The following is a 72,089-nucleotide window of genomic DNA, read 5'->3' as shown; positions in this document are numbered from 1 at the left end:
TAATTATTTCGCGTTCATGAACTTTATCTGAATTTCAGAACTTCTTAAAATTGGCGATTTTTTAGTGTGAGTACAATTTTTAAAATCAAGGAAATCTTACGAAAACAAGAAAAAATACACAAATTTTTATTTTTCAGATTTCTGAAAAATTTAAAAATTCATGCATTTTTTGAAATCATTAACATTCTTCAAATTGGCAAACAACTTCTGAAAACACGAACAGATTTTAAATTCATGAACAGGTTTTTTTAGCTGCGAGCTTTTACAAATACATGAACAATTGTTTTTGAATTCAAGAGCATTTTTCCAATCCATAAACATTTTCGCAAACAATTTTTAAAAAAAATTCACTTCTCTGAACTCACAAATAGTTTTTGTATTTACGAACATTTTTTCAAATAAAAGATTTTTTTCCAAATTTGTGAACATTCATAAAAAAATTAAAACTTATTGCAAAATAGTTTGATAGAAAAATGAAGAAAAATAAATAGTCACCTAAAAAATTAATAAAGAACAAGCAAAAAAACACATGAGTAGTATAATTTTTTAGCATAACATAAGTTGTACGTAGTCAAAAGAGCTATATGGGCCGCCCCACAGGAGCGACATGGGGCTGTGGGGTGCCCGTTTGCGCGACACCCAGCACCATACGCGTTTAATATGAGGTCTATTCTTATGGGGATATCACGCAATTCTTTTTGCTTTGTTTAAAAACGTCTCTATGTAGCCAACTCCATTTCGTCTTTTCCCACCAACAAACGGATCCATGCCAAATGCTAATCCTTTCGTCCCAAATTACTTGTTTTAGATTTGTCTACGTACGAAGGCGTGTTCTAGTGCTAGATACATTTGTATCTAAACAAATTTAAAATAAGTATTTGGAACGGAGGTTGTATTTGATGTTTGTTGTGTCAAATAGTCCACGGCGAGAGCACTAATGTGTTGTCGGTCACCAACAGTTTCCAGGAATATTTTTATAGTTTATTTTGTCCTTTTCCTATTACATTTCCTTCTACTTTTATGTTTTTTTCATTTTCAGTGTTTTTACGTTTCCCATAAAATTTAATTTTATAAGAATGAATAATTTCTAAGTTAAATGAACATCTATAAAAATATGTGAACATATTTTAAAACGTGTCAACATTTCTCAAAATTACATCACGCCTTCAAAAAAGGTGTGAAAGGTCTAAACAAGTTGCATTAATATTTTGGCATAAAGTTTACTTTTAAAATTGTATGAAAACTTTTGTAGAGAAATGTCCATATTGTATTTAAAAAACTCATCGTGTATTTTAAAAATATTTGAATCATTTATTAAAAAAACATCTGGACACAGAAAAATGAATTTAACTAATAAAAATACAAAATAAATAAGATTACCATCAAAATTACATAATTTGAAATAAAATATAAAACTGTAGGGAAAATTAAAAAACCAGGAAAACCCACAGAAGAGCGAAGGGGAACATGATAACAAACAAAGCTGGTGCAACCAAAAAACAAGATAAATGAAAGGGTAAAATGTTGCAACGGGTCGACCATGCGCTTCTCCTGTGTGCGTCAAAGCCCTTCATCGCGCTACCTTTCAGTCACCAGTTTCCTGAGTAGACAGCTCCTATGTTTTTTTTGGAGAAATAGTAGAGAGCTCCTATGTAAAGCATTCTATCTTATACAGGCAATGTTTCGCATAGGCGAGCCTCCTAAGTAGACAGGCCCATTACTGCACACTGTAGCGACTCAGGTCCAAGTTCTACAGCGGTTTGGTTCGGTGCAGAGACCTCCTATATGGTGCGTGGGGCGCTCCCCAGTCACGGCGCCGCGCACCCCCGCAAGCGCACCCTTTTTATTTCTTATTTTTCCTTTTTCCTTTTTTATTTTCCCTTTTTGTTTTATTCTATATTAAAATAATTCCGGATTGGTTCTAAAATTCAAAATATTTTGAATTGTCACAAAAAACATTCTTGAATTCAAATATATTTGCGTTTCAAAAGACTGAACATTTTTAAAATTTTAACGAATATTTTATAATAATGATGAACATTTTTTATTTCATGAAAAAGTTTTGAATTTGATGAACAATTTTTAAACTTGATGAACAAAATTTTTATTCAAGACAATTTTTCTGAAAATGGATGAATAAATTTTGAAATCAATGAACAAATTTTGAGTTTCACCAACAGTTTTTGTAAATGATGAACAAAATTTGAATTATGAACATTTTTTTAGGTCGGTGAATTTTTTTCGAATTTTAGTGAATATTTTTAAAATTTGATGAATGTTTTTTGAAAATGATGAACAACATTTGAATTTAATGAACATTTTCACGTCAGTGAACATTTTTTTAATAACATGAACAAAAAAGTTGAATTCAATGGACATTTTTTTTAATGATGAACAAAATGTGAATTTAATGAACAGTTTTTTAGGCAGTCAAAGGCGGATTTAGGTCCCCGGAGCATGCCTTCAGATGGCTTTTGCGAAAGATGGAACGCGGCAACTCCAAGTGGGAGTTGGATTTTGTTGCAGTGTCATTTCCGTTCGTGCTTATCATTGTTGTGCCTTTGGACTGCTACTAGGTCAGCAACAAAGACTGACTGTCTCATGCGCGTTGACTATCTAGCTCTACTGGCAAACCGACGCTTAGAGTTATGGTGCATGGCGAAATCTTGATGGATATAGGCCACGGCATAACATTTGAAATGAAAGTGATTGCATGATAGTATCGCCTACTCCTAAAAAAATAAACATGATAGTATCGCCTTTCTTTCTTTCTTTCCATTTGTGGGGGAGTGTCGCCCCTTTCTTTTTAGAAACGAGTTCACCGTTTTCAAAGTAAGTTGATTTCTGTATTTTAGATCATTAACTAGTACTCCCACCAGCTCTAAATATAGTTTTTTTAGAGATTTTACTATAGACTACATACGTAGTAAAATAAGTGAATCTACACCGTATATACACCTGTATGTAATTCGTATCGAAATCTCTAAAAATACTTATATTTAGAAACAGAGAGTGTATAGTTCAGTTTAGTAGAAGAAACATATGCTATCCAGAAATAACTGAATATACTAGTGCGCGCCACCCTGTGGGCTGCCCTCTCCTACTCCCTAATGGCCCATTAGGGCCCATAGCTTTCCCGGGGGGTTTCGGTAACCCCACGGTTCCCCGATAAATATCCGAAACATCCGAAAACATTTCCAGTGTCCGAATACCTTCTTCCAGTATATCAATCTTTATCTCTCGATCATTTCGAAACTTCTTGTTATGTCTGTGATCTTATTCAGGACTCCGAACAAACTTCGGTCACCAAAACACATAACTCATAATACAAATCATCATCGAACGTTAAGCGTGCGGACCATACGGGTTCGAGAACTATGTAGACATGATCGAGACACATCTCTGGTTAATAACCAATAGCGGAACCTGGATGCTCATATTGGCTCCCACATATTCTACGAAGATCTTTATCGATCAAACCGCATAACAACATACGTTATTCCCTTTGTCATCGGTATGTTATTTGCCCGAGGTTCGATTGTTGCTATAATCATACCTAGTTCAATCTCGTTACCGGCAAGTCTCTTTACTCATTCTGTTATGCATCATCCCGTAACTAACTCATTAGTTACATTGCTTGCAAGGCTTATAGTGATGTGCATTACCGAAAGGGCCCAGAGATACCTCTCGGATACACGGAGTGACAAACCTAATCTCGATCTATGTCAACTCAACAAACACCTTCGAAGACACCTATAGAGCATCTTTATAATCACCCAGTTACGTTGTGATGTTTAATAGTACACAAGGTGTTCTTCCGGAATTCGAAGTTGCATAATCTCATAGTCAGAGGAATATGTATAAGTCATGAAGAAAGCAATAGCAATAAAACTAAACGGCCATAATGCTAAGCTAACGGATGGGTCTTGTCCATCACATCATTCTCTAATAATGTGATCCCGTTCATCAAATGACAACACATGTCTATTGTCAGGAAACATAACCATCTTTGATTAACGAGCTAGTCAAGTTTCTGGGTTAATACAATTCTAGCATGAATAATAAATATTTATCATGATATAAGGAAATATAAATAACAACTTTATTATTGCATCTAGGGCATATTTCCTTCAGTCTCCCACTTGCACTAGAGTCAATAATCTAGATTACATAGTAATGATTCTAACACCCATGGAGTCTTGGTGTCGATCATGTTTTGCTCGTGAGAGAGGCTTAGTCAACGGGTCTGTAACATTCAGATCTGTATGTATTTTACAAATCTCTATGTCTCCTTCCTGGACTTCATCACGGATGGAACTGAAGCGTCTCTTGATGTGTTTGGTCCTCTTGTGAAATCTGATTCCTTCGTCAAGACAATTGCTCCAGTATTGTCACAAAAGATTTTCATAGGACCCGATGCACTAGGTATTATTAGATCGGATATGAACTCATTCATCTAGACTCCTTCATTTGCTGCTTCCAAAGCAGCTATGTACTTCGTTTCACACGTAGATCCCGCCACGACGCTCTGCTTGGAACTGCACCAACTTACAGCTCCATCATTCAATATAAATAGGGATTTTTACATTTGTGCCCCTGGTTCCTTAGCTCTACTCCCCGCGCTCTTAACTTTTGCTCAATTTTCTCCACTCCCTTGCCAGAAACCCTCATAACTGGGCACAACGGACGTTATCGTCGGGTCAAAGGCTTGACCGTTAACTCTGACTAGTGGGGCCACGCTGGACTGTGCCGCGTTGGGTGGTGTCGCTGTTCGACCATTGGGTTGTGGTTTCGTTGGGCCGTCCCTTGCATTAAACGTTTGCGCGCCGCCAGGACAGAAGCCTACTATGCATGCACCCAGCAAACCCTGCATGCATGCGTCGATCGAGCCTGCATGCGCTAATGCCAATATGTAGCTTAAATAGCCGTAGTGCTACGTGTTATTTGGCCGTGGCAATAACAGGGTCAAATGTGGAGTTAGTAGCCCGTTTTCATACCCACCGCAGTATCGGGAATGTACACGCATGAGAAATGGTGGTTTGAAAAGAAGAAGAAAAAAGAAGCTAATTACATGCGCGGGAATCTGTGGTCATACCCTATATTATATGAACAAAAGGAGACAATTTTTGAAGAGCTTGTGGTCATTTTGAATGAGAAAAATAAATTTGGCCCTTAAAATGTTGGTCGTTTTGCATGATAAAAAGAGATAGAGGGCTTGTGGCCATTATACAAATGCAAAATGACCCATTTTTTGATAGTTTGTGGCCATTTTACATGACAAAAATAAATTTAGCCCTTATAGAAAAAAAGAACGATGCAAAAAACAGAGCAAACGATGCAAAAATATAGAGTCAGCACGTTCACAAAAAACAGAGCAAACGATGCAAAAAAAACAACGCAATTCGACGGTCCAGAGTTCGGTTTCCTTTTGGGCCCAATAACAGTATTTTTTCACGGAGTCAGTGGTGGGCGAGCAGCCGAGCACAACCAATAGGATCACCTCTCGCGGATCGCCCCACGATCCAACGATGCGGAGCCGTCCTTGTGATCCAACGGCGCAGAGCCTGCACACAGCCAGCCCACCTAGTTCCTTCTATAAGGCCAGATCTGAGGGTTGTCGCTTCGCGCGAGGGTATGATCGGACGGCTGACGTTGGGAGCTAGAGTTAGGCGAAACCCCGTGGGGTTTAGAGGGGTTTTGAGCTGGTCAACGGGGTTTCGAAGTCTTTGACTGAGCATAACTAATTTTAAAAAAATATGAAACCTTCGTTGTTCGTCGTTTTATAAGACAAACTAACGAGGAAAAATACTAAACTTGGTCTATGGTCATTTTCATGAAAAAACCCTAGCTGGCACGATCGAGGTCAAATGAGCACCATTAATTTTTAAAAAAATCAAAAAATATAAAACCTACGCATAATGTTGTCTTATGTGACATGTTACCAACCAAAAATCATAAACTTGCTCTATGGTCATTTTCATGAGAAAACCTTCACACATATGAGCTATCACGTACATGATTTCATAGAGTTCAAGGAGAGGAGGTGGTGTTACCTTCTGTTTTTGAATTTTTTTAAAAAAAATCAAAAAATCAAAAAATAGTGAGACTTCGAATCTACATTATGGAAAGTGAATATGTGTTAATAGAAAAACATTTGGCTCATTTAGAGTAGGTTCAAAAAAACTTGATTACAAATGAGTTGTTTACCCTAGTCTAGGAGCTCATTTGGAACACATTTTCTCAAATTTAAATTTGCGCCCCAAATGCGCCGGCCACGTCCCCACCTGGCGGCCGCCCACTCGCGGTCAGCTTAATTTATAATCACGGGCCCACACGTCAGCGACGGCGGTCGCCCTTTTTTAAGCCGACTGTGCGGTGGGGCTATCCTCATCCAAACTCGATCCCCCGTCGCCGGCAAACCCTAGCAAAAACCCTAGCCAACCCTAGCCAAATGGGGCTCTTCTCCGGCGTCGGCAGCAGCAAGTCCAAGGGCAAGGCCCCCGCCGTCCCTTTCCCCTCTGAGTTTGTACCGCCTCCGCCGACGCCGGCTCGCCGGCAGAAGTTGCGAGTGAGCGTGCCAGTGCACCAGGCGGAGTGGCGCTAGCAGCACGCGTCCATCTGCCGTACCCCAACATCACCCTGCCGCACAACTGGCATCTGGATCCAGAGAGGATCCCAGTGCCGGCGGCGCCGCGGTCGACTAGGGCGCACGCGGAGGAGGTGCGGTGCCGGCGGGCAATGCTAACGCCGAAGCAACATCGTGATGCCACCTACGCAACCAACTCGCCTAACTGGGTGAGGTGGTTCGCCTTCGAGCACGACGAGGCGAGGCGACGCGGCGTGCGGAAGGTCGACCGCAGCGTGCCGCCGCCCTCGCTCGTCGTTCGGGAGGAAGACCAGGCGGCGGAGGCCGCCTACCAGGCGGCCCTTGCGGCGGTCTACCGCAAGAGCAAGGAGGACGAGCGGCGCAGGGTGGAGGCGGTGGAGGATGAGGAGGCTCGCTACGAGGCGGCCATGGCGCAGGCCCTCGCGCTCCCGCGACCGGCGATTGCGTCGTGCCACCAGTGGCCCCTCCGTCCCCTCCCCGATGGCTCATCAAGGCCGACCCGGAGCCGCAGCCGGAGCCCATCCCGCGCTTCTCCTGGACGGGAGTGGTGCGCAAGTGGGTGTCCGCGCCACTGGTTTGGATGGGGGCGACCCTGGAGCAGGAGGCGGCGTACCTCGAGATGTGGCGCCAGCGATGGCTCGTCAAGGAGCACCGTCGCGGTGAGGATGAGGAGATGCTCGAGCGCGACCTCGAGGAAGAGGCGCGCGAGGCTGAGGAGGAGGCGTGCCAAGCCGCGGCTGCACAGGCGGCCGCATAGCCCCCCGCGCCGGCACTGCCCCCGCTAGAACAGCTGCTCGCGGCCTACATCACCGCCGCCTAGAACACGGCATTCCCCTGGGCCGGCCCTGCGCCGACGCTGATCAACCTCACCCACCCCGAGGATGACGACGACGACGCCTAGAGCGCGCTAGGCAGCGCGGCGCCTCGTAGTTAGGTTGTTTTTAATTTCTTTTAATGCTAATAATACGGACAGTGGACTGTCGCCGGCCTTCCTGGCCGGCTTTAATGTTTAATTAAGTTATTTTTATTTTAAATACGCATGCTCCGTTTTTTTTGTCGGCGCCATCAAAATGGGTCGGGCGATGGAGGTGGTTGTCCTGGGACGTTTCGGGCATGTCCATGGACAAGTGCTATCCCACGACCACGGTCTTGCATGCGCCCACGTATACGTGGCCCCACTCGTCAGCTAACAGTCAAAGGCATTGACCGACAGCAACGTCCGTTATAACCAGTTATGAGGGTTTCGGGCAAGGGAGTGGGGAAAAGTGAGCAAAAGTTAATAGAGTGGGGATGAATGAGTAGAGCTAAGGAACTAGGGGCATAAAAATAAAAATCCCATATAAATATGTATCCGGTTTGTGATTTAGAGTCATCTGGATCAGTGTCAAAGCTTGCATCGACGTAACCATTTACGACAAGCTCTTTGTCACCTCCATAAAGGAGAAACATATCCTTAGTCCTTTTAAGGTATTTCACGATGTTCTTGATCGTTGTCCAGTGATCCACTACTGGATTACTTTGGTACCTCCGTGCTAAACTTATAGCAAGGCACACATCAGGTCTGGTACACAGCATTGCATACATGATAGAACCTATGGCTGAGGCATAGGGAATGACTTTCATTTTCTCTCTATCTTCTGCAGTGGTCAGGCATTGAGTCTGACTCAACTTCACACCTTGTAACACAGGCAAGAACCCTTTCTTTGACTGATCCATTTTGAACTTCTTCAAAATTTTATCAAGGTATGTGCTTTGTGAAAGTCCAATTAAGTGTCTTGATCTATCTCTATAGATCTTGATGCCCAATATATAAGCAGCTTCACCGAGGTATTTCATTGAAAAATTATTATTCAAGTATCATTTTATGCTATCCGGAAATTATTTATTATTTCCAATCAACAATATGTCATCCACATATAATATTATAAATGCTACAGAGCTCCCACTCACTTTCTTGTAAATACAGACTTCTCCAAAAGTCTGTATAAAACCATATGCTTTGATCACACTATCAAAGCGTATATTCCAACTCCGAGAGGCTTGCACCAGTCCATAAATGGATCGTTGGAGCTTGCACACTTTGTTAGCACTTTTAGGATCGACAAAACCTTCTGGTTGCATCATATATGACTCTTCTTTAAGATATCCATTAAGGAATGCAGTTTTAACATCCATTTACCAAATTTCATAATCACAAAATGTGGCAATTGCTAACATGATTCGGACAGACTTAAGCATCGCTACAGGTAAGGTCTCATCGTAGTCAACTCCTTGAACTTGTCGAAAACCTATCGCAACAAGTTGAGCTTTATAGACAGTAACATTACCGTCAGCGTCAGTCTTCTTCTTGAAGATCCATTTATTCTCTATGGCTTGCCGATCATTGGGCAAGTCAACTGAAGTCCACACTTTGTTCTCATACATGGATCCCATCTCAGATTTCATGGCCTCAAGCCATTTTGTGGAATCTGGGCTCATCATCGCTTCTCATAGTTCGTAGGTTCGTCATGGTCAAGTAACATGACCTCCAGAACAGGATTACCGTACCACTCTGGTGCGGATCGTACTCTGGTTGACCTACGAGGTTCGGTAGTAATTTGATCTGAAGTTTCATGATCATCATCATTAGCTTCCTCACTAATTGGTGTAGGAATCACTGGAACTGATTTCTGTGATGAACTACTTTCCAATAAGGGAGCATGTAGAATTACCTCATCAAGTTCTACTTTCCTCCCACTCACTTCTTTCGAGAGAAACTCCTTCTCTAGAAAGGATCCATTCTTAGCAATAAATATCTTACCTTCGGATATGTGATAGAAGGTGTACCCAACAGTCTCTTTTGGGTATCCTATGAAGACACATTTCTCCATTTTGGGTTCGAGCTTATCAGGCTGAAGCTTTTTCACATAAGCATCACAGCCCCAAACTTTAAGAAACGACAACTTGGGTTTCTTGCCAAACCACAATTCATAAGGTGTCGTCTCAACGGATTTCGATGGTGCCCTATTTAACGTGAATGCAGCCGTCTCTAAAGCATAACCCCAAAACGATAGCGGTAAATCAGTAAGAGACATCATAGATCGCACCATATCTAATAAAGTGTAGTTACAACGTTCGGACACACCATTACGTTGTGGTGTTCCAGGTGGCGTGAGTTGCGAAACTATTCTGCATTGTTTCAAATGAAGACCAAACTCGTAACTCAAATATTCTCCTCCACGATCAGATCGTAGAAACTTTATTTTCTTGTTATGATGATTTTCCACTTCACTCTGAAATTCTTTAAACTTTTCAAATGTTTCAGACTTATGTTTTATCAAGTAGGTATACCCATATATGCTCCAATCATCTGTGAAGGTCAGAAAATAACGATACCCGCCACGAGCATCAATACTCATCATACCGCATACATCAGTATGTATTATTTCCAATAAGTTTGTTGCTCGTTCCATTATTTCGGATAATGGAGTCTTAGTCATCTTGCCTATGAGGCATGGTTCGCAAGCATCAAGTGATTCATAATCAAGTGATTCCAAAAGTCCATCGGCGTGGAGTTTCTTCATGCGCTTTACACCAATATGACCCAAACGGCAATGCCACAAATAAGTTGCACTATCATTATTAAACTTATATCTTTTATCTTCAATACAATGAATATGTGCATCACTACTATCAAGATTTAGTAAAAATAGACCACTCATCAAGGGTGCATGACCATAAAAGATATTACTCATATAAATATAACAACCATTATTCTCTGATTTAAATGAATAACCGTCTCACATCAAACAAGATCCAGATATAATGTTCATACTTAACGCTGGCACCAAATAACAATTATTCAGGTCTAAAACTAATCCCGAAGGTAGATGTAGAGGTAGTGTGCCGACGGTGATCACATCGACTTTGGAACCATTTTCCACGTGCATCGTCACCTCGTCCTTAGCCAATTTTCGCTTAATCCGTAGCCCCTGTTTCGAGTTGCAAATATTAGCAATAGAACCAATATCAAATACCCAGGCGCTGCTGCGAGCATTAGTAAGGTACACATCAATAACATGTATATCAAATATACCTTTCACTTTGCCATCCTTCTCATCCGCCAAATACTTGGGGCATATCCGCTTCCTGTGACCAGTCCCTTTGAAGTAGAAGCACTCAGTCTCAGGCTTAGGTCCAGACTTGGGCTTCTTCACTTGAGCAGCAACTTGCTTGCAGTTCTTCTTGAAGTTCCCCTTCTTCCCTCTGCCCTTCTTCTTGAAACTGGTGGTCTTGTTGACCATCAACACTTGATGCTCCTTCTTGATTTCTACCTCCGCAGCCTTTAGCATTGCGGAGAGCTTGGGAATTGTCTTATCCATCCCTTGCATATTATAGTTCATCATGAAGCTCTTGTAGCTTGGTGGCAGTAATTGAAGAACTCTGTCAATGACACTATCATCAAGAAGATTAAATCCCAGCTGAGTCAAGTGGTTGTGGTACCCAGACATTCTAAGTATATGTTCACTGACAGAACTATACTCCTCCATTTTGCAGCTATAGAACTTATTGGAGACTTCATATCTCTAAATCCGGGCATTTGCTTGAAATATTAACTTCAAGTCCTGGAACATCTCATATGCTCCATGACGTTCAAAACGTTGTTGAAGTCCCGGTTCTAAGCCATAAAGCATGGCACACTGAACTATCAAGTAGTCATCAGCTTAACATCGTCAACAGCATCTGCAGCAGGCTTGTCACCCAGCGGTGCTTCCAGGACGTAATTCTTTTGTACAGCAATGAGGATAATCCTCAAGTTACGGACCCAGTCCGTGTAATTGCTACCATCATCTTTCAACTTAGCTTTCTCTAGGAACGCATTAAAATTCAATGGAACAACAACACTGGCCATTTATCTACAACAACATAGACATGCAAAATACTATCAGGTATTAAGTTCATGATAAATTAAAGTTCAATTAATCATATTACTTAAGAACTCCCACTTAGATAGACATTCCTCTAATCATCTAAGTGATCACGTGATCCATATCAACTAAACCATGTCCGATCATCACGTGAGATGGAGTAGTTTTCAATGGTGAACATCACTATGTTGATCATATCTACTATATGATTCATGCCCCACCTTTCAGTCTCAGTGTTCCGAGGCCATATCTGCATATGCTAGGCTCGTCAAGTTTAACCCGAGTATTCTGCACGTGCAAAACTGGCTTGCACCTGTTGTATGTGAACGTAGAGCTTATCACATCCGATCATCACGTGGTGTCTTGACACGACGAACTATAGCAACGGTGCATACTCAGGGAGAACACTTATACCTTGAAATTTAGTGAGAGATCATCTTATAATGCTACCGCTGTACTAAGCAAAATAAGATGCATAAAAGATAAACATCACATGCAATCAAAATATGTGACATGATATGGCCATCATCATCTTGTGCCTTTGATCTCCATCTCCAAAGCACTGTCATGATCTCCATCCTCATCGGCTTGACACCTTGATCTCCATCGTAGCATCGTTGTAGTCTCGTCAACTATTGCTTCTACGAGTATCGTTGCCTCTTAGTGATAAAGTAAAGCAATTACATGGCGATTGCATTTCATACAATAAATCGACAACCATATGGCTCCTGCCAGTTGCCGATAACTTTTACAAAACATGATCATCTCATACAACAATTTATATCTCATCATGTCTTGACCATATCACATCACAACATGCCCTGCAAAAGCAAGTTAGACGTCCTCTACTTTGTTGTTGCAAGTTTTACGTGGCTGCTACGGGCTTTCTAGCAAGAACCATTCTTACCTACGCATCAAAACCACAATGATTTTTCGTAAAGTGTGTTGTTTTAACCTTCAACAAGGACCAGTCATAGTCAAACTCGATTCAACTAAAGTTGGAGAAACAGACACCCGCCAGCCACCTATGTGTGAAGCACGTCGGTAGAAATAGTCTCATGAACGCGGTCATGTAATGTCTGTCTAGGCCGCTTCATCCAACAATAGCGTCGAATCAAAGTAAGACGTTGGTGGTAAGCAGTATGACTATTATCGCCCACAACTCTTTGTGTTCTACTCATGCATATATCATCTACGCATAGACCTGGCTCTGATGCCACTGTTGCAAACATAGTAATTCAAAAAAATCCTACGATCACGCAAGATCTATCTAGGATATGCATAGCAACGAGACGGGAGAGTGTGTCCACGTACCCTCGTAGACCGAAAGCGGAAGCATTTAGTAACGCGGTTGATATAGTCGAACGTCTTCACGATTCAACCAACTCAAGTACCGAACGTACGACACCTCCGTGTTCAGCACATGTTCAGCATGATGACGTCCCTCGAGCTCTTGATCCAGTGGAGGGTCGAGGGAGAGTTCCGTCAGCACGACGGCGTGGTGATGGTGTTGGTGATGTGATCCACGCAGGGCTTTGCCTAAGCACTACGACAATATGACCGAGGTGGTAAACTGTGGAGGGGGCACCGCACACGGCTAAAGAACAATTGATGTGCCTTTGGGGTGCCCCCGGCCACGTATATAAACAAGGGGGAGGAGGAGGCCGGCGGCCAAGGAGGGCGCGCCAAGGGGGGAGTCCAACTAGGATTCCCAATCCTAGTTGGATTCCCTTTCCTATTCCAAGAAGGGGAAGGAGGGAAGGAGAGGGAGAGGGAAAGGAAAGAGGGGGTCGCGCCCCCTCCCCCTAGTCCAATTCGGACTGCCCTTGGGGGGTGGGGGCAGGCGCGCGCCACCCTGTGGGCTGCCCTCTCCTACTCCCTTATGGCCCATTAGGGTCATAACTTCCCTGGGGGGGGTTCCGGTAACCCCTCGGTTCCCCGATAAATATCAGAAACGTCCTGAAACCTTTCCGGTGTACGAATACCTTCGTCCAATATATCAATCTTTACCTCTCGACCATTTCGAGACTCCTTGTCGTGTCCGTGATCTCATCCGGGACTCCGAGCAAACTTCGGTCACTAAAACACATAACTCATAATACAAATCGTCATCGAACGTTAAGCGTGTGGACCCTATGGGTTCGAGAACTATGTAGACATGACCGAGACACATCTCCGGTCAATAACCAATAGTGGAACCAGGATGCTCATATTGGCTCCCACATATTATACGAAGATCTTTATCGGTCAAACCGCATAACAACATACGTTATTCCCTTTGTCATCGGTATGTTACTTGCCCGAGATTCGATCGTAGGTATCATCATACCTAGTTCAATCTCATTACTAGGAGGTGTAGTTCAGAAGGATCAAACTTGTAGACACAGGACTAAAATATAAATATTCTAGCGTGAATAATAAATATTTATCATGATATAAGGAAATATAAATAACAACTTTATTATTGCCTCTAGGTCATATTTCCTTCAGATAAAGGGAAGTGTAGTTTGGAAGTATCAAACCTGTAGACACGGGACTGAAGATGAACGAAGACTAGACCATAACAGATCCATCGAAGACCAGCACCGACCGAATCCCGCGAGATCTGGGGGCACACATCCACACGCCCTCCGACAACACAAAGGTTCCATCGAGACGGGGATCAGGAATAGGAGACATTATTCCTACTATGGACATAGCCACCCCCACACAACCCCAACCGAGATGTTGAACCAAACAAGAACAGGAGTGGGGTGCCTCCGCCAGTCGTCGGGGATAGAGGGGGTGTCCTCCGCACCTCCATGACCCAAAGTCCACCGGAGATGGGGAAGACTAGCGGCGGCGACGCGGGAGGAGGGGAAACCCTAGTCGCCTGGGAGTCACTTATTGGGGATGAGGAAAACCTTTTTCTTAATTTCCTTGTCCACATGTAATTCGGAGCAATTATTACATGCATGTAACACATCTTAACATTACTTTCCATGTTGTAAAACTATGTGGAAATGGTACAATCACGAACAAATGAGAGTGTCACTTTGGTTGCGGGCTCCTGGAGCCTCGAATTTAAAAATTCAGAAAGCATATCATTTTTCCTATAGATGTATTATACATGTGTAGAACTTTATTAAACGTTTATTTCTTTGTAAGCTACTTTTTTAGGGGGGTTTGTTTTTTTAACAACTATATCCTTTATTAATGATCAATGTTTAAAGGGATATAAATGATATTGGTAATTCAGGTAGCCACATATGGTGCCTATAAGGAAGAGAGGAGGCCACTTTGGCCAGAGCATGAGCCTCTCCATTGTGTCGGTGCTTCTCATGAATTATCTTGATGGCTCGAAAAAGAGTTCGTTGATGGTTGATCTCTCGTAGGATAGTAGCATAACGGCATGGAACCCCGGTCTCTAAATTTGCCACCACCTCTGCCCAATGAGATGCAATGCAGATCGAGTCGAGGTTGAGGTCAGCCGTCAGTGCCAAAGCTTCACTTCACGCTCGAGCTTCGAGAATTGCCGGATCAACAAGCCCATCAAAACCACGGTCGAAGCACCAAAGTACTGGTCGTTTTATCTCTTCGGATTACTGTTGTCTTGCCTTTATTGCCTTTAGGGGGATTTGTAGGCTACATAGAAAAGACAAACTTTAGGGAAAAGTAGGTCGTTATAGTTTATTTTGTGTACAAAACATATAGTAGAAAATATATACAGGTGTGCAAAAAAAACCTAATTCTTTTGGGGCAAATCCTATTCGCCACTTAGGTCACCGGAAGGCCAGCAAAAGTGTACCCCTCTAATTGCTATGGACAGATATTGGACCGGTCCAAGTAGGATTTTCATACAGAGTCCCTCTTTCGGTTTTGGGAAGGTTCTAGAACCTTTTCAGGTTGTATTATTATTATTTTCAATGATTTTTTGGTGCTTATAGTTTTTTTCCTTTTTTGATTTTTTTCATAAAAATAATGAAATGGAAAATGAAAATAATTCCTTTGCGTTCATGAAATTTTTAAAATTGCTGCTTTTTTTAGTGTGAGTACAATTTTTGAAATCATGGAAATCTTACGAAAACAAGAAAAAATAAAAAAATATGTGTTTTCAGATTCGTGAAAATTTTAAAAATTCATGCAATTTGAAGTCATTAACATTCTTCAAATTGGGAAACAACTTATGAAAACACGAACAGGCTTTTTAGCTGCAAGCTTTTACAAATACATGAACATTTTTTTTGAATTCAAGAACATTTTTAAAATTTATAAACATTTTAGCAAACAATTTTTCCAATAAACTCACAAATTGTTTTTGTATTTACGAACATTTTTTCATATACAAGATTTTTTTTCAAATTTGTGAACATTCATAAACATTTTTAAAACTTATTGAAAAATATTTTGATAGAAAAATGAACAAAAATAAATAGTCACCTGAAAAAATCAATAAAGAACAAACAAAAAAATTACATGAGTAGTATATTTTTTTAGCATAACATAAGTTGTACGTAGTCAAAAGAGCTATATGGGCCGCCCCCAGGAGCGTCATGGGGCTGCGGGGTGCCCGTTTGCGCGACACCCAGCGCCCTACGTGTTTAATAGGAGGTCTATTCTTATGGGGATATCAAGCAATTCTTTTTGCTTTGTTTAAAAATGTCACTACGTAGCCAACTCCATTTGGTCTTTTCCCACCAACAAATGGATCCATGATAAATGCTACTCCCTCCGTTCCGAACTACTAGTTTTAGATTTTCTGTTTTTGATTTATTTAGGTACGAAGGTGTGTTCTAGACAAATTTAAGATAAGTATTCCCTCTGTCTGAAAATATTTGTCATCAAAATGAATAAAAGAAGATGTATCTAGATGTATTTTAGTTTTAGATACATCCCTTTCTGTCCATTTTGATGACAAGTATTTTCAGACGGAGGGAGTAATTTGGAACGGAGGTTGTATTTGATGTTTGTTGTGTCAAATAGTCGATGACGAGAGCACTCATGTGTTGTCAGTCACCAACAATTTTGAGGAATATTTTATAGTTTGGTTTGTCCTTTTCCTATTAGATTTCATTCCACCTTTATGTTTTTTTCATTTTTAGTGTTTTTATGTTTCCCATAAAGTTTAATTTTGTAAGAATGAATAATTTATAAGTTAAATGAACATCTCTAAAAATATGTGAACATAATTTAAAACGTGTCAACATTTCTCAAATTACATTAGACGTTCAAATAATGTGTGAAAGGTCTAAACAAATTGCATTAATACTTTTTCATAAAGTTTATTTTTTTAAATTGTCTGAAAACTTTTGTAGAGAAATGCCCATATTGTATTTGAAAAAAAACTCATCGTGTATTTTAAAAATATTTTCATCATTTATTAAAAAACATCTTCACACAAGAAAATGAATTTAACTAATAAAAATACAAAATAAATAAGATCACAATCACAATTACATAATTGAAATAAAAATATAAAACAGTAAGGAAAAATCAAAAAACTAGGAGAAAACCACAGAAGAACAAAGGGGAACATGATAACAAACAAAGCTAGTGCAACCAAGAAAACAAGAAAAATGAAAGGGAAAAATCTTGCAAACGGGTCGACCAGTGTGCTTCTCCTGTGTGCGTCAAAGCGCTTCACCGCGCTACCTTTCGGTCACCAGCTTCCTAAGTAGAGAGCTCCTATGTTTTTTTGTTTGAGAAATAGTAGAGAGCTCCTATGTGAAGCATTCTATCTCACATAGGCAATGTTTCACACAGGCGAGCCTCCTAAGTAGACAGGCCCATTACCGCACACTGTAGCGACTCGGGCCCAAGTTCTACAACGGTTTGGTTCGGTGCAGAGACCTCCTATATGGCGCGTGGGGGGCCCCCCCCCCCCCCCAGTCGCGGCAACGCGCTTCTTGGTTTGAACTTTCCGACATCAAAAGAGCAAGACTAGAAAAGGAATATATAGAACAAGAACCTTTCTAAAGCATATCAGCCGACCCAGCTTACGAATTTATACCCCGCGCGCCTAGTTGGGCCAGCCCATGCGCGGGGCAAACTCCGCCGTTTTTTTTTCTTTTTGTTTTTCCTTTTCCTTTTTATTTCCTGTTTTTGTTTTATTCTATATTAAAATAATTTGGGATTTTCTTAAAAACAATTCTTTAATTCAAAAATGTTTGTGGTTCAAAAGAATGGACTTTTTTTAATTTTAATGAACATTTTTTTTATAATGATGAACATCCGATGAACAATTTTTTAACTTGATGAACAAAAATTGTGTTCAAGACATTTTTCTGAAAATTGATGAATAAATATTGAAATCAATGAACAATTTTTTAGTTTGACGAGCATTTTTTGAAATAATGAATAAAATATGAATTTAATGAACATTTTGTAGGTTGGTGAGCAATTTTCGAATTTTGATGAATATTTTTTAAATTCAATGAACAAAAAAGTAAATTCGATAAACATTTTTTCAAAATGATGAACAAAATTTGAATTTAATGAACATTTTTTAGGTCAGTGAACAACTTTTAAATTTTGGTGAATATTTTTAAAATTAGATGTACAAAAAAATTGAACTCAATGAACACTTTTTTGGAAATGATGAACAAAATATGAACTTAATGAACATTTTTTTAGGTCAGTGAACAAATTTTGAACTTGGGTGAACATTTTTTAAATCTGATGAATAAAAATGTTGAATTCAATGAACAACTTTTGAATTGTTGAACGTTTTTTTTAATGATGAACATTTGTTTTAAATGATGAACATTTTTGAATTCGATGAACAAAAAAGTGTTCGTGAACTTGAAAAGAAAATTGGCAAAAAAAAGTGAAAACTATAGACGAAAAAAGAGGAAAGAAAAAGGCAAACAGAAAAGAAAAGGAAAAGGAAAAGAGAAAACAAACGAAAAAACGAAAAAAGAAGGCGTGCAGTTCAGCTGGGGAACGCACCATATAGGATCCGCGTTCAGTGCAATATGGAGGCTCAGTCCAGGCTACAATAGCGCTTCGGTTCACCATACTATGGCAGATCGGTTTGGGATACTATAGCGATAGGTAGTTAGTTTTTCTAGGATTTTTTTTCAAAAACATGAACATTTTTGGGAAAATCATAATATTTTTTAGAAGCACAAACAATTTTTTGGAACAAAATTATTTTTCGTGAAATAAGAATAGTTTTTGTAATTTTGAGCAAAATTTTAATTATGGACATTTTCTTAAAATAAACTATTTTCAAACTTCAAAGTTTGGTTAAATCTTGCATTCTGAACGATTTTTCAAATCATGACATATCTGGAAAGTGCAAACATCCAAAATAAGAAAAAATAGATAAGGGAACATTTTTAAAATTCTAACAATAAAAACAAGAAAGATAAAACGAAAAAACTAAACTTGAACCGGACCAAAACCTTCTAATGGTCAAAAAACAGGAAAATGAATAGTGCAGTGGCTAATGAGGTCCGGTCCATTAGTGCGCACGAGTGTGCGTTTGGGTGCAAGAGCTACATCTGACCTGTAGCAAAATGGAACAACCTCTCGTGTCAGGCACATCGCCAGTGGGCATGCCAATTAGCGCAGTTATTCGCTCGTTGTGGTTCGATCGCTGCATTTCACAGCTGCTTCAGTTTTCCCCGAGTTTTTTCATTTTTTTCTTTGATTAGTTTTCTTTTTATCTTCGGCTTTTTTTATTTTTCTTTACCCTTTGAATAAATCCTGCTTTCTTTGTTTTTTTTTCGGTTTCCATTGGGGTTTTCTTTACTTTTTCTTCATTTTTCTATGGTTTCATTTTATACCTTGATATATTTTTCCTTCTTTGTTATCTTTTTTTCTTTCTTTTTCTTTGATAGAACTTTTCTTTCTTCGCTTTCCCATTTTCCTTCTTTCTTTCTTCACTTTTTTTTGTTTTAGTGGTTGTTTTTTTAGCGGTTTTCATAGTTTTTCCTTTCTTTTCGCACTTGTTTATGGGTTTTTTTCGTTTCTTTTTTCTTTGGTTTCTCATATTTCTTTTTTGATTTTAATTTTTCTGTTTTTCTTTGTTACTTTTGGTTCTCATTCTACATCTTTTGTATCCACTTTTTCTATACATACTATTTTATATTTTTCAAAAGCTTGTCTAACATTTCCAAATACATGATAAACATTTTTTGAATACATGGTCAACATTTTTCCTATACAAGTTCAACATTATTCAAATGCTTCATTAATATTTTCTAAAAAGTTATTTAACTTTAACGTTTTTTCAAATTCTTGATTAATATTCTTTAAATACATTATAAACTTTCTCACACACATTGTATATTTTCTGTATACATGAGAAACATTTTTTCTATAAATATTTAACATTTTATAAAATATTTATATATTAATTTTTGTAACAAAAAAATTTAGTATATTTGAAAAAATAGTAAAAAGTAAAAAAATTGAAAAATCAAAATCGTAAAACGTGAAGAAAAAAATGAGGGTGTGGACACCCGCGTGCCTGGGCCAGCCCATCTGGCGCCGACGCAAGGCTACACTTGGTCTCGCTCTGAGTGGGATTTAGGGGCGCCCCGTATTTGGGGATATCCTGAACGCACATCCGGGCGACCAACTGGCCAGCCCATTGGTTCACTATAGATCGCGAAAGTACTGTACCTCGTAAAAATACACCCGTAAGAAAAGGCTCGTAAAATACTGGGGCGCTTTACTGTAACTCGTGATTCAACAATTTGAGCATAAAAACAGAAAAGAGTGAACATTATTTTTGTAAAAATTCCATAATTTGTAAAATTTCGAAGTTTTGCGGTAACAAATAATTTGCCAGCATTTTTTCGAAAATGTGAAAAAAAAACTGGAAATTTACCCCCAAAAAATATAAATATAAATTTTAATATTTATCTAAAGTCGTGAAGAATTTCAAATAATTTTCAAAATCATGAGCGGTTTTCTACAAATTGTAGATTTTCTGAAAATATGAACAAAATTTTGACATTATGAACATTTTTTAGAAAATGCATAAATTTTTTGGAAATATTAACAAATTTTTGGAATTCCAAAAGTTTTTCCAGAAAAAATATTCTTAAATTCTGGACTATTTTGAAATTTATGTGAAAAAACAAAAAAGACGAAAAATAAAGACACAAAATGACAAACAAAAACAGAAAATAAAACCGAAACAATCATAAAAATCAACAAAATATAAAGAAAAAACCAATAGAAAGACAGCTTGAAATCTTCTAGAAGGAAAAACGGATTGGAACCTTTCAAGAAGGTTCGTAACAGAATGGCTGTGCATACTGTCATAATGGGTTGAATACTAGTGCTATATGGGGCTATTTGAACGTGTACTCTTTGCACTACGTTGTGGGGATACTTCAGAAAGCACGTGTACCCAGTCGGCTACTGCCCCGATACAGCTCGGTACGTATCGCATACGCATCCCTTGATTTTTTTATTTTAAAAAAGAAAATAATGTTTGATACTCCTCAAATGCTGCTGCAATACATTTTGGATATGTGAAACCCTTCGATTCGATGTGAAATTCCCTCTAGAGTAAAGGCCCATCTTTTGAAGATTCTTAGCATTGGGGTGAGCTCATGTCAAAAGGTGACTATCGATGCTCTTATTCAGTTGAAAGATGAGCAAGAGAGAGCCAATGCACTGATTGAAAGCAGCAAAACCTAGGGAAATCCCACTGCCAACTGATGGAAGTGGACCAGTTGCAAGAAAAAAATGAGAGGTAATCCTATTGAGGCATGCTTTGACATGAAAGCTCCTTTTTTTTCATATTTTTAATAATTAAAAAATATATAAATGTATTCCCGTATCCTAGTTTTTAGAAAATTGGTGTATCGAGCGTATCCCCATATCACATATCTGATACATATCCCAATATCCATGCAGCGTAGCCTTTGCATGCCGCTATTTGATCGTGTGGACTTGAATTTTATTTTTTTTTGAAAAAAACTGGATATATACGACTAGCGTTGGATGTCGTCCTCCCACATCTGTGTTTATGGATTGGTCTCTTATCCGCGAACGGATGCGAAAGAAAATTTACGGATTGTCGTTGGAGATGCATTTACCCGTCAAAACAAACGCCCGTTTAACACTAGCACTGCACTTTTCAACAACAACGCGCACTTGATCTGGCAGCAGCACCCATCATCCTGACCCGACTGAGCAGGGCACTAGTCATTACAAGTCTTTCCACGCCGGTGAGGGAAATCTGAACAGCAACGGCTGCCTTCAGAGAGGTAGTCCTAGTGCTGTATCGGTCTGCTGGCAACTGATCTGTAGTGGGCGAATAACTTTGCCAGCCCAACCAAGAACGACCACACTGCATACCCGGACACCTACCAAGTCGGGCGTTAGTTGGTTTCACCTACCAAAGATACCGGATGGACCGGCTGGGAATTTCAATTGCTTGACTACGGAGGGCGACTGCACGAAGCTCTCAGTAACTATCATGTGAAATGATTGAATTTCAAAATGTAACCGTGCTATAGTTTGAAGGTCCACCTCTTGGGTCGATAAGAAATTCATACAACGGTTTATGTTGCATAATGTTTTAAGAGATGCTACATACTCCCTCTGTAAACTAATATAAAAACGTTTAGATCATTATTTTAATATTCTAAACGCTCTTATATTAGTTTACGGAGGGAGTAATTAATATCGTCTGTCTCATATTCGAAACTTTTTCTTATTGTTTTCTTTTTTTGCAAGACTCTAGTGATCCAAAAAACATTTTTTTATCATAATTTCATGAGTATTGATCCATATTGGCTCAACTTTTTTTGAATTGAGATAATATACATGTGGGAATCCCCTCCCCCCCCCCCCCCCCCCCCCCCCCCCCCCCCGCCCCCTGCCTGCCCCGTTGCCAAATTCAAAAAATATTGCATTGAGAACTGAAAAGTTAAAGGTCAAAACTACCTGAACAGTCAAAGTACAGTATATACATGATGTTATATTTGACAAGAAAATGTTCTTCAATCCCCACGTGGGTTATTTATGTGTGGTGACATTAATCCTGGTTAGCATAGTTTGATGACGTACCATGTATTGAAGGAGGTCCCCAGCGCGTCGCCTCTGGCGCACGGGGGAAACCCTAACCGCGCCGCCAGCCGCCCCTCCCCGCTCCTTCCCCTCTTCGCCGCCGCCGGAGGGGACGCCGGTGAAGCCCGCGTGGTCCCCAGGGAAGGTGGCGGCGGGGCGTCATCGTCGTTCTTGCGCAGATCGCGCGGCGGCCGGTGGCGGGCGGCGGTGTTCCGCCGGTGGCTGGCGCCTGCTGCCCGTGGGGCGGCGTCCCTCACGACAGCGGGGCTGCCCCTGAATGGCGCTTGGTGGTGGCCACGTGGCGGCGCGCGGGGGGGGGGCTAGATCTGGGCTTCCGGTCTGCGTCCTTGTCGTGGCAGCGCTTGCCGTTGCCCTCGGCCATGAGGCGTGGTCCAGGACGGGCCGAGCACCGGTGGTGCTGGCCAGGACGCACGCTAGCAGCGCCCTACTTCATCTCGCGTCGTTTCGCTGGCCAATGGTTGTGGTCATCTTCTTCGTCAGAGATGACCACCCAGAGGCTTGGTGATCGGATCTCGAGATCCATCATCTAGTCCCGGTTGTGAGTTGGGGAGGCATGGTTGCCGGTGAAAACCGAGCCGTTGGCAAGCGATGGCGGCATTCTACGCGTTACCTTGATGGAGGCATCGTCGTGTAACTACTGTTGACCCACTCGTGCTGCTCTGGGGGAAACCCTAGGATCTGGTGTTCTAGATCGGATGATGGCGGCACTGCGTTGTCGTTTCTTTTTTGGGAGCATCGTTTGTGGAGCAGCGCTGGAAGTCAGAGGTAGGAGGTGGAGCGGCTTCGTCTTGCACGGAGCTTCGGTGGAGATGTTAAGTCATGCCTGACCGACAGGTGCTACGCTTTGTCATGCCTGGTCGGCAGGTGCTACGCACGACAGATCTTCCAAAGACTTCAAGTTATGTCGGCTGGTGGTACTTGGCAGCATGGTGCTGAGATGTATCAGTGGCGACTGCGACGTGCACAACTGTTTGCGCGCAAGGAGGGGGTGCCGTTGGGCGCCGTGATGGCGTCGACGATAGCTAGACCGAGCAAGGTTGATGCATCAGTACAGTTCTGAAGATGGAGCGGTGGCAGTTGACGGCGGCGGCCTCTGAGAGCACGCCGGACCGGCGAGACCCATGCCCGGCAGGCGTCCTGGATGGGTCCTCAGGTCTTAGATGTTAGGTTTGGCTGCGATATCTGTTTGGTATTAGGCCCAGGCTATCTACGCCCCTTCATCAACTGGATAGGTGTAGCGACAGTTTGTTGCTTAGACGACGGCTTTAGTCTTACTGTGGTATTACTCTGTAAGGTTTTGTGAGAATAATTAATAAAGTGGCCGTATGCATCGCCCAGATGCAGAGGCCGGGGGTCATCCTCCTTTTCTAAAAAAAATGTATTGAAGGAGGTATTGGGGTAGAGTCGATGAGCAGGGGTGGGAAGTGATAGCGGATGATCCAAAATATCTGATATTTCTATTCGAGAAAATGCCTATTTGTATCTGAAACATCCGCATCTGAACCAAAATGAAAATGAAAATTATTCATACCTCAATTTATCTAACAAATAAAAAATAAAATATGGTATGAAATTTTGACACAAATATGGATATGAAAATGGATATATTTGTATCCGAATAAAATTATGGAAGGTATTTTTCAAATTCTAGCCTCTTATTATGATTAAGCTTAAAAATTATTATGCATTACAATAGTATTTATTCATAAACCTATTTATCGTTGACTTATTGTATGTCACAAGTTGATTATTTCATGTCACATAACTATTAACTAATATACTTAAGCAATATGTCGCTATTATTCGTATCCGTTCCGAATCAAGAAAACATATGATATGTATCCGTATTCGTATAACATCCGAACCACATCTGTATCCGATAACATCTATTTGCATTCGTATTCGTTTTGAAAATATAAAAATGGAAGTGGTAAGAGCGTTATCCGATCCGCATTCGATTCGTTTCCACCCCTATCGGTGAGGCGACCCCCCTATATAGAGGGGTGAGGGGTTTGGGTAATTTATGATGATCACAAAAAATTATTGGCAAAAAGGAGGTGTTGGACCGCCTTTTTTGGCACAACTCTCACAATACTAGAAAATGATTGGGAAAGGGGGAACCGCCCAAGATTCTCTTGTACATGAATTTGTATAATTTTTTAGTTTACTAGTGTTTGTCTTGTTTTCTATTTTAGGCCGAGTTCTGCAAAAAAAATCGTAATACTTGGAGCTTTATGCATGCCACGATGTGGAAACCAAGAGATATCACTGATGTATAGAATGCTACAAACAATAACCCATAAGAATACATTAAAGAAAGCCATGTCCAAAAATGATAAGAGAGATCCATGTTTCTTTTGTATGGAACATATGTGACATATTCGCTAATGATTCTTTTATTACTTTATAGGTTTATGTGTACCCATGAATCGTCTCAGTTTGTAGAAAAACTTCAAAATACAAAGCCACTCTACAACTCTAACCAAAATATTTAGTGTGGTTAGGCATTTTTTATGTTTCATAAAAATATTGGAAATTTTGAAACATGGGGGATGGCGGTCTATAAAAATGCAACCAAATATAACAAAAAAAATTTGTCTCTAGTTATGTGTGGACATGACACAAATAATCATAGTCGATACAAAGTTTTGCATGTTATAAATTCATGTTATTTCTTACATGTATAGTTTTTGTACGGAACACCACAATGTGAAACCACTATCTAAAACCAAGCTACAGTTGAAATTTTAGGAAGTTTGGGGGGTGTGATATGGCTGGTTTCATATCCAGGGTACAAAACAGACCCTGAAACCATACTATATGGATTAAAATGGATTTCTCTTAAACAAATTATTATCTCTATATGAGAAAAATCTTCCATTGATCCAATAGTCTAAAAGCAACTCTAACGGTGTTGCCAAAATAGGCTCGAACTCCATAATAACCATTAATATGAAGTTCAGAGCCCAAAAAAGGTATAACAGAGTCGCCAAACGGCTTTTGACGAAAGTTATGGAGCGCGGTTCAAATAGTGGGTCGTACACTGGGGCGTCGTTTTGGATCACGCTCCAAACTCAAGCGCCAGTGCGGGCGGAACCTATGTCTATTCTCTTCTCTTTTTGAATGGTGCGGTCGTCCGTACCAATCCCGCAACTGTGATTTCCAGGGGAGAAACACATCCATTAATGGCCGACATGTGTCCCATCCGACTGAATTTGTTTCATGTCTGCATGTGATATTTTTCATTGGAGCGCGCCCTTTTTGGGCCCCTTGTCCTGCCGGAGCGCACACACAAACCGTAGTATCCTCGTCACCGCCACACTTAGCCATCCTCCTCTCCGCCCACTATCTTTACTCCGCGCCCACCTTTCTAGAGCCATGTCACGTTCGGGCCCTTCTTATGGACCCTTCCTCGGCGAGATCTGAGAGGAGCCGTCAAAAGGACTCTGAGAGGGTCCGTGCCAAAGCGCTCTGGGAGGCTGAATCAATCATCAGCCCTGCCAGTACCAAGCCGCCATGGCAGAAATAGAAGTCACTGTCACGGAGAACTACAAAGTTGTGGCCGTCGGCTGCGTTCAAGAAGCCCAGTGGTACGTAGATCGCGTCAAATCGCAAGTGGGAGTAGACGAAGTGACCCCCTACTGTGAGGTCACTTCCACTAGGAGGAAGCCGGCGAAATAAAATAGTGTTTCGTCGATCTAGTCAATTTCAATTTCGGTTAGGTGATGTTGAAAGTAAGTTCCGTTGACAGGAATCGCAATGTCAATGTAATGAATGTAATGTTCAACGCAATGTGATAGTGCATCGCAATTTCTTCTTGTGAGGAAAGAACAAAGACATCGATTGATGGGTCCGTGGATTGTGGAGTTCAGATTATGACGACTATGAGTTTGTGCATCGTCTCCGTGACTTTCAAATTTACGGGCTATGCTCCAAAACAGTCTGCTCGAGTTGCTCCAATATCAACTTACGCAAGCATCGACGTGCCCGACGTCAAAGTCCGGAAGAGATCAGTCATGATCTACATAAATCATGGTAGTAGCAACGACCACACAATGACACAAACAGAACCAGCTCGGACTGTGAGAGTGGCTGGCTCATTCACAAGACCAACGACGGCTTGCCGGCCACACGACGTACGGCATGCAAAGGGTCTCGAAACGGGCCAGAGAGAAGACGTGTGTGTGGCTGCAAACACAGACGACGGCGGCGAGCGAATTAAACTGCAGAAAGAGACCTTCGTGGCCGGCGGCTCTGCTACTTGGCGCGGCGCGCTCGTGCCATGTGGCGTACCGCTGCCCGCTGGGGATCGCCTCGGTCTGCGTGCGCCTGCCTACCCGCCTGCGTCGGGCCACTGCTTCAGGCGTGGGCATTGGGAGGGTCACGAAAAGGTAGGGTAGCCGGTGATGCGTCATGCCGTGCTCCACGACTCAGCTGCACGCGTGCTTCGATGATCCCTCGCTGCCGCGGCAGAGAAGCAGGGAACGGCACGGCACGACGCACCGCCAACAGTGTTTATGTGTTTCCATGTACAGGTCCATGCGCGCGTGCCGCAACTCGGAAAGGAAACCAACGGCTGCGTGGACAGAGACGAGGCAAAGTTGCAAGCGAACAAACCCGAGGGAGAAAACGTTCGCTCTAGGTCAGACCCAGCGTGACCCTTCTTCTCTCGCCTCAGATCTAGATGCAATTTTAGAGATTTGCCATGACAAAAAAAGAAGATAATGTTGAAGATATTATGAAGGTAGTGGTGATTTACCATCTAAAATCTTGCAGATTTGCCATCTAATTTTGAGGTAAAGGGATGAACTTTGCCATGGGTGAATGGTGATGTGAAGGAAGCAGAGCCATGGTATATGGAAGAGTGGGGGAGAGAAGATAGAACTAGTGCATTAGGGTGTCTCCAACCCGTCCATTGAAACAAACACCCAAACATCTACGGACACGGTCGGACGTGTCCGCGGACAACGGTAGCAGAGCCGGCCATCTAACCTGGCGCGTCAAATGTCCGTCCTGGGCTTGGCCTTTTTCATTTGACATGCATATATGATCAATATAGTACAATGTGAAGATATGCAATCACAGCCAAAACGCGCTGGATGTTCATAAGTATTGTACATGCGGTTGATCCCAAAAGTTGCTAGTCTAATTGCCGTGCAAAAACCATGTTTTATTGTTTCCCAAGCCGGGTGTTCGTGTACAATTCTTCACTGTACTGCCAGCTAGCCCAAATCGACCGCCAAGCGCTTTAACATCCTAACACGGTAGGCTTGCGGGATCTTCGCCGCATCGGGATCCAAGTCCGAGATCTTCATGGTCAACATCTTGGTGTCCTCCAAAGCGATCGCGAGCTCATCCTTCTTCTCTTGGAGCTTGATCATCTTCTCTTGCACCATGTTGAACTTGTCAAACCTCTCGGCCGTTTTTTTCTCCTCCACGTCATTACACTTGACGCATGTCTCCTACTTCTTCGTCATGATATCCTAGAACATCTCCCTTATCTTGGCCATTGCCCTTCTCGCTTCTCTTTCTTCTTCTCACACTTTCTCCCCTGATTCCTAGCCATCCTTTTGGCCGAAGCAAAGCCTCCTTTGGTTGGATCACCATCTTCACTTACATTGGGCATGGCAGTGGTCTTAGACGAAATTGACAACGACATTGAGCCACTTGGGGTGCACATTCAACTCCAACCAACAATGCATGAAGAGGAACTGTTTCTTCTCCGTATTTAAGAACAATGTGATCGCTCGACGGAGCTACAAAGAAAAGGCATGATCAACTAGTTCCATATCTGGTCAAAATATATAGAAATTCTAAAAAGGTCACGTGGCAACTTTTTTTTAAATGTTATCTAAAATTTGCCATGATTGTAGATTTTGAAGTAAATTGGTCATGTCAGTAGTACACAATTACCAAAAAAAATCCTAGTGTAGACTTTTGTTCACTAAATTATGGCAAATTTATATAAAAGAACATAGTACAGAGTGACATGGCAAATTTTTAAGAATTCGTTGTATAGGTCATGGCAAATGCATAAAGTACTTTAAATTTGTTTTTGTTCCCTAGTTGATAGCAAATTTAGAAAACAACATAGTACAAGTGACATGGCAACTTAAAAAAATGATCTATGGGTCATGGCAAATGCATGAAAAATATGTACTGGTCTCATGACAAATTTAGAATTTTACTCATTGAAAATGACAAAAATTTGTGAAGGGGCACATAGAAACTTTAAAAAATTGTTAGTGTCTAAAAACAGGGGCATGATGGCCAATTTAGAAAAAAAATGTCAAATTGTAGAAACACTAGTTTTCGTTGTTAATTTATAATATGTGACATGTAAAACGATCAAGACAAGGTAAAAGTTACCAACTACCCTAGGGAAATTGTCAAATCCAACTCCCTGATAATCACCACACCAACCCACACATGTACGGAGTGGATACACACTACTTTTGGCTGTTAATTACTATATGTGATGTGCAAATGATTGAGACAAGGTAAAAACACACCAACTACTTAGGAAAGGATCAGTTTCAAGTCCCCATCAATCACCTCACCAACCCACTCAAATACAGAATTGCTTACACGTAAATGTCCTGAAGTTCATCTCTTATACCCCTATTTGGTTTTGTTGATTAATGATAAACACATTGAGAGGACTAACATTTTATCAAATTTATTTCAGAAAACTAGTCTTCGTGTTTGAGTGAAACATCAATGGTGACCTATTTTCAAGTGGTTGTCTACTCCAAGAGCTTAATATGTATTTATACGTATTTTGTTGAATCCAACATTCACATTAATTTAAGGACAACCATACCATCAAGAGGAGGACAACCTTTACTTTTTTCTTTCTAAATTCTTTTTTGATTTGAATTTCAATTTAGTTTCAAAACATATGTCTTTCTAAATTCCTTTTGAAATATTTGTAAATTATTAGACATTTATTTGGGGCCTTTGGTCTTTTATTTTCTCCCAGTATTTTTGTTATGACCTTGTTTTAAATATTCCATCTGAATTATTCTCATTTCCAAATGAGTTTTCTTTACTATTTGAATTGGGACTTCTGCCAATTTCCTAATTAATTGTATTGTCAATTTATCTTGGGGTGTTGTTTTGTTTCCAATTTTGCCCCTTTATACTTCCATTCAAACAATCGCAGTCACTCATTCAAATATTTCAAGCAATCCTAGATCAATTCCAGCTAAATAGCTAACATGCACAAGAATTTCTAGGAAATTTTTAATTCCTTGTGAATTTTTAAACATTCTAGATTTGAAAAAAAAATCCAGGATTTCATAATTGATTAGCTGAACATAGTACATCCAGTCAAATAAAACTGAAACAAAAACAAACTTACATCCGAAAGTCCTAGGAGAATAGTAACTCGAAAAACATTTCAAAAATGCTCAAAAAAATCTGATTTTTTATTGGAAACTTTGAAAAATGTTCTACGAGTTTGCAAAATTTCATCACGAAATCACATTTGTGGAATTCGTGGCAAAAAAAACAAAACCGGTGCTCCAAAATGCTTTTGAAAGTAGCATTTTCAGAGTATCGATTTTTTGCCACGACTTCCATAAATGTGATTTCATATGAAACTTTGCAAGCCCTTATAACATTTGTCAAAGTTTGCCAAAAAATCAGTTTTTTTAATATTTCTGATTTTACTGTTCACCCAAGCTGATTTGAGCTCACGTGCAAAAACTTCACATCCACTTACATCAAGTTTCTTCGAAGTTGTCATCTCTAGTTTCATCTTTACATCTCAATGTTCCACCAAGATTTGGTGAATAATATGCAGAAGACCAAGCATGTATAACTCAGACTAACCTAAAAAATGCATAAGCTATCCACTCGAATATGGAAGAACCTAAGGTCGTTGAAGGCAGCATGGCTAGGAACACATCCCTTGCAAGACAAACTTGAATCGTTGTGCCATTGCCATTGTCGAAAAAACACCTAGAATACAAAATAAAGATATAGGCGACTTATAACCAAAACACACCTCATATCATCATTACCATCACCACCATCAAGATAGGCTAAAGCGCCAGACAACTGCGGAGCTTAACGCATTGCTGCGGGGGCTGTGCCCCCCCCCCCCCATTGGCATGTGTGTGCATTTTTTTTGAGAGAGAGGTCTTAAATAATTATTTTTTGTGTGCCTCCCCCGCCCCCCCCCCCCCCCCCCCCCCCACACACACACACACAAAGAACTTTGTCAAGCTCGGCCACTGGCGCCGAACAAACCCACCAAAAAGGTAACTAACCTCGTGGCAAATGCATTGTAGGCTCCCAATGACTTTTGAGTTCTGGGCGACGACCATTTTGGGACATAATTAGAGTTGTGTGACGTTTACAATGTGTGACATATGTCTTCACTGTCAATATGTGGTTGAAGATTACACTTATCTAATGAAGAAAAAATTAATTAAACTACACCAAAATCTTGATGGTGGTTCTCATCGCCCCCTGGTGCCGAATAGGCCTCCGGTCACTCCTTCAACTCCGTCGGCTGATAGGTTTTCCCGTCGCTTGTCTTCTCTCGACTCCCTTGTGTAAAGTTGTTACCGATCTTTAATTTATCACCCATTCACACGTAATTTGTAGGACAGGAACAACACATATATCATGGCGGTATATATGTAATTTTACGCAAAATATTTAACCATGCGATCCTGGATGAATGATAACGTAACAACAACAGTAGCCAACATCCAGTGCAAAAGAAAGGAAAAAATAATACAAAAATGTATCCTCTCAAAACAGGATGGAAGGGACTAAGGGAGTCTATGATGTATGTTAACCACACCCGCGTGCTTACCTAGTTACCTTGTCAGTGACGACACAACACACACCACCTTCATCTTTGACTTGCCTGCAAAGAAAAACACATGTTCACAGTGTCAATTTATCCACACATGACACATCCAATTAATTACTAGTATAATGCCCGTGCGTTGCCACGGGCTTTTGAAATATTTCGCTGGAATTACGTAAACATAATGCATGTTAAATTTCATATATAAAGAAAGATAGCATGGGTACAATCGAGTAATAATTTAAATCCACTTCACTTGCAATGTAAATCGATAACAAAAAGTCAATTTGGCCATGCATACATATAAAACGATGATCTACCTAAAAATCGGTTACAAATTAAGATCTATTTAATGCGCTTAAGAAATTCTCGCACAATATCAGAAATGTTGTATTTATCTTCATTGACACAATATTTGAGCAAGTATAATAAAAACGTCTTCCTCAACTCGTACCCATCATGCACAAGCAATATATGCAATTAGCATGAATCCTTCAGGTTGAAGGTCTTAATATGTGTAACAGGGAATACTCACTGCACAAATCAGAAACTAATTCTTTACCATTCCACCAGATCATAACAAAAAAATAGCCAAAAAAATCTCTGCAATTTGCTAAATTAATATTATCTTGAATATATAGTGATAATGCAAATAAAATGTATTAGTATGGTCATGATGCATGTTAGTTCCAAGGGAGTGCCTTTGCGATTAACTAACAAGAAATTTATGTTTTAGTTGAACTCGCTTGTCGCTGGCCTTCCTCCAATTTTTTGTGTTCTCTCTTCACTCGTCGATCCAACCACTTCCACTACACCCCACTTGAGAGCATCGACATCCTGGCACCCCAAACCGTCCCTATACGCACGGTCGAATGGACCGGTCACTAACAGCTATGATGTCTGAACCTCAGCCCAGTTGTTAGTGCAATGTGCGTATGCTTCAGAGATAGCAATTTCGAAGGCAACATGCATGTGCTTTCACCTCTGAAAGAGCTATAGAATATGCTGACTTACCTATGTGCACTTCCTAAATCAGGCGAAAAAAATTTATTTCTATCGGCAATATAAAAAACTTAATATTAGGTCAAATTGAATAATACAGCAGAATTGCCATTTCAGAATTTTCATCCATCACTGAATACAAAATGAAGGGACAATGTCCACTAACCATGCAAATATGTTGACCATGGGATATTTAGGCTGGCATATATGGGAAACCAAAGCTACAAAATGACTCAGTATGTTAGGGATAGATAAAAAATACTGTAAAAGGGATAAAAACAAATCCGCAGCAACTCACGACCCTATGAACTCGTATTCTCAGGGAGCAAGCGAGTGAAGCCGCCACGGCAGGCTAGCACCGAGGGACAAGGGTGACAACTGCCTCCCCATCCAGTGCCTAGTGATTCTGCCGGCGCCACTTTCATCATGATCCCACCAATACCACTCGTGTGTTGTAGAGAAACTATGAATTGAAATTATCATCGAAAGCAAGAAAATGAAAATGTTCCTCTCCTCTCCCCTCCCTCATGTGAAATACCCAATTCATGGTTGCCTCACTACATTCAGCATAGCTCGGATGTGCAATGTTCTCCTCCAACGCTTAACAAATTCATCATAGCTCACAACTGGACGGGCCTTGCGGGTTGAAGAAAAAATCCAAACCTAAACAAAAACAACAAACTGAGGACAACTTACAAGGTAAAAGCGAGGAAGCACACACCTACATGCTCAAACAGAATAGAAGATGCAACTACACTATATAATTTGGGAAATGCTTACCATCACCCAGCGGATCGCAGTGGCCGTGTCCGCCACCTTCCCTATGTGACACGTGTCCAATTGAGGGCAAGCATACCATCCTTCATCGAACACGCTTCTGCAACAAGTGCTATGTTTCTGAAACAGACGCGGTGTTGCAATGGACTATGACGGTTTATGTTTTGCAACAAAATCTCTGTTGCAGAAATTTTTCTGCAACAAGACCTTAGTTGCAAAAATTGCAAAACAAACTCAGGTAAAAAAGAAAAAATTGCGACAAAACAGCTGCTGCAACAAGACTCGTGTTGCGAAAATAAAATAATTTTGCAACAAAGTCTGTGTTGCAATGGTGAAGACGCATTCAGCCGCTCCATGCAACACATCATTTTGGCTAGCGACCCGGCTGATCTGTTAAAAAGATCAGCCGGTGGACGCGTAGCACGCCCCATATAATTCACTCATTAAAGGAGGCATCACTCACTGTTCAAGTCTTAGATGTAATTTAGATCGGACAATAATAATGCAACTTGCACATTGAATTTATGGAAATTGAGACAAAACAATATGCACTAAGAAGTTTCGAAAATTCAATATGGGTCATACTACTATATAGTCATATTATCTGCATCGTCGGTCCTCATAGGGATTTGCCATCAAAGGGTATAATGAGCCGTATTGATATAGGGTGGGCGCTTTATGTACAGTGTTTCTGACATGGAACAGTCATCATTTATTGACGGACCCATCATGCTGGTACTCTATGGTCTCGCTGTTTACCACTTTTCATAGACCGGCTTACACACGTTCTTGGTCCGGCTCCCAGGCGTACGATGGAAGCCAGGGCAGGCGGGACTGGGATCCAGTGATTGCATTCACAGCAACATGCGCCCAGTTCAGCCATCCAAACATTGGCGCAAGTGAAAACAACCCCCACTTTTCTTTTTGACATGAAAACTGCCCAACACTTGACGCTCAGGCATTCAGCGCAACAGAACATAAAGGAGAGACTCGGCCATTAGACATACAAACAACAATTTGTGTTCGAGTCATTAAAGAGTACAAACAACATTTATATATTCAGTACTACCGAATTTGATACATTAAAATTCAGACTTAGCAGTCCTTAACACATCAAAAAATAGCAGTCTTGTATGTTGTACCAAATCATCAATATTTAGGCCCCATTCGGCAATGCGCCGGCTCCTTGAAATCCGTGGATCTGCGGAGCATCGTTTCGCCCGCTCCAAGACTTTTCACTGCAGCTCCGTCCGCTCCCGGAGCGGAGCAGTGGAGCGGATGGACACCGAACGGGGGCTTACACTCAGAAAACCCATTCATCACAAGAAATTTCAGAAGCACTTAGTTAGAATTCAGTACCACTTATCATTGACATATCAGAAGCACTTAGTTAAAATTCAGTACCGCTTGTCATTGAAATTCAGAAGCACTAAAAATTCATATTCTGGCCAAGTGCTACTATTGATCTCGTTGCTAAACAATACAAGAAGATAAGCACGGATGTGAAAAAAGGAAAGCATTGGAACCTCTCTAACTTGGAATGCATGCTGCCATCAGTACATATACATGATTGGGCTTTATGTGGAAACATGAGCAGAGAAGATACTTCGGTTATTTGAAATCGATGCGAGTCAAGGATATTTTTTAAAGTAGGATATGCCAAATAAATGAAAGGATGCTGCAGATATGCACTTTTATTAAGACTAAGACAAGCTGTCAGGCAGTACATTTAGAGCGTCGACCCTGCCTTGCCCGCCGGCATGGTTCGCCATCACAGGCATCACTTTCCCGTCCAGCTCGCACTCACCAGCTGCCTCTCCCGCGACCCGCTACACAACTACGGGGCTCCTGCTTCCATGAAAACGCAATATAATTTATATTCACCAAGAAGCAACAGAAGTAAGATCACTACATTGCATCCTAGTATGATGAACCATTTATGCCGAGATACATACGGAGCAACACATAGGTTAAAGTTAAATCTAGCAATATAGTACACTTGGCACCGGGTAAACCACAGATTAAACAATGTGGTAGATAGTTGTTTACCTGAATGCTGACAGAAGTATACCAAGTAACAAAGCTAGTTACTGGCAAAGCTCAATGCCTCCAAACCAAAGTTTAACTCCTAATACGAAATGTCTCCGAATCAAGCTAGTTGTGGCCAAACTTTGGAACCTGAAAAAATGGAGTGGAAAGCAAAATTAGGAAATGCAAGAGAAAGAAAGTAACATAGGATAAAATGACCTCATTGCTCCAAACATATACAGTACTGCTAAGAAATCTCCTTATTAGTTCTTTTTATAGAATTAGTCCATTGATGAGATAAAGATACTAAATATAGTTATTTCTTACAATAATCTCTGGAAGATTAGTATTACACCAAATGTTACCAAGAAACATATACACTAGAAGAAATGGTTCTGTTTTAGAGAACTAACCGAACAAAGAGACTTCAACTAATAAAGTAGCACATAATCCGTGATGTAATCCGTAGCCACACACTTATGCCACCTTGGCTCTACCCTATTAGTGAAATAAAAGATGACATATTTTTAAACTTAATTATTATCACATCAACAAAGAAAAAACAAAAGTAATTTACTACTCCCTCCATCCCAAAATAAGAGTCGCTGAAACTCATCATGCAACGGAGGGAGTACTATAGTTTAGCACGTTTCTCTTTCACAAGTATAGCAGTTGAATAATGCGCAGCAATCTGAAATCCTTCACTTACAAAGAAAGAGGGAAGACATAATACAGGCTTGTTATCTCACCCATACACAGATGAGTCAGTGATGAAGTGGATTGCCAAAAAGAACATACGGGGAATAATCATATCCATGTGTGGCATACTCAGCTCCACCTTTTCTCATCACTATCTCTGGTCACTATATTTGCTAGCACCACACCAAAAGTATGAAATTCCTCACGTTGAATACCTATGAACAAAAGGAGAATAGGAGGTTATGTCAGCGACCAATCGAAATCATCGAAACTTCAGCACATCAGTACAATGTGTTGTAGATATTTGATTAATGGATGCAATCAACTTACGCATATTTCTTCATCTTCGGATTCAGGGGTGCAAGTCCTGGATGGATTCTGTGGTGCGCCTCTATGATCAATGTGTTGGGGAACGTTGCAGAAAGCAAAAAAATTCCTACGGTTTCACCAAGATCCATCTAGGAGTTCATCTAGCAACGAGTGATCGGATTGCATCTACATACCTTTGTAGATAACGCGCGGAAGCGTTCAAAGAACGAGGATGAGGAAGGCGTACTCGACGTGATCCAAATCATCGGAGATCCTAGCGCCGAACGGACGGCACCTCCGTGTTCAACACACGTACGGTCAGCGTGACGTCTCCTCCTTCTTGATCCAGCAAGGGGAAGGAGAGGTTGAGGAAGATGGCTCCAGCAGCAGCACGACGGCGTGGTGGTGGTGGAGCTGCAGTACTCCGTCAGGGCTTCGCCAAGCTCTACGGAGGAGGAGGTGTTGGAGAGGGAGAGGGAGGCGCCAGGGCTTTGGTGTGGCTGCCCTCCCTTCCCCCCACTATATATAGGGCCAAGGGAGAGGGGGGGCGCAGCCTTGGCCCTTCCTCCAAGGAAGGGTGCGGCCAGGGAGGAGTCCACACTAGTAGAAAAAGGGTCAAACGTGAAGCACATTAGTGCCGGTTTGAATTAGAGCCGGCACTAATGTGTACATTAGTGCCGGTTCGTGGCGGCGATCAATAGTACCGGTTCGTGGCGAACCTTTAGTACCGGTTCATGCCACGAACCGGTACTAAAGAGGCTGCATCAGCCTGCGGTCAGGCTATGGCCCCACCATCACCATTTAGTACCGGTTCTTACCACGAACCGGTACTAATGAGGTTATGGCAAGCTGTTTTTAGTCCCACCTCGCCAAGAGAGAGGCAGTATGAGCGGTTTATAAGCCGTGAGTGCACAGACAATGACGAAGAGTTGCAATGCTCACCTACATGTTGATTAGCTTCAAGTCTTGCGGAATAGCATAGATTGCACTAAGCTATGTGCAGTGCAGTCTACACTATTCCGAATGGCTTGAAGCAAATTAACCAGCATTGCACCTCTTTTTTATTTTTAATAACTTATTTAAACTCCGGACTTCTTTTGTGTTCAGTATGCAACATTTAAAGCGACCTCATCAATTTCCAACATGTTCTGACATCATTTGTTGTTTTTCGGTCATTTACCTAATTGTTTAGAGAGCTAAATGACCGTGAAATTGAAAATCACTACAAAATGAATTCTGAAAATGTTGAAACTTGGCATGGTATCATCATATCACCCGCATAGCATGCGCGAAAGAGTAGAGAGGGTCACGGCAAAAACTGGACGCACTTCGTGTACAAACTGGACAAACTCTTTCCGAGTATCAGGGTTTCGGAGTCCGGAGTGGGTACTAATGTGCATCCCACCAATCAGGAAGAATCACACGGATCGTGTGTTTCTTTCTAGCTCTTGCGAGTCGTTGGATCAAGGGTGTGTTTCTTCCTAGCTCATGTGAGTCATTGGATCGAAACTACCACAATCACTTTGTGAGCCAGACGACCCTATATATAGCTAGCCCACCTCTCGCCTTCCTTGCATAAGTCTTTCAGTTCATCGACTACATACATCTACCAGTTCATCGACTGCATACATCTACCAGTTCATCGACTGAATACAAATCATTCGGATTCGCCATCATACGTCCAACCGTGCATTTGATATGCATATATATGCATCACGAGCCACGGTTGGGCTGTATGATGACGATACCGATTGGTTTGTTCTAGATCCGACATAAAAGGTTTGATACAACTTCTTTTTTGTGACATAAGAGCTATCTCTCCTACCTATTTTAGTTACACAACTACCTATTTGTGCCAAATTTTCACTTTTGCTGTTGCTCTTGCATCATAAGCATCCATGTTAACTGGACTTACAAGTAATGCAATTTAACCAAACTATCTTGTGATCTTCGCCAAGAGAGAGGCAGTATGAGCGGTTTATAAGCCGTGAGTGCACAGACAATGACGAAGAGTTGCAATGCTCACCTACATGTTGATTAGCTTCAAGCCTTGCGGAATAGCATAGATTGCACTGAGCTATGTGCAGTGCAGTCTACACTATTCCGAATGGCTTGAAGCAAATTAACCAGCATTGCACCTCTTTTTTATTTTTAATAACTTATTTAAACTCCGGACTTCTTTTGTGTTCAGTATGCAGCATTTAAAGCGGCGTCATCAATTTCCAACATGTTCTGACATCATTTGTTGTTTTTCGGTCATTTACCTAATTGTTTAGAGAGCTAAATGACCGTGAAATTGAAAATCATTACAAAATGAATCCTGAAAATGTTGAAACTTGGCATGGTATCATCATATCACCCGCATAGCATGCGCGAAAGAGTAGAGAGGGTCATGGCAAAAACTGGACGCACTTCGTGTACAAATTGGACAAACTCTTTCCGAGTATCAGGGTTTCGGACTATACAAAAATAAATAATGCAGAAAATAAAAAAAAACTATACAAAAAAATTACTCAAAAATAAATAGAAGAAAATAAATAATGCAGAAAAGAAAAAACTATATAAAAACTACTCACAAATAAATAAAAGAAAATAAGTAATGCAGAAAAGAAAAAACTATATAACAAATTTGTTGGCACACTGCCCTATGGGTCTACCAGACCTAGGGTGTGCAAATGCAGGCCCAGAAGGGCCAGCAGACTCACAGGGCAGCGTGGCATAATTAATTAGGCCCAGAAGCCTGCTATATAGAGGAGTTCAAAGAGGTAGCCGCGGTTGGGTTTATAAACCAGTGCGGCTGCCCTTCGCCGGGCGAGGTGGGACTAAACTTTGGGGTGGCAGCGCAAGGCCTTTAGTACCGGTTGGTGGCTCCAACCGGTACTAAAGGCCCCCCTTTAGTACCGGTTGATGGCTCCAACCGGTACTAAAAGCCTTCGTTTCCTGCCGCTTGGCCTGGCGAAAATAGGCCTTTAGTACCGGTTGGAGCCACCAACCGGTACTAAAGGCCCATCCTATATATATAGCTCTTACGAAAATTTCAGTTTCATCCCCACTTCGTCTCCAACCTCCGCCGCGCGCGCCGCTCGATCCCGTCGTCGCCGCCCGTCGTCCGTCGTCATCGTCGCTGTCCCCGCCGCCGCCCGTCGTCGTCGTCGTCTCGCGCTGCCGCCCCGAACGCCGCCGCCGTCCGTCGCCATCGCCGCGGCCGTACGTCTCTCTCTCGCTCCCGCACACACATACACACACATACATACACACACACACCGGCGCCCCCGCCCCGTACGCCGGCGCCCCCGCTCGTACGTACGGGGCGGCGGTGTACGGGGCCGCACACACACACACATATACCACACACACACGCATACACACACATACACACATACGTACACACATATACGTATATATACACACACATGCATACACACACACATACACACACACACACACATTTTTTTACTTATTTTTTGTTTTTTTAGAAAAGTTAATTAGATGATCGAATGTTAGATTAATGTCGAATGTTAGATGAATTAGCTAGCTAGATAGAAAAATTGTCGAACTAGAGATTAGAACTAGTTGAATAATTAATATAACTAGTTTATTTTTAGTAAGAAAATTTAGGTATATGAGATTAGAACTAGTGGAATAATTAATATAACTAGTTTATTTTTAGTAAGAAAATTTAGGTATATGAGATTAGAACTAGTTGAATAATTAATATAACTAGTTTATTTTAGTAAGAAAATTTAGATATATGAGATTTGATGATCTAATTAAAATATTATTTGTTAATGAGTTTTTCTGTTTATTTAATTTTTTATATATTTTGAGTTTATATAAATGTTAGATTAATGTCAAATGTTAGATGAATTAGATAGAAAAGTTAAATATATAGTAATGTCAATTGAATATATAGTTAGATATATTAATGTCAAATGTTAGATGAATATATATTTGGCTAGATATAGGTGTTTAATGTTTCACCTATATGAACATAAGAAATGTCATCTGACGACGAAAAAGATTTTATTTTGTGCGAACACTGTGAAGACCAGCGCGGCCTGTGCAACCAAAATTTCCTTGTTGATGGTAGGCGCTTCAGCATCAAGCTGGATGAGACATTCGAAGTTGATACAGTAAGTCACTTTGTCAATTATTATTTGAATGCAAAACTTATGCTTCATTTGCTTCAACTTATAATTTTAAATTTTCACTATTCTACTAGCGCATCCCCTGCAATGCAAGAATTTTTGTCTTGGATAAGATAGGTTTTAGTGCTATAGATGATATGGAGTTAAAGAGAGTTTACTTGAAGACGGAGCATGGGTATACTTTCAACGTCAAATTATATAATGGAGACACATACACCCATTTTGAATGCAAAACTTGGCAAGCACTATGCAAGGCTTATGCATTTGAGCCTGATATGGTTATCACCTTTGATATTCGTCCGAAAGATAATATTGAAGGTAATATAGACATCTGGGTCGATGTGCAAACGCCTCCAGTTCTACCATTTGGTGAGTTTTTCTCAACCATGCATGCATATGTTTATGTCTTTCATACAGTTTATTCAAAAATAGTTGACAACTAATTTGTATTGTCAGCTTATTTCGGTTCAAGCAAACATGTCTGGCGCTTGGTAGACAGGACCTACTACTGCCCCGGGGCTCAACTAAACTGCGAGGAGATAAGTCATTATGTTTCATGGCTTGAGGATCTTAATACTGTCAAGACAAATTTTTTCCCTAAACTTAGAAATGTTAGTACTCAAAACGTGCGACCAATGGTGATCGTATTGAACTACGGTCACATCTATAATCAAAATATGGTAAGATTTTAAATATTTGTCCTTAATTAGTGCATCTTTTGCATACATTATTTTTGAAGCTAAACTTTCATTGCTTAGTATATTAATTACTATACGATGTTGTTCAACAGGGACTTCCGATGACAGTTGTGCCTCAGTGGATCGAGACAAAAGGTCGCATGTCAATGGTTAGCTTACGACCAAGATTTCCTACATTGCACATGAGTGCATTCAGGATTTCTGAAAGCGAAGAATGCTTAATAGTGAAAGATTGGAGCAAAATTGTTAACGATCGCAGAGAAGTACTAGGGGGCAGTAAGGTGAAGCGCAACCCAAGATTAGGAGACAGATTCATCTGCATGCTCCAGTATGATGAATCAGGAGAGCTATACATGTTCTATGCTATTCTACCTGAGAGGGAGCAGCAGGATCAGTAGCTACTAGTTCATGCTCTTAATTAGTACTTGTCTCATGTCCGTGTCCTGAACTTCGATCTTGGTGACGATTATGTTGAACTTGATGATATCTTTGCTTCTGTTACAAAGTGAATGTTTCCTCTTTAAGCTAGCCAGCATTGATGATGATTAGATAGCTAGCGCGGTAATGACTATGATGATTAAATAGTGGTAATTAGAAGACTACGATGATTTTTAGCTAGCTAGAGTTTATTTATTTATTAATATGCAATGATGATGATGATGACGACTACAACTCATTATAACGTAAAACAATCCTAAATTAAATTGATAACACAAATTTAATTGAAAAATACAAAATAAAACAAAAACCCACAACCATTTAGTACCGGTTGGTGTTACCAACCGGTACTAAAGGGCTCCCGGCCCCCGGAGCTGGCTCGTGCCACGTGGTTCCCCTTTAGCACCGGTTCGTGCTGAACCGGTACTAAAGGGGGGGCCTTTAGTGCCGAAACGTTAGTGCCGGTTCCATAACCGGCACTAAAGGCCCTTACAAACCGGTACTAATGGCCCGTTTTCTACTAGCGCCATCCTCCCCAAGGCACCTAGGAGGTGCCTTCCCCTTTTAGGACTCTTCCTTTCCCTCATCTCTTGGCGCATGGGCCTCTTGGGGCTGGTGCCCTTGGCCCATATAGGCCAAGGCGCACACCCCTACAGCCCATGTGGCCCCCCGGGGCAGGTGGACCCCCTTGGTGGACCCCCGGACCCCTTTCGGCACTCCCGGTACAATACCAATAATGCGCGAAACCTTTCCGGTGACCAAAACAAGACTTCCCATATATAATTCTTCACCTTCGGACCATTCCGGAACTCCTCGTGACGTCCGAGATCTCATCCGGGACTCCGAACAACATTCGGGTTACTGCATATACATATCCCTACAACACTAGCGTCACCGAACCTTAAGTGTGTAGACCCTACGGGTTCGGGAGACATGTGGACATGACCGTGATCGCTCTCCGGTCAATAACCAACAGCGGGATCTGGATACCCATGTTGGCTCCCACATGCTCCTCGATGATCTCATCGGATGAACCACGATGTCGAGGATTCAAGCAACCTCGTATACAATTCCCTTCGTCAATCGGTATGTTACTTGCCCGAGATTCGATCGTCGGTATCCCAATACCTCGTTCAATCTCGTTACCGGCAAGTCACTTTACTCGTACCGTACTGCATGATCCCGTGACCAGACACTTGGTCACTTTGAGCTCATAATGATGATGCATTACCGAGTGGGCCCAGTGATACCTCTCCGTCATACGGAGTGACAAATCCCAGTCTTGATCCGTGTCAACCCAACAGACACTTTCGGAGATGCCCGTAGTATACCTTTATAGTCACCCAGTTACGTTGTGACGTTTGGTATACCGAAAGCACTCCTACGGTATCCGGGAGTTACACGATCTCATGGTCTAAGGAAAAGATACTTGACATTGGAAAACTCTAGCAAACGAACTATACGATCTTGTGCTATGTTTAGGATTGGGTCTTGTCCATCACATCATTCTCCTAATGATGTGATCTCATTATCAATGACATCCAATGTCCATAGTCAGGAAACCATGACTATCTGTTGATCAACGAGCTAGTCAACTAGAGGCTTACTAGGGACATGTTGGTGTCTATTATTCACACATGTATTACGATTTCCGGATAACACAATTATAGCATGAATAAAGACAATTATCATAAATAAGGAAATATAATAATAATGCTTTTATTATTGCCTCTAGGGCATATTTCCAACAGTCTCCCACTTGCACTAGAGTCAATAATCTAGTTACATTGTGATGAATCGAACACCCATGGAATTCTGGTGTTGATCATGTTTTGCTCTAGGGAGAGGTTTAGTCAACGGATCTGCTACATTCAGGTCCATATGTACTTTACAAATATCTATGTCTCCATCTTGAACATTTTCACGAATGGAGTTGAAGCGACGCTTGATGTGCCTGGTCTTCTTGTGAAACCTGGGCTCCTTGGCAAGTGCAATAGCTCCAGTGTTGTCACAGAAGAGTTTGATTGGCCCCGACGCATTGGGTATGACTCCTAGGTCGGTGATGAACTCCTTCACCCAAATTGCTTCATGCGATGCCTCCAAGGCTGCCATGTACTCCGCTTCACATGTAGATCCCGCCACGACGCTCTGCTTGCAACTGCACCAACTTACTGCCCCACCATTCAAAATATACACGTATCCGGTTTGTGACTTAGAGTCATCCAGATCTGTGTCGAAGCTAGCGTCGACGTAACCTTTTACGACGAGCTCTTCGTCACCTCCATAAACGAGAAACATTTCCTTAGTCCTTTTCAGGTACTTCAGGATATTCTTGACCGCTGCCCAGTGTTCCTTGCCGGGATTACTTTGGTACCTTCCTAACAAACTTACGGCAAGGTTTACATCAGGTCTGGTACACAGCATGGCATACATAATAGACCCTATGGCTGAGGCAAAGGGGATGACACTCATCTCTTCTATATCTTCTGCCGTGGTCGGACATTGAGCTGGACTCAATTTCACACCTTGCAATACAGGCAAGAACCCCTTCTTAGACTGATCCATATTGAACTTCTTCAATATCTTGTCAAGGTATGTGCTTTGTGAAATACCTATGAGGCGTCTTGATCTATCTCTGTAGATCTTGATGCCTAATATATAAGCAGCTTCTCCAAGGTCCTTCATTGAAAAACTCTTATTCAAGTAGGCCTTAATGCTGTCCAAAAGTTCTATATCATTTCCCATCAAAAGTATGTCATCTACATATAATATGAGAAATGCTACAGAGCTCCCACTCACTTTCTTGTAAACGCAGGCTTCTCCATAAGTCTGCGTAAACCCAAACGCTTTGATCATCTCATCAAAGCGAATGTTCCAACTCCGAGATGCTTGCACCAGCCCATAAATCGAGCGTTGGAGCTTGCACACCTTGTCAGCATATTTAGGATCGACAAAACCTTCCGGCTGCATCATATACAATTCTTCCTTAAGGAAACCATTAAGGAATGCCGTTTTGACGTCCATTTGCCATATCTCATAATCGTAGAATGCGGCAATTGCTAACATGATTCGGACGGACTTTAGCTTCGCTACCGGTGAGAAAGTCTCATCGTAGTCAACCCCTTGAACTTGTCGATAACCCTTAGCGACAAGCCGAGCTTTATAGATGGTCACATTACCATCCGCGTCTGTCTTCTTCTTAAAAATCCATTTATTTTTTATGGCTCGCCGCTCTACGGGCAAGTCAGTCAAAGTCCATACTTCGTTTTCATACATGGATCCTATCTCGGATTTTATGGCTTCCAGCCATTTGTCGGAATCCGGGCCCGCCATCGCTTCTTCATAGTTCGAAGGTTCACCGTTGTCTAACAACATGATTTCCAAGACAGGGTTGCCGTACCAATCTGGTGCGGAACGTGTCCTTGTGGACCTTCGAATTTCAGTAGGAGCTTGATCAGAAGTATCCTGATCATCATCATTAACTTCCTCTCTAGTCGGTGCAGGCACCTCAGGAACATTTTCTTGAGTTGCGCCATTTTCCGGTTCAAGAGGTAATACTTCATCAAGTTCTACTTTCCTCCCACTTACTTCTTTCGAGAGAAACTCCTTCTCTAGAAAGGATCCATTCTTGGCAACAAAGATCTTGCCTTCGGATCTGAGGTAGAAGGTATACCCAATAGTTTCTTTAGGGTATCCTATGAAGACGCATTTTTCCGACTTGGGTTTGAGCTTTTCAGGTTGAAGTTTCTTGACATAAGCATCGCATCCCCAAACTTTTAGAAACGACAGCTTAGGTTTCTTCCCAAACCATAATTCATACGGTGTCGTCTCAACGGATTTCGACGGAGCCCTATTTAAAGTGAATGTGGCAGTCTCTAAAGCATAGCCCCAAAAAGATAGCGGTAAATCGGTAAGAGACATCATAGATCGCACCATATCTAATAAAGTGCGATTACGACGTTCGGACACACCATTACGTTGAGGTGTTCCAGGCGGCGTGAGTTGTGAAACTATTCCACATTTTCTTAAGTGTGTGCCAAACTCGTGACTCAAGTATTCTCCTCCACGATCTGATCGCAGGAACTTGATTTTCCTGTCACGTTGATTCTCAACCTCACTCTGAAATTCCTTGAACTTTTCAAAGGTCTCAGACTTGTGTTTCATTAAATAGATATACCCATATCTACTCAAGTCATCAGTGAGGGTGAGAACATAACGATAGCCATCGCGAGCCTCAACACTCATTGGACCGCACACATCAGTATGTATGATTTCCAATAAGTTGGTTGCTCGCTCCATTGTTCCTGAGAACGGAGTCTTGGTCATTTTACCCATGAGGCATGGTTCGCACGTGTCAAATGATTTGTAATCAAGAGACTCTAAAAGTCCATCAGCATGGAGCTTCTTCATGCGTTTGATACCTATGTGACCAAGGCGGCAGTGCCACAAGTATGTGGGACTATCATTATCAATCTTACATCTTTTGGTACTCACACTATGAACATGTGTAGCATTACGCTCGAGATTCATTAAGAATAAACCATTCACCATCGGAGCATGACCATAAAACATATCTCTCATATAAATAGAACAACCATTATTCTCGGATTTAAATGAGTAGCCATCTCGAATTAAACGAGATCCTGATACAATGTTCATGCTCAAAGCTGGCACTAAATAACAATTATTAAGGTTTAAAACTAATTCCGAAGGTAAATGTAGAGGTAGCGTGCCGACGGCGATCACATTGACCTTGGAACCATTCCCGACGCGCATCGTCACCTCGTCCTTCGCCAGTCTCCGCTTATTCCGCAGCTCCTGTTTTGAGTTACAAATGTGAGCAACCGCACCGGTATTAAATACCCAGGAGCTACTACGAGTACTGGTAAGGTACACATCAATTACATGTATATCACATATACCTTTCGTTTTGCCGGCCTTCTTGTCCGCTAAGTATTTGGGGCAGTTCCGCTTCTAGTGACCACTTTCCTTGCAATAAAAGCACTCAGTCTCGGGCTTGGGTCCATTCTTTGGCTTCTTCCCGGCAGCTTGCTTGCCGGGCGCGGCAAGTCCCTTGCCGTCCTTCTTGAAAGCTTTCTTTCCCTTGCCCTTCTTGAACTTAGTGGTTTTATTCACCATCAACACTTGATGTTCCTTTTTGACTTCTACCTCTGCTGATTTCAGCATTGCAAATACTTCAGGAATGGTCTTTTCCATCCCCTGCATATTGAAGTTCATCACAAAGCTCTTGTAGCTCGGTGGAAGCGACTGAAGAATTCTGTCAATGACCGCGTCATCCGGGAGATTAACTCCCAGCTGAGTCAAGCGATTATGCAACCTAGACATAGTGAGTATGTGCTCACTGACAGAACTGTTTTCCTCCATCTTACAGCTGAAGAACTTGTCGGAGACTTGATATCTCTCGACCCGGGCATGAGCTTGGAAAACCATTTTCAGCTCTTCAACATCTCATATGCTCCGTGTCTCTCAAAACGCTTTTGGAGCCCCGGCTCTAAGCTGTAAAGCATGCCGCACTGAACGAGGGAGTAGTCATCGGTACGTGCCTGCCAAGCGTTCATAACGTCTTGTTCTGCAGGGAGAACAGGTGCGTCACCTAGCGGTGCTTGTAGGACATAATCTTTCTTGGCAGCTATGAGGATGATCCTCAGGTTTCGGACCCAGTCCGTGTAGTTGCTGCCATCGTCTTTCAGCTTGGTTTTCTCTAGGAACGCGTTGAAGTTGAGGACTACGTTGGCCATTTGATCTATAGTACATATTGTAAAAAATTTAGACTAAATTCATGATAATTAAGTTCATCTAATCAAATTATTCAATGAACTCCCACTTAGATAGGGATCCCTTCAGTAATCTAAGTATAACATGATCCGAGTTAACTAGGCCGTGTCCGATCATCACGTGAGACGGACTAGTCAACATCGGTGAACATCTTCATGTTGATCGTATCTTCTATACGACTCATGCTCGACCTTTCGGTCTTCTGTGTTCCGAGGCCATGTCTGCACATGCTAGGCTCGTCAAGTCAACCTAAGTGTTTGCATGTGTAAATCTGTCTTACACCCGTTGTATGTGAACGTTGGAATCTAACACCCGATCATCACGTGGTGCTTCGAAACAACGAACTGTCGCAACGGTGCACAGTTAGGGGGAACACTTTCTTGAAATTATTATGAGGGATCATCTTATTTACTACCGTCGTTCTAAGTAAACAAGATGCAAAAACATGATAAACATCACATGCAATCAAATAATAATAGTGACATGATATGGCCAATATCACATAGCTCCTTTGATCTCCATCTTGGGGCTCCATGATCATCTTGTCACCGGCATGACACCATGATCTCCATCATCATGATCTCCATCATCGTGTCTCCATGAAGTTGCTCGGCAACTATTACTTCTACTACTACGGCTAACGCGTTTAGCAATAAAGTAAAGTAATTTACATGGCGTTTCTCAATGACACGCAGGTCATACAAAAAATAAAGACAACTCCTATGGCTCTTGTCGGTTGTCATACTCATCGACATGCAAGTCGTGATTCCTATTACAATAGCATGAACATCTCATACATCACATATATATCATTCATCATTCATCACAACTTTGGCCATATCACATCACAGAACACTTGCTGCAAAAACAAGTTAGACGTCCTCTAATTGTTGTTGCAAGTTTTACGTGGCTGCAATAGGGTTCTAGCAAGAACGTTTTCTTACCTACGTGAAAGCCACAACGTGATTTGTCAACTTCTATTTACCCTTCATAAGGACCCTTTTCATCGAATCCGCTCCAACTAAAGTGGGAGAGACAGACACCCGCCAGCCACCTTATGCAACTTGTGCATGTTAGTCGGTGGAACCGGTCTCACGTAAGCGTACGTGTAAGGTTGGTCCGCGCCGCTTCATCCCACAATACCGTTGAAGCAAGATAAGACTATTAGCGGCAAGAAAGTTGACAACATCAACGCCCACAACAAATTGTGTTCTACTCGTGCAAGAGAACTACGCATAGACCTAGCTCTGATCCCACTGTTGGGGAACGTTGCAGAAAGCAAAAAAATTCCTACGGTTTCACCAAGATCCATCTAGGAGTTCATCTAGCAACGAGTGATCGGATTGCATCTACATACCTTTGTAGATAACGCGTGGAAGCATTCAAAGAACGGGGATGAGGAAGGCATACTCGACGTGATCCAAATCACCGGAGATCCTAGCGCCGAACGGACGGCACCTCCGTGTTCAACACACGTACGGTCAGCATGACGTCTCCTCCTTCTTGATCCAACAAGGGGAAGGATAGGTTGAGGAAGATGGCTCCAGCAGCAGCATGACGGCGTGGTGGTGGTGGAGCTGCAGTACTCCGTCAGGGCTTCGCCAAGCTCTACGAAGGAGGAGGAGGTGTTGGAGAGGGAGAGGGAGGCGCCAGGGCTTTTTTGTGGCTGCCCTCCCTTCCCCCCACTATATATAGGGCCAAGGGAGAGGGGGGGGCGCAGCCTTGGCCCTTCCTCCAAGGAAGGGTGCGGCCAGGGAGGAGTCCATCCTCCCCAAGGCACCTAGGAGGTGCCTTCCCCTTTTAGGACTCTTCCTTTCCCTCATCTCTTGGCGCATGGGCCTCTTGGGGCTGGGGCCCTTGGCCCATATAGGCCAAGGCGCACACCCCTACAGCCCATGTTCCCCCCCCGGGGCAGGTGGACCCCCTTGGTGGACCCCCGGACCCCTTTCGGCACTCCCGGTACAATACCGATAATGCGCGAAACCTTTCCGGTGACCAAAACAAGACTTCCCATATATAATTCTTCACCTCCGGACCATTCCGGAACTCCTCGTGACGTCCGGGATCTCATCCGGGACTCCGAACAACATTCGGGTTACTGCATATACATATGCCTACAACCCTAGCGTCACCGAATCTTAAGTGTGTAGACCCTACGGGTTCGGGAGACATGTAGACATGACCGTGATCGCTCTCCGGTCAATAACCAACAGCGGGATCTGGATACCCATGTTGGCTCCCACATGCTCCTCGATGATCTCATTGGATGAACCACGATGTCGAGGATTCAAGCAACCCCGTATACAATTCCCTTCGTCAATCGGTATGTTACTTGCCCGAGATTCGATCGTCGGTATCCCAATACCTCGTTCAATCTCGTTACCGGCAAGTCACTTTACTCGTACCGTAATGCATGATCCCGTGACCAGACACTTGGTCACTTTGAGCTCATAATGATGATGCATTACCGAGTGGGCCCAGTGATACCTCTCCGTCATACGGAGTGACAAATCCCAGTCTTGAATCCGTGTCAACCCAACAGACACTTTCGGAGATGCCCGTAGTATACCTTTATAGTCACCCAGTTACGTTGTGACGTTTGGTATACCGAAAGCACTCCTACGGTATCCGGGAGTTACACGATCTCATGGTCTAAGGAAAAGATACTTGACATTGGAAAACTCTAGCAAACGAACTATACGATCTTGTGCTATGTTTAGGATTGGGTCTTGTCCATCACATCATTCTCCTAATGATGTGATCCCGTTATCAATGACATCCAATGTCCATAGTCAGGAAACCATGACTATCTGTTGATCAACGAGCTAGTCAACTAGAGGCTTACTAGGGACATGTTGGTGTCTATTATCCACACATGTATTACGATTTCCGGATAACACAATTATAGCATGAATAAAGACAATTATCATGAATAAGGAAATATAATAATAATGCTTTTATTATTGCCTCTAGGGCATATTTCCAACACAATGCAAGCTGCGGGGAAAGAAAAGTTGAGATGTGATATCTTCAGACCAAGAACTACAGTTACAGGTTCAGATTTGCTTCAAATCATTTAGGCGCAACCAAAAATACCGAGATTAAATGTTCGCTTCTAGCCCTTGATGAATCTCTGGATCTTCTCGTTGAAATCGAAGCCGGGGTTCCAGATCAGGGACCCATACCCGAAGACCCGCACCACCATCTTGTTGTTTGTTTCCCCTGCAGACAACAACAAACTGAGCGCACAAGAAGCCATTCCCCTTCCTCGAATAATAATGTCAACATCGCCCCCAAACCAAAAGCCCCAAAACAGTTCAAAAAAATCCCCCCAAAAAGGTACGGGTAGGGGTAGGTGGATTCGGTTACCTAGCACACCAGAAAGAATGCCGCTGGTGGGTCGGCGGCGCGCGGGGAGGAGCATGATGGGGATTTGGCTCCTCTTACCTCACCCGCGTCTCCTCTCCTTCGCCTGCAGTCTTCTCTCGTCGGATGAATAGATAGGGGTTTCTGGTCGGAGAGGGGGGAGAAGAAGACAGTGGCCTTCTCTCATCTCCTCCGCCATGGTATCCTCTCCCCGGTTCACGCCCACGCCCATCGGCTCCCTTCCCGCCGCTCTCCTTGATGCCCGCGCCCGGGACCCCGCGCATCAGCTATTCCCCAAGTGGATACAACAATAAGAAGCCAGGGGGTGAATCATTATCTTTTAGCATGGACACCATGATGTTTTAGCGTCTTGTCATTGCATTTAATAGGAAAGAACCTTCTTAGCAAAGGTGCATCACTATTACCTTCGGCGGAGCGAATATTGCCACTGAACAACACTCATGGTGCAAGATAGAAATATTATTAAACGGTAAGCTAGTTCAAGTGATCATGAATAGCAAGGGAAACGGCGTGTTTTATCACTGATATTATATAGTTGAAATCTCAGTGCACATCACATATATATTTTCTAGCAATACCAAGCTTGATCTCAAATAGAACATATCCACATTACCCTCAGGATAACTAAACAACAATACCTGACTGTGGGTCACCCAGTTGAATCCATCCATCTTGGCACCAAAATTGAAAGTTTCAGGTAGCTCCAGCTTGCCAAATAAAAACTGAATGATTATGATTTATGCACCTAGGTGATATCCCTCTGCAGATCATGATCGTTATACTGTACCTGTTGCCAACTTTGCTAGCCACATCATAGAAATTAACACCTAAAGGGTTGAAGCACAAAATATTCAGTACTTACTATGAGTAAAGGAAAATCATAAGAAATTATATCTATGGACTTGCAAAGACAATCAAGAGCAACGGCTGATGTGAAAGCTTACACTGGGTGTATATACGACTCATCTTTTTCCACCAAATTGTCAGTGATAGCACAAACATTTGTAATTTGGAACTAACTGGACAGAAAAATAGGATGCAAATTTATGTCCTCTTGCATGAAACATATTGTTACAGCTGCAAAAATCATGTCATGGAATAGAAGCTACCATTAATCATGTTAGTGCAAGAGGCCACAAACATGCTACCTAGATACACCCTTTGGATCACCCTGGTAGCAGCCAAGCCCTCTGCCATTCCGCCAGAAGGAGATGAGATTCTTATATCTTTTATGCTTCTGAAAAAATATATAAAAGGCCAACAGATCAAACCATCATATATATGACCATTTCAGTTTCAATAATTTATTGATTCTCTTAAAATTAAATGATGTCTCGTCATCTTGTGTTTGCTTAAATATATAATTAATAGCCAGGGATTAGAGGCGGGATGTATAAAAAAATTAAAGCTTGGCTCTTGCACAGTCATTACCAGTTGCATGGACAGCAGTGGACAGAAAGCTAGATAAGCAGGATGCCGCTTTGCAAGCTTACTCGTGCATCAATGAACCGTTGAAGAAGTGAAATCTATCCACATACCCAGGTCGCAAGCTTACTCGTGCATCAATGAACCATTGAAGAAGTGAAATCTATCCACATACCTAGGTCGCAAGCTTACTCCTGCATCAATGAACCGTTGAAGAAGTGAAAACTATCCACATACCCAGGTCGCTTTGCAAGCTTACTCGTGCATCAATAAACCGTTGAAGAAATGAAATATATACACATACCAAGGTCTATGACAGGAGCCTAGAGAGGCCATCTAGTACTGTCACCAAGGGGAGATCACTTCTTGTCGAGATCGATTGAGCCTCTTCTCGAGCTCCCGGGTCCCGATGTGTCCTGTCTTCCTCAATCTCACTGCACCATTTCTCTCCCCTTGCGGCATCCTCTCTGCTGCATAAATCATATATTGCATTTGCAGCAATATAAATGCCATTCTCAGTACTCCACGGCTTACAGTAGTAAAATATCTAGCTGATTCTCTATGGTTCATTTACTTGAGAACTGCTGACAGAATTGAATACTGGAGAGTAGCTAAAATCGAAAGAAGAGAAGGAACAAGGATGTACACGCCTGCTGGAAAGTACCTAAAACTGAAAGAAGAAAAGGAGCATGGATGTACGCACATGTTAGGCTCCCTCTTCCCCAAGCTCGCACCTGCACCTTCTTCTCTCTACCTCTCCTCCTCCCTGAATCTTCCTCTTTCTCTCTTTTCTACCAGGGAAAACTAAAGCCCCACCATGGCTTGGAGCTCTCCCTGCCAGCCATGGAGACCCGCCTCTACCTGCAAGGAATTCACGCCGGCGCACCAGATCACTCCGTCTCACGCGCCCGTCCGCCGTCGCTCAGGTCCGGGGAGCTCCTGCCTAGGTCGCTGGATCCCTCGATCCGGCCTTCATCGTCGTCACCGACGACCCCCGCCTGGATACCTCGCTCGGTGAGCCCCGCCTCGCCGCCCGCCTTCAGATCAACCAGATCCGTGGAGAAGGCCGAGGTGAGCTCCTCCATGGAACCGACAGCATCGGTTGTGGCCACGGCCAGATCCGTGGAGAACGACGACGGGAGGTCGGGGAGGAAGAAGAACGGTGACGGTGGAGGTCTCCCTTTGTCGATCTAGGAGGAGATCGATGGAGGTTGAGGGTTGGCGGCAGCGATGGAGAGGAGGGCGTCGGTGGTGGCCATGGCCGAATCACGGAGGAGGGGCGGCGATGGTGACGTCTTGTGGAGGAGGACGGAGAGGGCAACGGCGTCGTCGTGAGGTGGAGAGCCAGATCGGGGATTGGGGTGCGGCGGCGGGTGCAGCTGGAGGCGGGGAGACGAGGGGTAGCTAGGAGGCTGGAGGCGGGGAGGGACGGAGCCACGTTCGTGCGGGCAAGCGCATCGAGCGCATCGAGGGCACGAGGGATCGATCCCAGGGACGAAAAAAAAACAGAGGTGGGAGGATGACGAAAATAAACCAGCAAAAATAAACCGTCTCGGCTGAGCGGGAGGTGGGAGCAAGTACCAAAAAAGACCGGATGAGGTGGGACGAAAATAAAATCCGAAACGCGACCTATCAACTGAGACATTAGGAGTAGAGAAAAGCTAAAAAAAAAAGCTTGCAGGATAGATGCACCAAACATGCGAGGGAAATGGTCAAAAATCAACTCCCTAAACCTCACCTACCCAGAGCACCACCAGCGAATCCTGCGTTTTTTCTCTCCGCTCAACAAACACCCCGAAGACATTGCGGCCGCAGAAGCCTCGACGCAAGCGCACGCCTGCGCACCCGCCACACCCACCCTTCAAAGTTCAGACCACCCATTGCGCAGGAGCGCCATGAGATCAGACACTGCCTGCGGGCCGCGGTCCCCGACTCACCTAACGCCGTCACCACTCGTGGTTCTTTTGCACGTGCTCTGTTGGACAAAGTCAAACAATGTTTTACGTCCGTGCTGCTCTTTGTTATTTAATCGAATCGTTTCTTAAACATTGAATGATTATAACGTAGACATACACACTCACATCATCACACACGTGCACTCACACACTACCATTGAAGACCGGATCATATTTTTTTAACACAGTACAAACGCAAACGCTCATATTATTTTAAGATTTTATGACGAAACGTCTTTTTTCATTAAACGTGCATCGTCGAAAATTCTGAAATAAATTCACGATAAAAAATGAGAACCATGATTTAAACCCCGATGAGCTGAGTATATCACTGTCCTCCTAATCATCCAACCACGAGTTGGTTTGCGACCGAATCAAAGTTGCAGGGTATCGAGATTGATGAAGCCATCACATGCGTCTTACTAACGACGTTGTTGTTTCTTACCGAAAAATATTTTGTATTCCCTCCGTCCACAAATATAATATGTTTTAACCTTTTTTTAAAACAAATGTATATAGAAAAAATTAGGCCTTTTTTGGTTCATAGAATAGGATTATCATAAGAATAGGAATTTTGTAGGAAATGAGATGGCATGTATCCCAAATCCTATGAGTAGGAATAGGAAATGAGATGTCATTTGGTTGACACCAAAGGAATTTTTTCATTGAGTCTAGGCTCATTTTTATTTTTTTATGAAAAGTGAAGGATAGAAACCAATCCTATGTAGGAATAGGAATCTATTCCTATGAACCAAAGGGCTCTAAAGAAAAAAAATTTATAAGAATCCTATCCTCTAGAATTCTTATGAAATTCCTCCAAACCAAAGGAGGCCTTAGTGTGTTTGTTCGATCATTGCAGTTTGTATGTAGTCTATGCTGAAATATTTAAAACATCTCATATTTACATGTGAAGGGAGTATTAGTGAAACGCCAAAACATTGAACTAGGGCTTGATTCCTAGTGGGTTGAAAGTATCATTGCACTTCAACCATTCAATCACTTTGATTACCTATTGGTCTGTTTGTACATAATCGTGGTAGCTATTTTTCATATTTTTTAGGAAGTGTCGAACATATGTGCGTTATATAGTTCCACTTCCCCGCAAAAAAGAAAATGTTTTGACTACACCAATTATACGCACTACTCCTTCCGCACTAAATTAGACTTAGTACAAAGTTGTATTAAATCTGTGATAAAATTAATATGGATCGGCGGGAGTCGCACCTTTTCCCTTGTCAACACCGACCGGAGAAGGCAGAGGCGAAAGTGAGTAGGAGTGATCTCGACCAAGAAAGGACGGCCTCGCCTCTCCTCTCCTCTCCTCTCACCAAACTCACTCCGTCTGCCTCCCTACCTACCCGCCGCCGTCAACTCTAACGGCGGCCGGCTACTCCAACTCTGCCGCGCCCGTCCTTATTTAAGCGCACGGTGGCACGGTCATCCCCCAGGGACAAAACACAACAACCCAACCGCAACCGTTCCAGAGCGCCAACACACAACAGAGCGGCAGCAGTTCCCGGGCCGTTCCCGCCCCGGCCGGCGCCATGGACTTCGTCTTCGTGGAGAAGCTCCTCGTGGGCCTCCTCGCGGCCGTGGTGGGCGCCATCGTCGTGTCCAAGATCCGGGGCCGCAAGCTGCGGCTGCCGCCGGGCCCCTTCCCGGTGCCCATCTTCGGCAACTGGCTGCAGGTCGGCGACGACCTGAACCACCGCAACCTGGCGGCGATGGCGCGCAAGTTCGGCGAGGTCTTCCTCCTCCGCATGGGCCAGCGCAACCTGGTGGTGGTCTCCTCCCCGCCGCTGGCCCGCGAGGTGCTCCACACGCAGGGCGTGGAGTTCGGGTCCCGCACCCGCAACGTGGTGTTCGACATCTTCACCGGCGAGGGCCAGGACATGGTGTTCACCGTGTACGGCGACCACTGGCGCAAGATGCGGCGCATCATGACCGTGCCCTTCTTCACCAACAAGGTGGTGCAGCAGTACCGGCCCGGGTGGGAGGCCGAGGCGGCCTTCGTGGTGGACAACGTCCGCGCCGACCCCAGGGCCGCCACCGACGGCGTCGTGCTCCGCCGCCACCTGCAGCTCATGATGTACAACAACATGTACCGCATCATGTTCGACCGGCGGTTCGAGAGCATGGACGACCCGCTGTTCCTCCGCCTCCGGGCGCTCAACGGCGAGCGCAGCCGCCTCGCGCAGAGCTTCGAGTACAACTACGGCGACTTCATCCCCGTCCTCCGCCCCTTCCTCCGCGGCTACCTCCGGCTCTGCAAGGAGGTCAAGGAGACCCGCCTCAAGCTCTTCAAGGATTACTTCCTGGACGAGAGGAAGTAAGCTCTCCACTAGTCTTAATTAATTGAGACATCTTTCTTGATCCATGTCTTCCTAACTTTCCATGATTAGCTGGGCCATTTGGCTGAAAGCGAAAGGCCAACCATGAGAAATCATGGGGATGGCATGATAGATTTGCTGATATGTTGAGGCCCCTTGTGCGTGCCTGCTTGTGTGTGTGCAGGAAGCTGGTGAGCACCAAGGCCGTGGAAGACAACGGTGGGCTCAAGTGCGCCATTGATCACATCCTGGAGGCGGAGCAGAAGGGGGAGATCAACGAGGACAACGTCCTCTACATCATCGAGAACATCAACGTCGCAGGTACGCTTAAATTTCTCTTCATTTCTTTTATTTCTGGCAGAGATTGCGTTGCATTGGCATTTTCGTTTGTGAGATAGCAACACTGTACCATCGCGTCACATCTGTGGTTGGAGTATAGTGCTGTCCTAGAAGGTTGGTGAAGTGTCTGGTCCAGAAGCACCAGGACTATAGAGGCATTTGTCAGTTGTCACTGTACACCTGGTCAAAAATACTCGCCTAACCTCAATTCGGTGTTCCAAACTACACCGGCCTTTTTTTCTCCGGAACTTACTACACCAACCTAAATAGCACCGGCACCAAACCCTGTACTGTACCAGTCGCTTCTTCAGCAGTAGTGCCACCAATTATCTATCTATCGGGGAACAGCTAGCAGGCACCACTCTCCCAGAGTGGTCTTCGATTGGCCCTCGTGGATTTGGCCCCATCCCTTCCAGGGGGCCGCCCTCGTGGAGGACGGTCAGACCGACGGCAATGCACCACCATGTCCGTGAAACTATGTCGTGCTATGAGTGTTGAATTGATCGGCTGTTGAAAATGATCTCTGACGTGTTGCCTGTGAACCATGCAGCGATCGAGACGACGCTGTGGTCGATCGAGTGGGGGCTGGCGGAGCTGGTGAACCACCCGGAGATCCAGCAGAAGCTGCGGGACGAGATGGACGCGGTGCTGGGCGTCGGGCACCAGATCACGGAGCCGGACACGCACAAGCTCCCCTACCTGCAGGCGGTGATCAAGGAGACGCTGCGGCTGCGCATGGCCATCCCGCTGCTGGTGCCCCACATGAACCTCCACGACGCCAAGCTCGCCGGCTACAACATCCCCGCCGAGAGCAAGATCCTCGTCAACGCCTGGTTCCTCGCCAACAACCCCGAGCAGTGGAAGCGGCCCGACGAGTTCCGGCCGGAGCGCTTCCTGGAGGAGGAGAAGCACGTGGAGGCCAACGGCAACGACTTCAGGTACCTGCCCTTCGGCGTCGGCCGCCGGAGCTGCCCCGGCATCATCCTCGCGCTGCCCATCCTCGGCATCACCATCGGCCGCCTCGTCCAGAACTTCGTGCTCACGCCGCCGCCCGGCCAGGACAAGCTTGACACGACTGAGAAGGGTGGCCAGTTCAGCCTCCACATCCTCAAGCACTCCACCATCGTCGCCAAGCCCAGAGTGTTCTAAGCAGTCCCGTACCGGACGTACGTGCTCTGGAGTTTGGACTTCCAGCATTTTGGTTCGGTGTTGTACTTTCATGATTGTTCGCTCGTCCTAAGTATACTTGATTATAGTATCTGTCACAGAGTAGACGCACGTTTCGTTAATGTTATCCGCAAGGAACAGAGGAGCTGAAGAAATGTCGAACGGGGAGGAAAAGACTGGACGATTTCCATCAGATGTACTCCTGATGCTGCCATAAATTAAATCCTCAAAATATTGATGATTTTTTCACAAACGAAATGATCCTCCATTTGTTTCTTGTAAATTTGTGGACTCATTTTGTAACGACCACTTGTGTGGAAAACTCGCCATGGGAAGCAACGCCTTTCGTTTTCCTCAAAAATTCCATAGTACTGACTATTTCTGCATTGCAAATTGCTTTCGGTTCAAGCAAAGCTATTGAAGGCATAGGTTGCATTGGTTGTGATGCTTCAGTTTCCACTAACTCTACCTTTTTGCTTCTGCTTGTTCCCCAATTGGTTGTTGCACCAAACTTTTGGTGCTTAACCAAGCCAATCTGGTCTAGGATCGATAGGATATAAAGTCTGTCTATATAGACTAGGCGTCATGAAAAGTTAAGTGCCAAATCTACCATTCGGTTTTCTAAAATCAAACTGTCTAAAATAGATGAATTATGCTATCATTTTTTTAAAAGAATCACATTTCTTTTTTTTATCTCTACTCCTATAAAAAGCTGAGATGATGATGATAGTATGTCTGTCATCCTTCATTTACAACTGTTCGATTTGCATCCAACGCATCTAAGACAAACTATATCAGTTTTGCAAAAAGACCCCACACCCCACTCCTTCTTTATAGATAACCCCTTGCCTCTCAGCTCGTCTAGCCATCTCATGAAAAAATAAGAAGGATCTAGAGAGGTCGCTGCTCTGGTGTTGTCTGCCCTCAACGCCTCTCATGCCTTCTCTTAGGCCGCATTGCCGACCACCACCATGACTCCATCCTCCTCGCCATCTTCTTCGCCCCCTTTCAAGTCATCCTGAGTTACATTCATGGCGGTCTAGAAAAAATAAACAAATCTATACTTGAAAAATATTTTTAAAGATCATTTTTTTACAAAGCACAATAAGTGTTATTTCTTCATGAAGTTTTGATGCAGGTTGAACACTTGAACGCTTTTGTTTGCAAAAGATATTTTTTATCTATTTTCCCTGCATTTACTCTTGACCCGGATGCATGTGAGCTCTAGAGAAGAATGAATGTCTGAAGAAACCTATCAATATTTGTTAAACATGAGATGAACCGGATCAATGCATTTCGGTGTTACGTGCAATGCACGGGCATCTTACTAGTGGTATGAAAACATTACAATTTGTGTAGGAGTTCTTGTACGAAAAGAAAGAAGGTAGATTAACTATATGAAAATCATAACCATTCACTTAAACCCCCAAATATTTTAAAATGGCAATGCTTAACCCCTTAGTCTCTGCTTGGATTGGGTGCAAATTTTGTGTGCATCCAAGCAGTAGATATTTTAGCAGTAGTTTTCCTAAGAACATACAAATTTACAACTCCAGTCAATCACCCCAGTATTTGAAATCCTCTAGTTATTCAAATCCAATTATTCACCTTCTTTATGAGAATGATCTCATACGTCTACTTATAGTAAAAAGTGACAATTGTTGATGGTGGCGCGAGGGTTGTGTATTGACATGTGACTATTTATAGTATTGAAATGCTTGTGTGGTTATATGGTGCATATGCTCCAACAAAATCACCTACAAAATTTAAATAAACTACTAAAACTTGTCTTCAAAAAAGACAGAAGTAAACTTGCCTCACCGCTGTATAATAGTATAAAAATGTTAAGTACGTGTAGCATAAATTGCTGGTGTATCATCACGATCATCAAGAGCAAAAATAGTTGAAGAAAATATCTGTGGACTTCTCATTATCCTTTTTTTATAAATATTGTTTAGCATTGTCTCACTGGATTATATATGTTCTATATTATGGACTTTAGATGTCAAATCCTTACAAAAATGGTTGGATGGCACCTCTGTTTTTTCCTCAAACATTTGTGATAGGTGGAATAGATAATCCAATCTATTTAGTGCACCAAAAAATTCAGACATGGAAAGTTCATAACCACTGGACCCAATAATTCCATCGTTACTGGACAAGGTGCTCACGGTACCCATAATTGTTATACACGAATAGGAGATGTCCGAGACAAATGAAAAAAGAGAACCACCTCTTCATATTGTACTAAAATAGTTATGGACAATTTTATGCACTAAGTTTCAAATCCCGATGTTCATAGATAAAAGACATACACCCGACTTTATATTAATAAAGCCACCAGAAACCAAACAAAAGGTTCATACAACCCACATAAACAACCAGCTAGGCAAGTTAACGTAGTCAGTACAGAGGGGACAACCGCCAACGGGAGTTTAGGGCACAGAACAACTAACATATGAGACAACAAAAAAGAATAAGCAGAACACCGCGACCCTCCTAGGTATGTTGAGCTTGATCCCCACTCGAGATAGAGTTCGCCGTAGCCCTTATACGGCAGACCAGCAGCTCCGCGACATCCTTATCGCCCTCCTTAGTCAATGATTTCCACTGCCGCAAAAGAATTGACATTTTGAAAATGCAATTAGGCGACTTGACTGGAAAGCAGTGCTCAATGGTAAACTTGTTCATGATAGTCCATAGGACCGAACACATGGCCCCAAAACAAACCAAAACAGATGTTTATGCTGTCAAAGGCCTAAGATCATTGAACGATGAAGGGGCCCAATACACACCCACCCACGATGAGGTGCAACTCCAAAACAAGCTAGCCAGAGGGCAACGGAAAATAATATGATCAGAATCTTCACGAGCCCCACACAACGTACAAAACTCAGAGCCTGGCCCATTACGTACAAGGAGGGGAAGGAAGGAGGAAGGGGAGAGAACTATGTAGACATGACCGAGATACATCTCCGGTCAATAACCAATAGCGGAACATGGATGCTCATATTAGTTCCTACATATTCTACGAAGATCTTTATCGGTCAAACCGCATAACAACATATGTTGTTCCCTTTGTCATCGGTATGTTACTTGCCCGAGATTCGATCGTCGGTATCATCATACCTAGTTCAATCTCATTACCAGCAAGTCTCTTTACTTGTTCCGTAATGCATCATCCCGCAACTAACTCATTAGTCATATTACTTGCATGGCTTATAGTGATGTGTATTACCGAGAGGGCCCAGAGATACCTCTCCGACAATCGGAGTGACAAATCCTAATCTTGATCTATGCCAACTCAACAAACACCATCGGAGACACCTGTAGAGCATCTTTATAATCACCCAGTTACGTTGTGACATTTGATAGCACACAAGGTGTTCATCCGGTATTCGGGAGTTGCATAATCTCATAGTTATAGGAACATGTATAAGTCATGAAGAAAGCAATAACAATAAATCATAGTGCTAAGCTAACGGATGGGTCTTGTTCATCACATCATTCTCTAATGATGTGATCCCGTTCATTAAATGACAACACATGTCTATGGCTAGGAAACTTAACCATCTTTGATTAACGAGCTAGTCAAGTAGAGGCATACTAGGGACACTCTGTCTGTCTATGTATTCACACATGTATTAAGTTTCCAGTTAATACAATTCTAGCATGAATAATAAACATTTATCATGATATAAGGAAATATAAATAGCAACTTTATTATTGCCTCTAGGGCATATTTCCTTCATCTACATGCCTAGAGTCCCTGTATAAGTTCTGCAAAGCTGTTATTGCTGTGTTTGGCCGTATGCCTAGAGTCCCTGTATAAGTTCTGCAAAGTTGTTATTACTGTGTTTGGCCGTGAGTACTTGAGAGAGACGACAGCTGAAGATACAACCCGTTTGTTGGCGATGAATGCCAGCAGGGACTTCCTAGGGATGCTTGGCAGCATAGACTACATGCACCAGGAGTGGAAGAACTGCCCTTCTGCTTGGCAAGGGCAGTATAAGGGCCATGTCAGGGCTTGCATTGTCATACTAGAGGCCGTGGCGTCTCAAGATATCTGGATTTGGCACTCTTTCTTTGGCATGGCTGGATCACGCAATGATATCAATGTGCTTCAGCGCTCGCCGGTGTTTGGTAGGCTTACCAAAGGCAACAGCCCACCGGTGAACTTTACTGTCAACGGCCACAACTATGACAAAGGATACTACCTGAGTGACGGTATCTATCCTCAGTGGACCACTATTGTCAAGACAATACCCAACCCTGTCGGAGAGAAGAGGAAAAGATTTGCCCAAGAGCAAGAGAGTGCTAGGAAGGATGTCGAGCGTGCCTTTGGTGTTTTGCAATCTTGATGTGGCATCATTCGGTATCCTGCTAATACCTGCAGCACGCAGAAACTTGGGAGGTGATGACTGCTTGTGTGATCATGCACAATATGATCGTAGAAGACGAGTGTCCGGAACGTCTGTACGATCAAGGGTTTCAATTTCAGGGTGAGAATGTTGTGCGTGAGCATGGAGTAGCGGCAACATTTGAACAGTTCACCCAATTTTATCATGACATGTGATACGTCTTCGTCGTATATACTTTTCCAAAAACTTTTGCCCTTGTTTTGGACTCTAACTTGCGTGATTTGAATGGAACTAACCCGAACTGACGCTGTTTTCAGCAGAATTACCATGGTGTTATTTATGTGCAGAAACAAACATTCTCGGAATGACCTGAAACTTCACGGAGCAACTTTTTGGAAAATACAAAAAATACCTGCAAAAGATAAAGACCATGGGGCCCACCACCTGTCCATGAGGGGTGGGGGCGCGCCCCCTACCTCGTGGGCCCCCTGGAGCTCCTCCGACTCCAACTCCAACTCTATATATTGTGTTTCGGGGAGAAAAAAATCAGAGAGAAGAATTCATCGCGTTTTACGATACGAAGCCGCCGCCAAGCCCTAAAACCTCTTGGGAGGGCTGATCTGGAGTCCGTTCGGGGCTCCGGAGAGGGGAATCCGTCGCCATCGTCATCATCAACCATCCTCCATCACCAATTTCATGATACTCACCGCCGTGCGTGAGTAATTTCATCGTAGGCTTGCTGGACGGTGCTGGGTTGTATGAGATCTATCATGTAATCGAGTTAGTTTTGTTAGGGTTTGATCCCTAGTATCCACTATGTTCTGAGATTGATGTTGCTATGACTTTGCTATGCTTAATGCTTGCCACTAGGGCCCGAGTGCCATGATTTCAGATCTGAACCTATTATGTTTTCATCAATATATAAGAGTTCTTGATCCTATCTTGCAAGTCTATAGTCACCTATTATGTGTTATGATCCGTTAACCCCGAAGTGACAATAATCGGGATACTTACCGGTGATGACCGTAGTTTGAGGAGTTCATGTATTCACTATGTGTTAATGCTTTGTTCCGGTACTCTATTAAAAGGAGGCATTAATATCCCTTAGTTTCCGTAAGGACCCCGCTGCCACGGGAGGGTAGGACAAAAGATGTCATGCAAGTTATTTTCCATAAGCACGTATGACTATATTCGGAATACATGCCTACATTACATTGATGAACTGGAGCTAGTTCTGTGTCACCCTAGGTTATGACTGTTACATGATGAACCGCATCCGGCATAATTCTCTATTACCGATCCATTGCCTACGAGCTTTCCATATATTGTTCTTCGCTTATTTACTTTCCCATTGCTATTGCTATCATCACTACAAAATACCAAAAACATTACTTCTACTACTGTTACCTTTTGCTACCGTTACCACTACTATCATATTACTTTGCTACTAAATACTTTGCTGCAGATACTAAGTTTACAGGTGTGGTTGAATTGACAACTCAGCTGCTAATACTTGAGAATATTCTTTGGCTCCCCTTGTGTCGAATCAATAAATTTGGGTTGAATACTTTACCCTCGAAAACTGTTGCGATCCCCTATACTTGTGGGTTATCAAGACTATTTTCTGGCGCCGTTGCCGGGGAGCATAGCTCTATTCTTTGAGTCACTTGGGATTTATATCTGCTTATCATTATGAAGAACTTGAAAGATCCGAGAACTAAGATTTATCCCTCAACTACGAGGGGAGGTAAGGAACTGCTATCTAGCTCTGCACTTGATTCACCTTCTGTTTTAAGTAAGCTTGCGACACCTAAACCTGCTTCTGCTATTCGTTCTTATATGTCGCATGTCATTGATGATGCCACTTCTGCTATGCATGATACTTATGATGAAACTACTTCTATGCTTGATACTACTGTGCCACTTGGTGAATTTCTTGACGAACAACTTGCTAGGGCTAGAGAGATTGAAAATATTGAATCTGATAATACTGATGAAATTGATGATGAAGACTTTACTGTTATTCCTGAGGGTTATGTTTTTGATAAAGAAGCTTCTTTAGCTATTTTAGCTTGCAAAGATAGATACGAACTTAAGAGGTTATTAGCTAAATGGAATAAGCAATCTCTAAATGCTAGAATGAAACCTGACCCTGCTTTTGCTACTTCACCTATCTGTGTTACTGATAAGGATTATGAATTCTCTGTTGATCCTGATATAATTACTTTGGCTGAATCTGATCATTTTCATGGCTATGAATCTGAAACTATTGTGGCACATCTTACTAAATTAAATGATATAACCACCCTGTTCACTAATGATGAGAGAACTCGTTACTTTTATATCCTTAAAATATTTTCGTTCTCATTAAAGGGTGATGCTAAGATATGGTTTAATTCTCTTGATCTTGGTTGTGTGCGTAGTCCCCAGGATATGATTTATTACTTCTCTGCTAAATATTTCCTTGCTCATAAGAAACAAGCTGCTTTAAGGGATATATATAATTTTGCGCAAATTGAAGAAGAGAGTCTCAGCTTGGGGGAGGCTTCTCCAATTACTTAATGCTTTGCCTGATCATCCTCTTAAGAAAAATGAAATACTTGATATCTTTTATAATGGACTAACCGATGCCTCCAGAGATTACTTGGATAGTTGTGCTGGTTCTGTTTTCAGGGAAAGAACACCGGATGAAGCTGAAATTCTATTGAATAATATGTTGACAAATGAAAATAATTGGACACCTCCGGAGCCAATTCCTAAACCAACTCCGAAGAAGAGGGGTATTCTATTTCTCAGTCCTGAAGATATGCAAGAGGCAAAGAAATCTATGAAAGAAAAAGGTATTAAAGCTGAAGATATTAAGAATTTACCTCCTATTGAAGAAATACATGGTCTTAATTTACCGCCTGTTGAATAAACATATGATCTTAATCCATTACCTATTGAAGAAACTTATGGTCTTGATAACCCGACACAGGTAGTAAAGGTAAATTCTCTCTATAGATATGATAAAGCTGAAATCCCATTTACTAAGTTTGCTAGCCCATGCTTAGATGAGTTTGATAAATTTATGGTTAAGCAAGAAGATTTTAATGCTTATTTTGGTAGACAATTGAAATACAATTCAAATATGCTTGAACACTTGGGTGATTATATGGCTAATGTCAAAGGTGAACTTAAACTTATTAATAAACATGCTTCTATGGTTACAACTCAAGTAGAACAAGTACTTAAAGCTCAAAATGATTTGCTCAATGAATTGAATAGTAAGGATAATGATAATGTTGTTAGAATTATGACTAGAGGTGGTAGAATGACTCAGGAACCTTTGTATCCTGAAGGCCACCCTAAGAGAATTGAGCAAGATTCTCAGAGAAATAATGTAGATGCACCTAGTCCTTCTAAAAAGAAAAAAAGAAAAATGATAGGACTTTGCATGCTTCTAGTGAACCTGTTATTGAACCACCTGAGAATCCAAATGATATTTCTATTTCTGATGCTGAAACACAATCTGTAATGAACCTGAAACTAGTGATAATGTTAATAATAATGTTCATGATGATGCTCAACCTAGTAATGATAATGATATAGAAATTGAACCTGCTGTTGATCTTGATAACCCACAATCAAAGAATCAACGTTATGATAAGAAAGACTTTGTTGCTAGGAAACATGGTAAAGAAAGAGAACCATGGGTTCAGAAACCCATGCCTTTTCCTCCCAAACCATCCAAGAAAAAGGATGATGAGGATTTTGAGCGCTTTGCTGAAATGATTAGACCTATCTTTTTGCGTATGCGATTAATTGATATGCTCAAAATGAATCCTTATGCTAAGTATATGAAAGATATTGTTACAAATAAAAGAAAGATACCGGAAGCTGAAATTTCCACTGGGCTTGCTAATTATACTTTTAAGGGTGGAATACCAAAGAAACTTGGAGATCCCGGTGTACCAACTATACCATGCTCCATTAAAAGAAACTATGTTAAAACTGCTTTATGTGATCCTGGAGCCGGTGTTAGTGTTATGCCTCTCTCTTTATATCGTAGACTTGATTTGAATAAGTTGACACCTACTGAAATATCTTTGCAAATGGCTGATAAATCAACTGCTATACCTGTCGGTATTTGTGAGGATGTGCCTGTTGTAGTTGCAAACGTTACTATTTTAACAGACTTTGTTATTCTTGATATTCCCGAGGACGATAGTATGTCTATTATTCTTGGAAGACCCTTTTTGAATACTGCAGGGGCTATTATTGATTGCACTAAAGGCAATATCACTTTTCATATTAATGGTAATGAGCACACGGTACACTTTCCGAGGAAACAACCTCAAGTTCATAGTATCAACTTTATTGGAAAAATTCCATCGATTATATTTGGAGGTTTTGAATTTCCTCTTCCTACTGTCAAGAAGAAATATGATATTCTTATTATTGGGGATGTGCATATCCCCGTTGAGGTAACATAGTGCTATTCGAAATTTCTCCGGTTCCATGTTATTCGGAATGAATTCGTTAACAAGACTTGATCAACCTTGTTAGTGGATTCCTTTTGGTGAGCATGAGATGGATGAAACTAGAAGGCACAACCTTCTGTACCCCACTTTTACTTTTTGTTATTTATATCAAATAAAATAAAAATAGTATTTTTCTGTCTGTTATCTGATTATCCATGCAATATAAAAATACCCCGAAAATAAAAGTTTTCCAAATGCCCTGAAATTTAAATATGATTTTTTCTGGAATATTTGAGAATATTTGGCACTCAGAACACAACAGGGGGGTCAACCACCCGCCCACGAGGGTGGAGGGCGCGCCCCCGTGCCTCGTGGGCCCATGATGGCCCTCCTCCACTTATCCTTTCACCCACACACTTCTTCTTCCTCCCCCAAACACGAATATCCAGTTCATACCCGAGTCCAAGCTCGTTTTGCCGCCATTTTCGATCTCCTTGCTCAAAGCACCTCTCACAAACTGCTTGGGGAGATTGTTCCTTGGTATGTGACTCCTTCATTGGTCAAATTAGTTTTTGTTCTAGAGCTTTATTCATTGCAAATTTTTGCTGCTTAGGTGACCCTGTTCTTGAGCTTGCATGTCAAATTTATATGGTCAAAAGTAGTTTTGATGCATGATATAGGCCCTAGGCACTTGTAGGAGTAGTTGCTATCAATATTATTGAGTTTGGTTTACTTTTATTTTGAAGTTACTAAAAATTTTAAATTTTTTCAGAAAATGATGAAGAGACTTTTGAGGGGCTCATCGAGCCGAAGCTCAAAGGAAAAGGCACCGAAGCCTAAGTATAATCTGCCTCGCACCGCGGAGGTTCGGTTGTGTGAATGACCTTCCGATGATTTCTTGAGAGCAGCCGGGATTTATGAAGATTTTCATGAATTGGCTAAGAATGCAGGCCTCACCGCTTTCCTCCACGACCAATGCGATCAGTATCTCTTACTCACAAATATCTTTGTGCAAAATTTTCATTTCCATTCTAGGAGCTCACCACCTACGGTGGAGTTTAATTTATATGATGAGCATAAGGAGATGTCACTTTATGATTTTTGTCGGGTTTGTTTAGTCCCTTTTGAGGGCAAGACAGATGAACCACATCGCGAGGATGTGGATGAGTTTATTGATACTATCACTATAGGGGAAACAAGGAAGGTTTCCGATGCACGAATCACTAGCATACATTTTCCTGTTTTACGCTATTTTGCATTTATTTGCTAGCCGTTGTTTAATTGGTCGCGGAAACTGTGGAAACCTTAGTGTCCCTGATATTATTATTTTGCTCCACGGTTTATATGGTGATAACTCTGTTAGTATGGGCGGCATTATTGCTAAACGGTTAAGTCTGAACCGTACCAAGGGCCCCATCTTTGGAGGCATCTATGCTTCACGCCTAGCTGCACATTTTAACATACCTATTAGGCATTATGAGAAGGAAGAAAAAGTGTTGCCTCGTGTTTATTTAGATTACAAAAGTATGGTGGCACATGATTTTATTGTTAAGAATAGGGAAGGAGAGCTTAAATACAAATTGTTATTTGATAAACATCATCCCGAGACTATTACCCTGCCCGCTCCTTCTTTGTTTGATTTATCTGCAGGCCAGTACCTTGTTCCGTTAAAGGCTATTCACGCCTACCGGAACCCTGCACCAGCTATGGAGCCAGAGCCGGAACCACCAGTCGATCCTTCACGACAGTCTAATTACCAGTGGGATCCGGAGATGATTGCCAACCAGTGGCAATCGGAGTCTTCTTCTTCTTCGCAGTATGACCCCAACTATTATTATGGATATCCGCCAGGCTAGCTGTGGCCATAGACCAACTTAGGCCAAAAGCCTAAACTTGGGGGAGTACGTATTTCCCACCGATATTACATTTATGCTCATACACTCATTGCTAGATGTCGGTGCTCATACTTTTTTATTGTATCATCCATGCTAGTTTATTTTCTTTTTATGCTTTCTTTTTGTGTGTTTAATAAACCTTAAGAAAAAAATCAAAAAAATTAGTTGTAACTTTTAATTAGTTTACTTTTCATGCTTGTAGTAGTAATTAAAAAGAAAACCCAAAAATATTTCATGTTCTTCTTTTACTTGGGAGCTCTTCCGTGTAAATAGTTTTATTTCTTTTCTTTTTTGGGGGGGTCGATAGGAGAAGACCTTAATTAAATTGTTGAAGTGGCTCTTGTATGCATAATTGTTGATCTGACAAAAGAGCCCATATTGCCTTGTCTTCTCCTGTTTATCGAATGCTTGCAGATTCCAGCTTAGTCCAATGCACGTGCACTATTATTATTATTCACATCATTCGGTCGTGCAAGTGAAAGGCAATTATGATGATATATGATGGACTGACTGAGATGAGAAGAGTTGGTATGAACTCGACCTCTTTTGTTTTTGTAAATATGATTAGTTCATCGTTCCCTATTCAGCTTATTATGAATAAACATGTTTGCAATGACAACTAGAGATTATAGTTTCTTGTGCCATGCTTGATTAGCTATGAGTTATAATGGTTTACCTTGCATGCCAACATGCTTAAAATGGTTATGATGTGGTATGATAGGGTGGTATCCTCCTCTAAATGATTTAAGTGACTTGACTTGGCGCATGTTCACGCATATAGTTGAAACAAAATCAACATAGCCTTCACGATATTTATGTTCATGGTGGATTATATCCTACTCATGCTTGCATTCGGTGTTGATTAATTTTAATGCATGTTCATGACTGTTGTCGCTCTCTAGCTGGTCGCTTCCCAGTCTTTTGCTAGCCTTCACCTGTACTAAGCGGGAATACTGCTTGTGCATCCAACTCCATAAACCCCAAAGTTATTCCATATGAGTCCACCATACCTACCTATATATGGTATCTACCTACCATTCCAAGTAAATTTGTATGTGTCAAACTTCAAACCTTTAAATAAATATCCTGTTTTGTATGCTCGAATAGCTCATTTATCAACTAGGTTTGTCCGTATCTTCCATGTTAGGTGGGTTATTCTCAAGAGGAGTGGACTCCGCTCCTCACTCACGAGAAAGTGGCTGGTCACCGGGATGCCCAGTCTCATGCTTTATGCAAACTAAATCAAAATAATTGCAAACAAAACTCCCCTGGGACTCTTGTTAGTTGGAGGCACTCGCTATTTCGAGCAAACCATGGATTGATGCTTGTTGGTGGAAGGGGGAGTATAAACTTTACCATTCTGTTTGGTAACCGCCTATTATATGTGTAGCATGGAAGATATCGCTATCTCTTGGTTGTTATGTTGACAATGAAAGTATACCGCTCAAAATATTATTCACCTCTATTTCAAAACCGAGCTCTGGCACCTCTACAAATCCCCGCTTCCCTCTGCGAAGGGCCTATCTATTTACTTTTATGCTGAGTCATCCTCCTCTTATTAAAAAGCACCAGTTGGAGAGCACCGTGATACGTCTCCGTCATATCTACTTTTCCAAACACTTTTGCCCTTGTTTTGGACTCTGACTTGTATGATTTGAATGGAACTAACCCGGACTGACGCTGTTTTCAGCAGAATTACCATGGTGTTGTTTTTATGTGCAGAAAACAAATATTCTCGGAATGACCTGAAACTCCATGGAACATCTTAGAAAAAACAATAAAAAAATCGTCGCCAAAGATGAAGACCGGGGGGCCCACACCCTTCTCACGAGGGTGGGGGGCGCTCCCCCCTAGGGCGCGCCCCCTACCTCGTGGGCCCCCTGTTGCGTCTCCGACTCCAACTCCACCTTCATATATTGAGTTTTGATGAGAAAAAAATCAGAGAGAAGAACTCATCGCGTTTTACGATACGGAGCCGCCGCCAAGCCCTAAAACCTCTCGGGAGGGCTGATCTGGAGTCCGTTCGGGGCTCCGGAGAGGGGGATTCGTCGCCGTCGTCATCGTCAACCATCCTCCATCACCAATTTCATGATGCTCACCGTCATGCGTGAGTAATTACATCGTAGGCTTGCTGGACGGTGATGGGTTGGAAGAGATTTATCATGTAATTGAGTTAGTTTTGTTAGGGTTTGATCCCTAGTATCCATTATGTTCTGAGATTGATGTTGCTATGACTCTGCTATGCTTAATGCTTGTCACTAGGGCCCGAGTGCCATGATTTCAGATCTGAACCTATTATGTTTTCATGAGTATATGTGAGTTCTTGATCCTATCTTGCAAGTCTATAGTCACCTATTATGTGTTATGATCCGGCAACCCTGAAGTGACAATAATCGAGACCACTCCCGGCGATGACCATAGTTTGAGGAGTTCATGTATTCACTATGTGCTAATGCTTTGTTCCGGTTCTCTATTAAAAGGAGGCCTTAATATCCCTTAGTTTCCAATAGGACCCCGCTGCCACGGGAGGGTAGGACAAAAGATGTCATGCAAATTCTTTTCCATAAGCACGTATGACTATATACGGAATACATGCCTACATTACATTGATGAATTGGAGCTAGTTCTGTGTCACCCTATGTTATGACTGTTACATGATGAACCGCATCCGGCATAATTATCCATCACTGATCCGGTGCCTACGAGTTTTCCATATACTGGTTCTCGCTTATTTACTTTCCCGCTGCTACTGTTACAATCACTACAAAATACCAAAAACATTACTTTTGCTGTCTTTACTTTTGTTGCTGCTACTACCACTATCATATTACTTTGCTACTAAACACTTTGCTGCAGATACTAAGTTTCCAGGTGTGGTTGAATTGACAACTCAACTGCTAATACTTGAGAATATTCTTTGGCTCCCCTTGTGTCGAATCAATAAATTTGGGTTGAATACTCTACCCTCGAAAGCTGTTGCGATCCCCTATACTTGTGGGTTATCAAGACCAATTTCTGGCGCCGTTGCCGGGGAGTATAGCTCTATTCTTTGAGTCATTTGAGATTTATATCTGCTGGACATTATGAAGAACTTGAGAGATCCAAAAACCAAGATCTACCCCTCAACTACGAGGGGATGTAAGGAACTGCCATCTAGCTCTGCACTTGATTCACCTTCTGTTATGAGTAAGTTTGCGACACCTACATCTACTTCTGCTATTCGTTCTGATATGTCGCATGTTATTGATGATGCCACTTCTTCTATGCATGATACTTATGATGAAATTGCTTCTATGCCTGATACTACTGTGCCCCTTAGTGAATTTCTTGATGAACAAATTGCTAGGGCTAGAGAAAAAGAAATTATTGAATTTGAATACGATAATGATAGTGATGATGAAAATATGCCTGTTATTCCTGAAGGTTATCTTTTTGATATGGAATCTTCTGCCGCTATTTTTGCTTGCAAAGATAGATATGAGCTTAAGAGATAG

The 72,089-nt window shown here is 42.3% G+C and overlaps 1 protein-coding gene and 1 long non-coding RNA gene across 2 annotated transcripts; one reads left to right on the top strand and one right to left on the bottom strand.

Annotated features, from left to right (window-relative positions):
- Positions 1-34,773: 34,773 nt before the first annotated feature.
- Positions 34,774-36,018, bottom strand: LOC125548757. The gene is made up of 3 exons (XR_007301161.1): positions 35,935-36,018; positions 35,207-35,335; positions 34,774-35,005 (listed from the first exon to the last, which is right to left on the bottom strand). It is a non-coding gene; the product is annotated as an uncharacterized LOC125548757 (long non-coding RNA).
- Positions 36,019-55,468: 19,450 nt separating this feature from the next.
- Positions 55,469-58,129, top strand: LOC125545152 (trans-cinnamate 4-monooxygenase). Its single transcript, XM_048709031.1, has 3 exons — positions 55,469-56,369; positions 56,555-56,691; positions 57,260-58,129. Exons 1-3 carry the CDS (start codon positions 55,585-55,587, stop codon positions 57,856-57,858), a joined length of 1,521 nt encoding a protein of 506 aa, XP_048564988.1. The 5' UTR covers positions 55,469-55,584; the 3' UTR covers positions 57,859-58,129.
- The last annotated feature ends 13,960 nt before the right edge of the window (positions 58,130-72,089 follow it).

This window comes from Triticum urartu, chromosome 3 (assembly GCF_003073215.2).
Source record: "Triticum urartu cultivar G1812 chromosome 3, Tu2.1, whole genome shotgun sequence".
Taxonomy (NCBI): Eukaryota; Viridiplantae; Streptophyta; class Magnoliopsida; order Poales; family Poaceae; genus Triticum; species Triticum urartu.
The sequence above is the reverse complement of the archived record's forward strand: the minus strand, read 5'-3'. Positions and strand labels throughout refer to the sequence as shown.

Bases quoted from the DNA above. Each gene is read 5' to 3' on its own strand.
- LOC125545152 (XM_048709031.1), top strand. From the start codon at position 55,585: ATGGACTTCGTCTTCGTGGAGAAGCTCCTCGTGGGCCTCCTCGCGGCC. The intron at 56,370-56,554 runs GTAAGCTCTCCA...GTGTGTGTGCAG, and splicing joins TACTTCCTGGACGAGAGGAA to GAAGCTGGTGAGCACCAAGG. The intron at 56,692-57,259 runs GTACGCTTAAAT...TGAACCATGCAG, and splicing joins CGAGAACATCAACGTCGCAG to CGATCGAGACGACGCTGTGG.